Source organism: Rhipicephalus sanguineus, chromosome 8 (genome assembly GCF_013339695.2).
Source record: "Rhipicephalus sanguineus isolate Rsan-2018 chromosome 8, BIME_Rsan_1.4, whole genome shotgun sequence".
In the NCBI taxonomy this organism is placed as follows: Eukaryota; Metazoa; Arthropoda; class Arachnida; order Ixodida; family Ixodidae; genus Rhipicephalus; species Rhipicephalus sanguineus.
This window is the reverse complement of record NC_051183.1, coordinates 28,884,754-28,945,701: the sequence shown is the minus strand read 5'-3', so window position 1 is coordinate 28,945,701 and position 60,948 is coordinate 28,884,754. Positions and strand designations below refer to the sequence as shown.

The 60,948-nt window shown below is 47.1% G+C and overlaps 4 protein-coding genes across 6 annotated transcripts in view; 1 reads left to right on the top strand and 3 right to left on the bottom strand.

Annotated features, from left to right (window-relative positions):
- Positions 1 to 4,060: 4,060 nt before the first annotated feature.
- On the bottom strand, positions 4,061 to 9,066 carry LOC119403103 (myoglobin-like). The gene is made up of 3 exons (XM_037670052.2): positions 8,801 to 9,066; positions 6,297 to 6,528; positions 4,061 to 4,901 (listed from the first exon to the last, which is right to left on the bottom strand). Exons 1-3 carry the CDS (start codon positions 9,016 to 9,018, stop codon positions 4,488 to 4,490), a joined length of 864 nt encoding a protein of 287 aa, XP_037525980.1. The 5' UTR covers positions 9,019 to 9,066; the 3' UTR covers positions 4,061 to 4,487.
- Positions 9,067 to 15,993: 6,927 nt separating this feature from the next.
- Positions 15,994 to 29,350, top strand: LOC119401611 (TNF receptor-associated factor 3). 3 transcript variants are annotated; one of them, XM_037668510.2, is made up of 5 exons: positions 15,994 to 17,002; positions 20,966 to 21,608; positions 22,175 to 22,259; positions 23,955 to 24,279; positions 26,929 to 29,350. In XM_037668510.2, the coding sequence occupies exons 1-5, from the start codon at positions 16,703 to 16,705 to the stop codon at positions 27,199 to 27,201; spliced, it is 1,626 nt and encodes a 541-aa protein (XP_037524438.1). In that variant the 5' UTR covers positions 15,994 to 16,702; the 3' UTR covers positions 27,202 to 29,350. The 3 variants fall into 3 exon arrangements, with proteins under 3 accessions (XP_037524438.1, XP_037524437.1, XP_037524439.1); XM_037668509.2 differs by having other exon boundaries at positions 20,966 to 21,614; XM_037668511.2 differs by lacking the exon at positions 22,175 to 22,259 and having other exon boundaries at positions 15,998 to 17,002; positions 20,966 to 21,618; positions 26,929 to 29,348.
- Positions 29,351 to 35,229: 5,879 nt separating this feature from the next.
- LOC119401608 (uncharacterized) lies at positions 35,230 to 51,310 on the bottom strand. The gene is made up of 6 exons (XM_037668507.2): positions 51,108 to 51,310; positions 44,959 to 45,170; positions 42,431 to 42,605; positions 41,145 to 41,264; positions 38,294 to 38,403; positions 35,230 to 37,412 (listed from the first exon to the last, which is right to left on the bottom strand). The coding sequence occupies exons 1-6, from the start codon at positions 51,229 to 51,231 to the stop codon at positions 37,155 to 37,157; spliced, it is 999 nt and encodes a 332-aa protein (XP_037524435.1). The 5' UTR covers positions 51,232 to 51,310; the 3' UTR covers positions 35,230 to 37,154.
- Positions 51,311 to 56,048: 4,738 nt separating this feature from the next.
- Positions 56,049 to 60,948, bottom strand: part of LOC119403102 (ubiquitin carboxyl-terminal hydrolase 47-like) — a 54,511-nt gene continuing 49,611 nt past the window's right edge. The window contains exons 11-13 of the mRNA XM_049418171.1: positions 59,833 to 59,981; positions 56,590 to 56,762; positions 56,049 to 56,294 (exon numbers count right to left, since the gene is read on the bottom strand). Coding sequence (XP_049274128.1) covers positions 56,124 to 56,294; positions 56,590 to 56,762; positions 59,833 to 59,981 — 493 coding nt within the window. The 3' untranslated portion in view covers positions 56,049 to 56,123. The remainder of the gene's footprint in view (positions 56,295 to 56,589; positions 56,763 to 59,832; positions 59,982 to 60,948) is intronic.

Below are 60,948 nucleotides of genomic sequence, written 5' to 3'. Positions count from 1 at the left end.
CGGCTCAAGTGGAAACGCGCCGGCCGTCTTTCGTCGAAAGGCTGATGGGAGTGTGGGATGGGGGAGTGGAGGGGGGATTGCGTAGCTCCGGCAGGAACTCCGAACTTTGCTCCGCTGGGCACGGTCGCGCGGGCTTAGCTTGTCAGGGACCAGTAGACGGCACGTTCCCTTGTACGTGCTGTTCTCATCGCTCGGTTAGCGATAGAGTGATAGACAGCGTGAAGGTCGCTTCCTTTGCTGCAGCGGCCGCGTTTTCTTACGTCGGCTTCTTGTTGAGTTACGTCAGGTTAGATGTTAAAGGAGTTAGCTGCTGACCTTACTTAATGTGACATACCAATTTGTCAAAGGAGAATTCAAGGGCTTGTTTTTCTGTGTTAGACATCACCTTAATGAAAACCAACGTACAGTTAAGTCAAGAAAAGTATAGGGTACATGAGTGTAGTAATTATAATATACGAGTAAATAAAAATACCAGTTTGTTGTTATCGCACTGACTGCTTCGCCTTAGCGGCGAAAGTGTCACTTTCTCTTTTATTGTAAAGTGTATTTGTTATTTATGTTGTTACGACGGTAAGCAACTCGTAATAAAAAGGCGGTTTTGGCATAATGCTTACAGTGCCTACTTGTGTGCGCCAGAGGACGTGGGTTCAATCGCTGGGTTGTTTTGAAATTTGGTTTCTTAATTGATGTTTTGTTTCATTTTGCCTCTGTTCTATAGTTTTATAATTAGTTTCTCAGCTTTCATTTTGTTACGTTGGAAAGCTTTGCTATCGCTGTTAGCCTGACTTATCGCGACCGGCCTGACAAGGCCGACCTTGGGACGGACAACTGTCGCGCGCCTTTCTCATGCTTTTCGCTCATGAAGAGGCTTCGAATGTCTGAGACCTAAAAAGTTTTGTAGCGGCTAAAAGGCTCCAGCTTGTGTGAATACGCCTTTTCGAACAAATCTGTTCTACAGGGCACACCCAAGAGAAGCTGCCTCACATGACAAGGCGGGGGTTGAGCATGGTGCTGCCTCCGGCAGCACCGAACACGCGACAACTTCAGGGATGCCACCTGAGGACAAGTCAGAAACGCTTTTGCATGTGACAGAGAGGTAAGCACGCCAAGTGGCTGTCATTCCTGAAGTGAGGCTGGGCTACTACTTCAGACGCTAGAATTAATGTCTCAGTAAAAAAAAAAAGTCGGATGTAGCTAGCACTAACTTGCGCAAGGCTTAAAACAGCGAAGCTGGACGAAGTCTAATCTGGTTGCTCCTAGGTTTTTGCTAGGCTTCAGCCAGGTGATGCCAGGTTGTTCCTAGGTTGCTTCTAGGTTGTTTCTAAACTGTGGCTTGGTGATGCTAGGTTGTTTCTAGGTTGCTTCTCATCGTAGAGAGGTTCGAGTTAAACCACAGACAGTCACAGACGCCACACGGATGTCCAAACTCTAGAGACAGAAACTCGCGCTGATACCGAGCACTCGCACCTCCAATAGATGTACGGGCACGTCGTCGCTCGCGTAGGGCTTCCACCACATCGGCGTCTTCTCGCAGCCGCCGTTGCCTTTCCAGTTCCGTAGTATTCTGTCGTTGTACGCACCCCTGAAGCACTCTGTGCAGATGCTTCAGCAGAAACTGAAACATGCAGCCACGGTGTTTATCATTCGGTTAATACCAGCGGTTTATTAAAGCTTTTCTCAATTGCTGCTTACGTCTGTCTGGAAGTCTTAGTCTGTCTAGAAGCCTTCTTCATTTTTAGTGGACCACCGGTGAGTAGTGGGATTTGGCGAATTTTTGTGGCACATACCCGTTCAGGATTGTGATAGCTTTTTGTACACATTTGTACAGACCACATTCTTAAACTGCTTCGCTGTTTAAAAAAAACAAAAAAACGACCGGCCTACGCGGAACACGCAGCACAGGCACAGCGTGAGCTGGAAAAGCGCCCTTTCTAGAGCCCATTATAAACTCTCTTGGGGGAACTACTGCACGCGCACTTGCAAGGTACCAACTGCGCCATAAATCATAATTTTTGTGAAGTAGGGAAGCACCCACTATGTCATTATTCGTCCTTCTGCGTAGAAGCGAGGTACTCGCTACACGTCGGTAAGGCATTATGCGCACTTTGTTGATGCCGTGGCTGATGAGGCTAAAAATTTTTGGCTAAGCCCTTTTTTAACATGTTGGGAGCTTTAAACAATCCCCTCGTTACGCATTTGGCATTGTGTGACACCTGCTTCTTATTTTGTTGTCCGACCACGCTAGTATATTACATCTGTTAACGGGATTCCTAGCCCGGCGTGACGACTGTATAGGGTCTCTTTGTGAACGAGTGTCAAGCGCGGGCGTTGCTGTGTGGTAATATACTCTACTACCACGCACAGGGCTTGGATTCGACTCCCGCTGGATCCTGGATTTTTTTTTTTCTCACTGTGCGCGATAGCAGTGATGGACAACGGCGGCTGCGTACAACTACGCCACCAAATCGGCTGTTGTGATCTGACAACAGCTTTCGCTGTTGTAAAAAGGTTGTAGCTACGTGCCGCCTACAGATAGAACACTGACCCTGGAGCCAGTTCAAGGTATTTAGTAAAGTGTTCCCGAATAAGTAAACCCTTTTCGGCTATGTTGAGATTCTGTTGTTCACCCCATCGCGTAACTTAGAGGATTTTCGAACATGCAAATAGTGGTCGCATTGGCCATAAGACAATGGTACATCGTTGTGTGCCCTGCCTACTTTGCATTTTATACAGGTCAGCGCGCAAGACGCACAGCAAAGACCATCTTGGCCATAAGCGTCACGTTCCCCCCTCGACCGGCTCATCGTGACACCCACGGACGTCTCCTCTCTCCATGAACCGTGCAACGGAATACTGTCGTCCTTATCGTGAACCAAATTCCCCATGGATGTGGAAATCGGCTCTTGCCAGGGGGCATGAGAGAGCGAGGTTATAGTGTGCTGCGGACAGAATAGGCTTTCACCGGGAAGCCAAGCAAGTCCGTTGCTGGGCAAGTTTGAGAGCACGGCTGAGCTGCTTGCAGAATACGCATTCATTCGAACGCCACTCACTGCGATTCTGATATTAAAATTATTCGAGTGATTTCTGCGCCAATTCTGCCATTAAAATATAGTTATTGCTGCGTCAATGTGTTTCTTTTTTTGTTTGCGAAGCGAATTGCATGCAGCGTGTGTGCTGAATTGTGGAGATTTGCCCATCTTTCGTCAAACGCTCCACTTCGGCAACAAAATGCGGAAGGGCTCAGCGTACAGAGGCGTTAGTTACGAGAGCACCGGGGTGTACTCCTTAGGATGAGGAGGCGCAAATTGATAACAAGTACGTCGCTGTGGGTCTTACCATAAATTAAATGCTCACTATGAAGATGGACTCCTTATTTCCTAGCTACCACGGTGTGCTTTCATTCTCGCGCGAAAAGCATGAACGCGTCACCTAATTCACCAACGTTGAAAATATATTTCTAAGAAATATGCAGAGTATGCTATAAGACCATGTCTGACTGACATGTGACTGCTCTTTGGACGACGCCGAAGTTCGGGAGAAGGAAGAGGCTTTATGAGAAATAAATCGTGGAACAGGGAAAGGTTGAACGTTTCGGCAAGGGTTTTCTTCAGTATGTGCCTGGTGTACTCTCCCCCAGCCACAAAAATAGAGGAAAGGGCAAGTACGAATGCGGGGGAGGCGGTTGGAAAACAGGAAGGGGGGGATATTGAGATAAGCAGACATCCCTTATCTGCTTATCTCAATATCCCTCTTGTACATTCTTCTGCCTCCCCCCTCCCCCCCCGCGTAGCTTTCGCACTTGCCCTCTCCTCCTCCGCTTTTGGGATAGGAGAGGGAGAGTACGAGGCACAGACGTACACCTGCTAAGGTAGGCAGTTGCTGCCTCGAAGACAAGACCGTTTGTCCAAACGTTAGCTCCAGCGAGATTCTCTTTACTCATACATGCGACAGTGTAGCCTTGTTCAGCACTCGTTGCAGGTATTATATCACATAAAAGGTGTGTATGTCGGGTATCCATGCCGTGAAATGCTTCCCGATGGTATATTTAATAACCGAAAGCGAAAGTAAACATAGTGCTTACGTGGTAAAGAAAGATTACTGCAGCAGGACCGGCACGCCTAATATTGAAATTTCTATTACCGTTATGCAGCGTGTCTCTACTTCGCGCATGCAGAAATTTAAAAAGCTTGAGACATTCAGACATTAAAAAAAAGACATTTAAATATAAATGAGCTAAAAACGCGGGCAGTTATTCAGTCGCAATGACAAGCGGAATACGTCGGTTACATCGCAGTACGAGGCCTATTGGGACGCGTAAGCCCTATTTTTTTATCCGTTTTACGTGTTCTCCGTATCTTGTCGCATTATCTCTGACAGGACCATCTACGCGTCCCCAACTCCACGTGGACATGCGTACAGTGGCTCACGCACACGCGCGAGAACGTCAAACGTCCTGGAACACCAGCTTTTCACGGTCATTTTGATTGCTATTTCTTCTGCAAATGCATTTTTGAACTCTGTGCCTTCTTGAGGACACTCTGTTCTTTCTTGACGGAACTCTGTCCTCTCTTGAGGGCTTTCGAACTTTGCTCTTTCTTTTCGGTTGTCGCGCTTTCTTCTGTCTTGGCCCCCTTGGGACTGTTCTCTTTGCTGAGGACCTTCGTACTCTCTTCCTTCTCGAGATGGTGCTTGCTGGGCGAGGCGAGGCTCTTGGGCGACCGTTCTCTCTCGGTCTTGCTCTTTGACGCCTTGGCGACGTGCCCGCCACCACCGTCCGTACGAGATACGGAACCGGAGGGTTTTGCCAGAACCCACTCCTTTCGGGCACTCGTCGCAGAGTAAATCCTACTCGAGCTCCTCGGTCCGGCCGCGAAAGTGGCAGCGATGGTCTCGTTCATCAACTGCGTGTCAGGCGAGAGCAAGAAGTCGAAGGAGAGGATAAAGTAAGGGCCAAGGTGAAGTAATTCGCCCAAAATTAGAGTACACATCCGCAATCCGGGACACACCACAAACTGACTTAAATAACTCCGTCGAACAAGTTTAAAACCTCGGAGATAGATTCCTATACTTCGATCACTCATAGTATACCAGTGTTACTACCTTGAAAAGTAAATCAGGACTGCCTAACATAGACTTGAAAAGTAAATCAGGACTGCCTAACATAGACCTACGCCGTAAAATTATTAGACTATCCTTGTACCACAGAATGTATCATACGTTCCATTATAACTCTCCCATTTAACCAGTCCATCGTACTTCAGACCGCAAAGTCACCACAAGGCCTTCTACCAACCCCCCTGCTTGCGCCACGACCCACCGTCACTCCTTTTTCGCTCCGGCAGCCCGGGTTTGAAAGTCTTTCCACAAGCGTCCCTCATCATTCCGACACGGATAACTTTTAGAAAATCCATAGAATATTTGTTTCATTAACGCTATCTTGCTTGCCTGCACCTTCATGTAAGGCCCTCGGGAAGGGAGCCATTAAGGTGTAATAAATAAATTTGCGGCGATGGTAGGGAGTCTCCTTACAAAAGACATGGGTAAACGCAGATCGCTTAGTAGTAGCTTTCGCTTTGCAATGGACATCTTTGAGCTGCGAACAATATTTGTTTGCCCAGTTTTTGTTTTTGTTTTGTGTATATTATTTACAGCGTACTGCGGTCACTGAAGACCAGGCATGTGGGAAGTGGAACCACGAACAAATATGCAAGCATGAAAAATATGAAAGGAATAATCAAATTATACGAGAATACACAATGGATGATCAAATACAAAAGAAAGGATGTGTGCCAATATACATAGACTAGCGAGTTTTCAAGTGTAATACAGTTGCCGTTTGTGCTTCGCCGCTTGCAAGCGATTTCGTTTATCATTAATTTTATATCCATAGTGTAGTATTTTTATTTCCACTCTTTTTTTTTCTCTGCTGATGCTGTCGATCTAATAGTCATGTTTGCTGCTTACAGGAGGTCACAGTTGAGCTATTGCTGTGGCACCTCCTCTTTTTGTATAACTCGACCTGTAAAATACTTATGATTGATTGATTGATTGATTGATTGATTGATTGATGATTGATTGATTGATTGATTGATTGATTGATTGATTGATTGATTGATTGATTGATTGATTGATTCAAAATTATGTTACGCAATGCTTGAAGTAGGCATAGAAAACTATTATGCTTATAAAAATGAAAAAAAAAGGCACGCCTGTTCTGTGTGGATCGTACAGATTTGACCACGGTGGTAGTGACGTTGCAACTTTCGTAAGTCAGCGCTGCAAACAACGGTACTCACGGCAAAGAGCTTATTCCAAGCCTTCACGGCCTCTGGCGGCATCAGCTTCTCGTGTTCGGTCTTGAGGACGTCGATGATGACTTGGCCGAAGACCTCGAAGTGCTTCGGCTTGACGCCCTTGATCTTGGTGTGGAACTCGGCGTTGCTCCTCACCAACATAATGAGGTTGTCCGGGTGGTCCAGGAATTCGATCAAGTTGTTCAGCTGCATGCCTATGGTCACACCGTGCTCCCTGGGGCAAGACACGGTTTACAAGAGTGGCTTGTTGGGCGAGTTGGTTCAGCATCTAGTACACTTAGCGCAAAAAATCAAATGATAGCTTGCGCCTAAAAGCTGGGGGGAGGGGGCAAGTCTGCCCCATTCTTTGACTTAATAGAGAGGGGGGGCGCTTGCGATGAACCTTCGCCCCCCCCCCCGCTCTCTGAAGGGGAACCCTACGCACGTCTATGCTAACAGTGGTAGTCTGATGTGTCCAATATATCTGTATCTCGTAGATTCAATTTATTCCTGCTGCACAGAAATGAGCGAATGTTGCCAGATTCACCATTAGCTTTCTAAGGCAATGAAGTTCTGTTTATTGGGCAGGTTTGCGGCACAGTCGTTGCATATTCGTGCCGTCGCCACAGCAGCCTTATTACGCCAAACATGAGGCGTATGCGCGGCTCAAGCGGCCTAGCGCGCAGAGCCCACTGCGTAGATAGTAACGGAAACGCTGTGCGATTTGAGGGCATATACATGTCGAGTTAGATGAAACAGCGTGGTTAGCTCAACCCGCGGAGCTGTGCCGTGCGACAAACGTTACAGGTCGTGTGGTCCCAGTGCCATGCTTCCCACACGGCCAACAACTCACGCCTGCCACAGCACCTGATTTTAGAGGTTCCGTGTCCTACTGCAGGTGCAAGGACGAAGGACAAGCTGCATTGAAGGGTTACGAAGGCCAGAGATTTCATTCGCTGCCGATGCTCCTCGCGGAGCCAGCGTTATGACGGCGAGCGCTCGAGGTCGTAGGGTATAACTGTGACATCGAGTGGAAGCAAAGCGGGTTCCCTCCTCGCCTGTTTAGTGCGAACGTTGAACGTAAGTGTACTTTGTTTAATAACGAACGTAGCTCTACATGCTCAACGCGAGATAGCGTCTGCTGAATGTTCCGCGAGGCGCACCCCTTAATTAAAACAGAGAGGAGTCCGGGCAATCAGAACAGAGTGCGCTAAGCGTCGCTACCTCTTAGCGATCAAGAAACGAAACATCTTTGTAATTAGCGCGATATTCCTTAAATATTGACAAATGTGTGCACACAACGGCATGTTATGACACCAGTGCCAGGCGATGATGCCAATAGGTAGGTGCCAAACGCTCATGCCAGCAGCCGAAGCAGCAATACTGGTCTTCTCACATTGCGGAGCCGATTGGGCGAAGCCTTGAGGTGCACCGATATGTTTCGTTATTTTGGGATCCCAACAACCTAAACATTTTGCGGGATCTCACTCTCCGGGCACAGACGGCGCTCATGGCATCAGGATAGTGACAGCCCAACAGCAACAGTTACAATGGCGCGAAGACACATACAGTACCCATATATCTCAATAGAATCGAGGTAAAGAATGTCTCCACGGACTTCTAGCTTACAAAGACCAGTTGCGTGACGCCATGCCCCTCCTAATTTGATGTTCCAACGTGTTAGGCAGCATTAGGGGCGTTCTTTGTTATCGCCATCTTGTGTGATTTGTTAACGTAAGTCATAACCAATGGTTCGACGAAAGGTCGATTGGTCAGCCGTGGGATTAAAATAATCATGGTCAATGACAAAGTTTCAATGAAGAAGGATTGTCGTTATGTGAGTAAGGAACGGCAAACCAGGTACAACTAGCCCGTACAGAGTTCCTAAAGACAAGTCCTTCGTGAGACTGTCTGTCACCATGATTCACTTTAACTTTGAAGTATTAAACTTTCAATGCCTTCCGACAAAAACTTCGTGTTTTCCTATACACAATGACAAACGGAATCATCGTTGTCATCTCAAAAGCCGAGAGCAAAGCTTTACGATAGCACAGGTGAACAGGTTAGACTGAGAAGCTTGACGCAAGCCTGCCCGCTATCTACAACTAAGGTTAAGGGGAGAGGGGAGAGGGGGGAAACAAATGACAGAACAGGGTGTGTATGAAATACTACGGGGCACAATCACGTATGGACATACGGGAACCATCTCACTTCATATTAGTATGCAGTAAGCTAAAGCCGGCACATGTTATGCATCTGTATGAACTATGTACATACGTATGTATCCTAGTGCATGTACGGTTGCCTTGGTGCGTGCTGTGCGTAAGGGATGTGTTCCCCGATTATATGTGGTACGCGAACCTAGAACATTAAAGAGTATAGCGCAAAAAAAGCGTTGAAGACAGCAAAGGGAAGCTGGCAACGGACTGTGTTTGTCGCTTTTTGCGCTATACTCTTCAGGGTTCATGGATAGCCAACTGGACCAACAGCCTGTTCTGCTGAAGTACCTAAACTTAGAGTCCTTGCGGACCTCCTCGATGGTGTCGCCCTTGAACTTGTGGAACATCTTCAGGTATTCTGGGTGCGCCACGAACAGCGCATCGAACAGCCGGACGCCGTAGTCGTGGTGGTCCTTGGTGAACGCGCGCCACGAGGTGAGCACCAGCTGCTTCTCCCGCTCCGTCATCCCGGTGGCGTCGTCCACCTTACTCTTGCCGAGACCCATGACGGCGACAAGCTCGACCAGACGCCGCACGATCAGCACACCCGGACACCGAATAGAAAATGGCTAATGACTATGACGATAACGATGAGGGGCTTTAAGTCATGGCGCTTACCCACAAGAGGGTCTAGCAAACAGTAATTTAATTATTGTAATTTCATTACTGCAAAATCTGGTAGCACCCAACATCTTCAAACGTGCTTTCCTTGAAATTGCGACCGCTCTAAGTAATGTGCAGCCAGACATTTCTTAGAGTGGTCGCAATTTCAAAGAATGCACGTTTGAAGATGTTGGGTGCTACCAGATTTCGCAGTAATGAAATTACAATAATTAAATTACTGTTTGCTTTAGTGAGTGACGTAAATAGTTACTCTTGTGGGCTGGTAATTTAGTCATCAAAAGAATTATTTCAAGCGAGTAACTTCAGAACAATTCTTCATTACTTTCGCAATTACTTTTGGATAAAAATATAGCATGTCCGCTTACGCTATCTCTTGTAAAATTGGCCAGAAATTAAAGAAAATTACAGCCAAGTCAATCTGAGTGCCAGTCTCATTACTTTTTGACATTAATAGTAATGCAATGTCCTTACTTTCGGCCAGCTTTACTTGTATGTAACTTATTTACATTTTGAAAACTAATCAGTATATAACCTAATTACTCTTTAGTAGTAATTTTACCCTTTCTGAATACTGCATTTAGCTTTTCATCGCACGAAATAGACAAGGACAGCACATCAGCGCTGAAACATGGGCTGGATTGTAAGACAAGGCAGCCATTTCAAGAAAGATGATAAAACAGACATTTTCGTACAGTTCGTGTGTCTCTTGCGGGCTTGAAATGCTCAAACGATTATGATTATCATCGTTGAGCTGTTTGATATCAACGTGCTTCTGAAGGACGTGTGGTTCTCGCATCCGGGTGCTCTTATTTTTCTGGTGCTGTGGGCTGTACTACTGTAGAGAACAGTGTCCGCAGTCATCACGTCTACGGTGCAGTCAGGATCTAGATACACACCAATCGCGGGCGTACGCCGTTCCCTGGACGTAGCATCCACGTTTCCGCTGTTCATATCGCGGAGGGCGCGAGCAGAAGAGTGTCACCTGGGGATGTTGTAGAAAAACTCGTGTTATTTTTTTTAAATGCGAAGCATTTCTTAGCGAACTTCTGCGACTTTGAGCGTATCTATCTATCTATCTATCTATCTATCTATCTATCTATCTATCTATCTATCTATCTATCTATCTATCTATCTATCTATCTATCTATCTATCTATCTATCTATCTATCTATCTATCTATCTATCTAGCCGCCTACGACTTTGTGCTCTCCTGGTCGCTTGGTTAATCGAATGTACACCAAAATTGGTATGGCGTAACATGACTGTATGACGAACATAAATGACAAGTCATAACATGAAAATCATGACACGTATGTCATGTACAGCATGATTTACATGCCACGCTCATGGTGCGCTGGCGGCCGTTTCGCTAGCTTGATATACACCAAAATTGGTATCTTGCGACGTGACTGTGTGACGAACATAAATGACACAAGTTAACATGAAAATCATGACACGCATGTCATGTACAGCATGACTTACGTGCCACGCTCATGGTGCTCTGGCGGCCGTTTCGCTAGTTTTATGTACACCAAAATTGGTATCTTGCGACGTGACTGTGCAACGAACATAAATAACACGAGTGAACATGAAAATCATGACACGCATGTCATGTACAGCATGACTTACGTGCCACGCTCAGGGGCCGCTTGCGGCCGTTTCGCTAGCTTGATTTATCCCGAAATTGGTATTGCGCGACGTCACTGTGTGACGAACATAATTAACAGGAATTAACATGAAAATCATGACACGCTTGTCATGCACAGCATGACTTACGTGCCACGCCCATGGGGCGCTGGCGGCCATTTCGCTAGCTAGATATACACCAAAATTGGTATCTTGTGACGTGACTGTGTGACGAACATAAATAACAGGAGTTAACTTGAAAATCATGACACGCATGTCATGTACAGCATGACTTACGTGCCACGCTTATGGGGCGCTGGCGGCCGTTTCGCTAGCTTGATATACACCAAAATTGGTATCTTGCGACGTGACTGTGTGACGAACATAACACGAGTTAACGTGAAAGTCATGACACACATGTCATGTACAGCATGACTTACGTACCACGCTCATGGTGCGCTGGCGGCCGTTTCGCTAACTTGATCTACCCGGAAGTTGGTATTGCGCGACGTTACTGTGTGACGAACATAAATAATAGGAGTTAACATGAAAACCATGACACGCATTTTCCTTAGTGACATACAGGACGATGTATGCAGCTTTTTGCTGGCTGCTTCGCATTACATCGATTCACACAATGCGTGGGATCTGCCGGCTTTTTTCTGCTTTGCATCACCTACCCTATTTTCATCTTTCGTCCGTAATTTTCATTGTGTAAATTACCCTGTTCTTAACTTTTATATGAAATTAAAAGCCACCAAATTTTTGGCCAATTCCGATGGTACTATATGGAGCAATAACAAGAGCGATGATCTTGAAAGGACGTCGAGAGGAGTGTCCTTTAAGCGACAAAAAAACAAACAAACAAACGTAGAAACAAACAATGTGACGTTCGGTTGAGGACGTTCAATAAGAAGCGGCGCAAGCATACAAGCGCGTCCAATCAGAAGCAGTGCATGGCGCTTGATAAGCGATGAAAACTCACTTTGCTGGCCAAATAATGCTATTCGCGCTGAAAAGTAAGCCAAGACACGCAATTTTAAATGCAACCATTTTTATAAAGGCCTCATGCTTCTGCATCGTCCCCGCGAGACATCCATCACTGAATCTCGACTCCAAGGGGCTACGAGTCCCGAGCTTTTTTTTTGCGCGACGCTCCCAGGAAAATGCCGACCCATGCGGCCATCCATAATCACAAAGCTGGCAACGCGAGCTCTGTGAGATGCGCAGGCCCTGTCAACAACCAGAAAAGAATAGAGGAGGCATTGCAACAACAAGTCGCCTTGGAAGAAGGAGTTCATTTCTCTCCGCTGTAACATGCGTGCGATGAGCGCAAGCTATTTTTAGTAGCAGGAGCACCTAGCGCCACTCTTGTTTCTCTTTCAAGCACATCTGGTAAAGCACTTACTTCCTGTTTTCCGAGAATTCAGAAAAACTATTCTAAAAAATAAAACTGGTACGAAACCGACGGTTCAGGTTAATCATTCGAATGAATTCATTGAAAGAGCAGGCTTTTGCATGTGTGTGTGTGTGTGTGTGTGTGTGTGTGTGTGTGTGTGTGTGTGTGTGTGTGTGTGTGTGTGTGTGTGTGTGTGTGTGTGTGTGTGTGTGTGTGTGTGTGTGTGTTTGTGTGTGTGTGTGTGTGTGCGTGTGTGTGTGTGTGAGAGAGAGAGAGAAGCTGGGATTGTTGCGGTTGTTGCGGCACCTGGCGAAGCATATCCCAACCACGCGCTCTTTTCCATAGCCTCCGAGATGGCGGGCGCGCGGCGCGCGCCCGCTATCTCGGAAGCCATGTTTTTTTTTTTTTTACGTGACCTCTGAGATCCTTTTCGGCAGCGCGACGAAACACGAATTTAAACCAAGAAATACACCAACACACACGGACGCCGAAGTGCCGGTGCCACTACCACACACCTAAGTCAATGATATTAGGGTCGCCTCAAATTGTCACTCTCCTGGCCACTCAACTGCGGACACGCTGGTCACACCGCTATCAGGTGAAAACATACCGTGCACGATCGATTGTGCCTGTGGATGGGAACACACCTCAGTAGGTTTACGATAGTAAGTTTAATAATAATAATAATAATAATAATAATAATAATAATAATAATAATAATAATAATAATAATAATAATAATAATAATAATAATAATATCTGGGGTTTAACGTCCCAAAACCACGATATGATTATGAGAGACGCCGTAGTGGAGCGCTCCGGAAATTTCGACCACCTGGGGTTCTTTAACGTGCACCTATATCTAAGTACACAGGCCTCAAACATTCTTGCGTCCATCGTACGATAGTAAATTTAACTAGTTGGTGCCAATACATCATGTACAGCACCAAATAAGCACACCAACTAATTGACAAGGAAAGCGGACGAGGCAAGAGCTCTTTTGCCCTCCGACCGACTAACGGTTCTTGATGTTCCATCATCCCCTTCTTGCTTATGATTATTTTCAAGTCATTTTTTAATAGTGAGTATTATCATTATGTTATGTATTGATCGTGTTTTTATTGTCAATCAAGTTTATTCATTAATACTCACACTTCCGCATGCTGTTGCTCTATTTTTTTTTGTAATTACCCCATTCATGTAGCCATAGGAGGTCCCCCTGTCAGTTTCTCTGAAACTCTGGGACCTCCTGCTGCAATACGCTAACCATGTAACTCAACTGAACTATTTAATAAACTTGAGTTGACTTGACGTCTTTCGAAGTAGCGTGAGCCTAATATATCTCTACTGCAGTTCAGTAGCTTGCGGCAACGTTCCTGAAAAAAAAGTGCGCAGCTTGCACGACTGACGCGAACCTGGAACCATACGTGGAGCTGGTGTTCGACCTGGCTAAGTTTTGCTAGTAATGCCAAGCTTTCGCTAGACATGCTAAGTTTCTGATAGCAGTACTAAGTATGGCTAGACTTGGCTAGGCATGTCACGTGACTAGCTGTTAGTGGCTTTTGACGGGAACATGTCATGTTACTAGCCGTTATCCAAAAAGAACCGGCAGGATGTGGAAGATGGAAGCTTCCGATGAAGAAATCAGTGCTTGAGCCGACGTTTCGACAAGTGGACTTGTCGAAACGTCGGCTCGAGCGCACACCCCCTGTTTACGGATTTTTTTCATTACTAGCTGTTATGTGGTTTATTGCGAGAACATGTCACGTGACGCGATGTTGCGTGATTTATTGACGTGACTAAAAGTTACGTGATATTTAGTCACGTGACAAGATGTTGCGGGCTACGTGATCTTTAGTGACGCGAGTAGTTACGTGGTGTTGCATGGTTCTAGCCACGTGGCTAGTTACCTGATGTTGCTTGATTTTAGTCGCGTGAGTGTTACGTAATCTTTAGTCACGTGACTACATATTACGTGATGTTACGTGATTTTAGTCCCGTGACTAGGTGTTACGTCATGTTACGTGGTTTTTAGTCGTGTGATTAGTTATTACGTGATATTAGTACCCTGACTACTCACGTGATTTTAGTCACACAACAGACTCGCCCATCATGTTTTTTTTTTTTTTTTATGTATTCCACGCCCAATAAATCGGCGCACGTGTTGTGTGAGGGAAGCAGAAGTTCAAAAGGGCGAAGCGCGCGCGCATCGGTTCATGATGATAATAACTGCTGTTCGCACTGCCCGGCGCAACGAAAAGCTTAAAGAGCTCCGCTCTTAAAATTTCGGCACCTAGAGTGAACTGCCCTTTTGACGAAAATAATCCCCTCTTAGGCAGTCCTTGAATAACTTCGCTTGTTATCAGGCTTTAGTACAAGCGATACATCTCCTAGATCGCCGCGGTGACGGAATTATTTGTTTGTTTTTTTGCTTTTTTGTTTTTGCCAAATCGCAACGAATTGTCCAGCACATGGGTGGTTGACACTGACTAAATATATTAACTGCGCCTCCCTTATAGGTTTTGTAAAACCGGTAAATGTAATGCGAGAGGTATGAAGAAAATTGATGGATAGATGGATGAATAAGCTTTATTTTGGTCCCTCGGAAGGCGCCCTAGCACGTTGCGGGCCGCTCCCACTTCGGAACAGAAAGACCAAGCCTCTCTGCTGCGTCGCGGGCCCGTTGGACTGCCCATAGCTGCTCTTCGAGCCCGGAGCTGGTAATAGCATCTTCCCATTTTGACGGCGTGATGACTGCGCCACCACGCGGGGCACCGCCAGAGCATATGTTCTAATTCAGTATATCCGCGTATAATGCACATACATTAGTTGGCTGTGCCTAAAGTACCTTTACCTGATACCTAAAGTAATCACAAACACAGACATTTGGCAGACCAGTTGATTTTAATCAGCACGCCCCTTTTATCTAGGCAGTGGTGTGAACCTCCATGCGACTGTACTCGCGAACTGAAGCTCCTAATGAAACAACTACACGAGTACTCAACTCAATGTTAAATTCGGGAAATGGATTTCCGAAGATCCTTTTTCTCAAGGTAGAAAAGCGATGGCATAACAAAAAATATTGATAAATTCTGTCCTCTTTAATACAGAAAATGCAAAGAGGCAAAGTTGCCTCATGCCACACACATGAAGATAATAACACCAGGCTAACATCTCCGGGAATTTCATTAAAGATTGTTATCACTATCTCTCTTTCTCTGATTGAGAGATCTCAAGAACTTGGCGACGGACACTTCAATCTCTCGTGGGCTGACTGATGCACTACGCGAGGAATGCATATCAATTGTCCGCACCTGTATAGGCGTTCCCTTCACAGTCTGCTAACTTGATGCTGTAGATGAGGAACCGGTGTATTTGCGATTTCACTCGCGAACTGACTGCGCGTTAGCAGTCAGACGAACAGAAGGCACAGCCAACAGCAAAGAAAAAACACATGAGAGCTAAGCGCCGGAAGAACTGCGTCAACCGTATCTGGAATGTGCTGCAGTCCGCCCACAAGGTGAAGTGCAGCATTCGCGGGGCGCGCCTCGCCGCGAACTTGATGAATTCCGCCGCTCTATAGCGAGAGCAAAGGCCACGGGAGCACGTTTGATATCAAAAGTCCTCGGCCCAGCGAGCCGGGCGGTCTTCGCGGCGAAACAATGCTGCGGCTCTTTGTTTAAGCACACCCGGACGCCTCATACATCAATCCGATGCCACGGGCGGCAGCCGGCGCAGCTGTTCCACTGACGTAGCAGACCCGGTCGCCCGCCTTGCCTCGCGAATAGTTTGACTTCATCTACACGCTCTAAGCGCGTGCTCCGCGCTCGCGTCGCTACTGCCGCACGCTGTTCGCCGAAAGCAGCGAAATAGTTTGAATCGTGCGACCTTTGCGTTCAGACGTCGTCTCCCCCTTCAACGCTCGCCAAAGGCGGCGCGCAGCTATAAGCACGTTATTTGTATCCGTCGGCGTATCTGGAAAGGGTTTATCGCGTTGCCGTTGACGTGCTTCGCTTCTGTTATCTCGCCGGGACAGTTTTGTTTTTCTAGACAGCAAGGGATCAACACGATGATTAGATACCATCAGCACGTTGTCTCCTCTCCTGCGCCTTTTTCGACGACGCTCCGCGAGGGAAACCGGCGCCACCTTATCAGAGTGCCCAACGATTACTGTTTGAATCGCCTCGAGTCGTAATCTCAGTCGCCGGGTGTTGCGGAGACAACGAGGCACTGGATTCCAACCGCCTTTGAAAAGCATGGCTTGACCTGAACGAAAGAAGTGTTCTCTATCACGCAGTGGTCGCCGAACCTTCGCTACAGGCAGGTTTCCATCTCCTGTTGCAACGAGAAGGTGATACCAACTAACCCGTTACCAGGGGACCAGCTAGCTTATCGACAAGCGGTTTGTCTTTTCGATAGATTAGCCGACTGACCCGACCGGAAAGACGCGAGGCTACTTATCGTAAATGAACTGATTAACGGGGTCGATAAACAGCCCTTCGTCAAGTCGTTGGCCGAGCCCTCGGGGCGTTGGAGTCCACATGAACGTCGCCGCTATAGAGATGGCCCCTCGGAGCTCCTACACGTTGCTCGGCTATTCGCGAGACCTGGACTGGAGGCCCACGAGGTTCGTGGGTCCCGTGCCTTCGGTGCGCGTGTGCAGCCTGTGCGGTCTCATACCGGACGCGACGGTGCAGCTTCCCTGCGCTCACGTGCTGTGCCGCCTGTGTTTCGACGGCTCGCTCCGGCAAGGGGGCGTGTGCCCGCTCGACGGCCAAGGGTTCGCGCGCGATGACGCCGAGTGGATTACGCTGTCCCTCGAGAGCTTCATGAAGAGGAAGGTGAGATCTTAGAGCTGTTTTTCGTCGCATGCATCACTTTTTTTCGGCTGTGCGACAGAGCGAGAAATGTGTGGGAGAGGAAAAAGCGAGAGAGCTTTTGCAACCGATGCAGCATGGTTCTGAACTTACGACACGGCACGAGGTAGAAGGAAAGGGCAGACGAAGGAGAGGAAGAATGGGTGAGGAAGCTTGGTGAAATATTGCAGTGAGCTAATTACATTCTGCCCTTAGAATAACAGAGAGCTGAACTAGTTGGTAGGTATTTGCGTTGAAAGACTGGGCAGGCAAACACGGACACAAGAGAGAAGTCAACACAACACAAACGCCGGGTGTTTGTTATGTCTTGACTTTTCTATTGTGTCCGTGTCGGCATGCCCAGCCTTTTCACACGAGCTTTCTGTCCGTTGCTTTGGTACCATACTATTGCAGTTTCCTTCACAAGTTCATATTCAATGTGTGTAGTACACCCCACAGCAAATGTTTACGGCACCTTGGCCTCACAACAACAGGAGAATTACCGCTGTATTAGCACGTAATGCCTCTAATGTGGCGGTTGACTGCATAGACTTCAATACGAACTACAGGCTGGAGCACTTATTTGGAGGTTATGTTCCCCGACAAAGCGAGAATATAGCTTTCTCAAACATTTCGCAACTCAACCGCACGTTATATGCATACATGTGAGTGAGTGAGTGAGTGAGTGAGTGAGTGAGTGAGTGAGTGAGTGAGTGAGTGAGTGAGTGAGTGAGTGAGTGAGTGAGTGAGTGAGTGAGTGAGTGAGTGAGTGAGTGAGTGAGTGAGTGAGTGAGTGAGTGAGTGAGTGAGTGAGTGAGTGAGTGAGTGAGTGAGTGAGTGAGTGAGTGAGTGAGTGAGTGAGTGAGTGAGTGAGTGAGTGAGTGAGTGAGTGAGTGAGTGAGTGAGTGAGTGAGTGAGTGAGTGAGTGAGTGAGTGAGTGTACGCGCGTGCATGTGGGCAGGCATCGCAACTGTCGACAGGACTTTTATTTTGATAGACAGCGCAACGAAAACAGAGCGAACCGAGAAGGGAACAGAGCTCGGTGTGTCACTGCGCTGCCGCTTCTATTTTTGTAGCACTGTCTATCAAAGCTTGTCATGTTCTGTTGACAAGCCCAGCCCTACACCGTTTTATGTAAACAAGCTATAAATGTACGCAGGTTGGCAGATACCAAAACTGCATTGACTTACGCAGCTCGTAACCAGTGAACAAATAATAATTGTTGGGGTTTTACGTACCAAAACCATTATGAGAGACGCCGTAGTGGATGTATCCGGAAATTTTGACCACCTGGTGTTCTTTAACGTGCACCCAAATCTAAGCACTAGGGCCTTCGCATTTTCGCCTCCATCGAAAATGTTGCCACCTCGGGATTTGATCCCGCGACCTGCGGGTCAGCAGGCAAGCACCATGACCACTAGACCACCGTGACGTGTAACCAGTTAACTGACGTGACGGCGAAATCGGACCGTTTTCACTTCGTTCAAATCAAGCCCAGAATTTGTCACTGTGGTCTATAAGTCACTCATGCAAAATGTGCGTGAGCGACCAAAGCACTGACCATTTGAAAAAAAGAGAACGGTACGGAAAATTGTGCGAACAAAGGTCGCGGTTTCGATCCCTGCCGCGGCGGTCGCATTTCGAACGAGGCAAAATGCTAGAGGCCCGTGTACTGGGCGATGTCAGTGCACGTTAAAGAACACAAGATGGTCAAAATTTCCGTAACGCCTCCACTACGGCGTGGTTCATAATCATGTCGTGGTTTTGGCACGTAAAACCCCAGATAATCAATCAATCAATCAATCAATCAATCAATCAATCAATCAATCAATCAATCAATCATTTATTTAACGTGCCCAGGAACAACCGTGAGGTCTTTGTGCAGGCGCACGCAAAAATAAAATCAATAAAAATAAACAATACAATACAGACAGTCTTCAGAAATAAAAAGAGCAAAAACACGTAGACAAAGAGAAATGAACACTAAAGGGGAGGAGTAAAATAAGACAATATGAGAAATATTGAAGGAGAATAAAAAATTAGATTGCACATATACAACTATGCGGAAAGACGGAGAAGGGAAGACTTTGTACACTGTGCCATACTATGTCAAAACAGTGCAAAGCTCGGATAAAAACAGTGATTGTGGACTATGAAAAACGTCAAGATCAAGAAAATTAATATTATAAAGACTTTGTATTCTGTGAACGGTAGAGTGTTGGAAGAAGCAGGCGGGTACATGAAACGGTCTGTTCTCTCTGGTTAACTTACGCGGAATTCGAAAATTAACACAATTGAGAAGTACAGGGCAGGATATGAAACCGTGGACTATCTTGTAGAGAAATAAGAGATCAGAACGATTTCGTCGGCAGTGAAGTGATGGCAGTGATAATGACTCAGCAGTATTTGAACGAGATCCAGAGTCATTTTTAGCAAAGCGATGGTTATATATGCTGAGGAATTTTTTCTGGACTCGTTCAATGGTGTTACCGCTGGATTGAGAAATGCCATTCCATATCACGGACGCATACTCAAGTTGCGGAAGACATATTGCCGTGTACAATTTGTGTAGGGCCATGGGAGACCTGAATTCTCGAGATATTCTACAAACACATCCGAGAGAACGAAGGCCCCGCATAGCAGCACGCTTAACGTAATAATAATAATAATAATAATAATAATAATAATAATAATAATAATAATAATAATAATAATAATAATAATAATAATAATAATGTTATTATTATTATTATTATTATTATTATTATTATTATTATTATTATTATTATTATTATTATTATTATTATTATTATTATTATTACTGTTGTTGTTGTTGTTGTTGTTGTTGTTGTTGTTGTTGTTGTTGTTGTTGTTGTTGTTGTTGTTGTTGTTAATAAAATTGTGCAAATAAATGCCCATACCCCGATTATGCAGCATCGTAGCCGGGTATCTAAGCCCGCTCACGTATCAAATTCGCACCATTTTCTTTTTCTGCTCAGTGTATCTTCTAAGTACACCTACTTAAAACTAGCCAGCTTAAACTACGCCTTTACCGTATCTTCTCAACGTCCTTAGACGAGAATCGACCACTGCTACTGAAATGCGACGTCCAATTGAGCATCTGTTCATTAAAAGCCCACCAAGGAGCATGACCCATCTCTGAAAGCAGCATTCGTATAACTCCAGACCCTTTCCTAGTCGTTTAAAATCGGTGGAAGTGTAAATTTCGAAAGAGTATAATTGATGAAACTTTCTAGCATATTCCGTCGGGATTCATTTGGTTTGATCAGGAATCGGTATGAAGCTAAACCGTCGATAAGCCGTGCATATTGAAGATAGAGCATGATATCGATTAGCTTCGAGTCGCAATTTGTTTTGATATCGCGACCGAATTGCTCTGTATATAAAAGTAAAAATCAAATAACGGCTGCTGAAGGAGCCGATTTGGTGTATTCCCCTTCATCCGGCATTGCTTCTGCCCAATGAACCTTTGATTCGAAATCAGTGTTATCCTGTTTAAACAATGTAGACACGCTAAGCGTTATTAAAGAGGATCCTATAGCACGGCCTATTCTCAGAGGCCAATATTACGAACTTATTATCTTGTACAGCACATGCTTTCAGGCCCTTGTATCTGAGGGTCAAGGCGGTGCGGTAGTGATCCCACACAGTTTATTTTAGCACCTTGATTCATCATGTTTTCTGAGCTCATAGCTCGCCTCACTATCTAATTTCATATTTTTAGTAGGTATATATTTTGCGCATTTTTGCAGCTTCTATGTTTAAGGTCCTTTTACAGCCACGTCACATGTATGCATTGCCATTAATCACTTTATCGTTGTTTTACTAACATCGCCCTTAGCATTCTTTGGCCAAATATGGCCCTTGCGTCAAAATAAGAAACAATGATCAACAATGGCATCAATACGGTATTTCTGTCGTCCGCAGGTACGATGCTGGAACGACGTGAACGGATGCGACGAGGTCGTCGAGGTGTCCAAGGTTTCCGACCACTTCAGCAACGAGTGCGCATTCCACGCCACCTCGTGTCCGAAGTGCGCAGCTACGGTCCTTCACAGAGACATCGTGGAGCACCTCAAGTCCGGGTGTCGCACCGCCGTCGTGCCGGGCACGGCTCTTCCAACCAGGAGCGATGCCCAGAGCCAATGCAACGAAGTCGCGGAACACCTTGTCAAGTCCGTGCATTTCTCAGCCGTCGCGGCAGGTCCCACAGTTCCTATGACCACGAGGGACGCCCAGATCCAGTGCGACGAAGTCGCCGATCAACTCAAGTCTTTACGCCCTTCACACATCGTGCGGGTCGCGAATGTTCCGGCTACCATGGATGCCCAAACCCAGTGTAGCGACTGTAACGCGAACGAACAGGCTGAAAAAGACTTGGAGGAAGCCAACGCGGCGCTGGCGCTCGCGTCTGCGCAGAAGGAATCTCTGGAAGCAGACTTCAGGGAGCTCAAGGAACTCTTCGCTCAAAGCTTCGCCGTTCTCACGGCTATGGAGAAAATATCGGTGGACGCCAAGACTGAAAGCTTGGAAAGTTCTGCAAAGCGACATTCTTTGAAGCATCGAGACGGTAATGGCAGGTATTCGATTATGCTCAGTAATACTGTCCATTACTTGCAGTCTTTTTACCAGGCGGGAAGCATTCAGTATAACAAACCTTCACTTGTACTTTACATACGCCTAGATAATGAGGAGACACAAACAGTGACACTTGCAATGTCTGCCCAACAGACTGCTCGTTGGCACTTAGCTGTAGTTTAAACGGACTAACTAATGAGGTTTCAACCACTCAAGCAACTCAGTGTACTGAAAGATGTGGGACATGTGACTGATATTGACTATGTGATCAAATATTGTTAACTACAACGGGAATTCAATTGCGTGAATACATTAACATGAACTCCGCTCAAGGCACGCTCAGATTTTGCAGTATTGGGATATTCCCAGCTCGACCGGTAAGGGATGCATAGTTCATGGCGTGTTTTCTTTTTTTCGCTGTGGAATGGATGTCAACTCAAATTCGAAGAAACCGTTTGTACGCTGTTTTGTTGCACCCCCGGCAGTCACAAATGTCAATAGTCACTATGGCTTGATTATGAAAAGCATATTCCTTAACTAGAAATTTTCTACATCTAGGTCCATGTAAGCTGGTGGTTGCAGCCGTACTGCGCAGAAAGCACGCTAAGCTATCGGAGAGATCTGCGGAAAACCAGCTGGTCAGGTAACAGTATTGTTAGCAGTGAAGAAGGTCACTGGCAACACTCGAAACCAAATGACGCTTTAAAAGCAATGCGCATGGAAACGCCAGCTAGGCAGAAGGTTCTGTAACTTTGTGTCGTACGCTAGAGGCTGAACTTTCTGCCTGGCTACCTCTACAGATCTCGAAAGAAGATTTCGTTTAGAGTAATGTCAACAACCTTCTACATTTCTAACAGGGTTTAGTGAGTAGATGGTCAGGGGTAGATTGAAGCTTGGAGAGATGAAAGAACATGCTGTGCCGCTGGAGCCAACGTTTACACAGGTGGTCTTGTCTTGTTCAAGGCAGCAACATCAATGCAGTCTTTGCCTTGAAGATGACGAGACCACTTGCCGAAACGTCGGCTCCAGCGACACAGCGTGTTCAAAGATTTTTTAGGGCTTAGTGAGTAGTGACATAAGACGCATACTTTTGTCGGCGCCACCACATTGCATGCTTCGTAGCGTAATAGTTCAGATCAACTCAAGGGACGTCACTCTGCATGTACGCTGCCTACACATGTTCGTGGTGTTTTGTTCCGTAGGAATGCATCACTAAGGTCTACGTGTGAAGGCTTCATTTGTTGCGCGTCACTCAACAGGCGCTTGCATAAAGGTCGTGGGATATGCATGTACCACGGATATACAGGTGCTTGCGTATCTCGGTGGTACCGGTTGAGCGAAAGGGCCAATCTAGAATTTATCTGCCACCCTCGCTTGACCCACCTGGCGGCTGTGTGATCGTTCTGTATACATTACATGAAGATGATTACGCGTAAACCGACTTAATCACACCAAATACACAAACACACGACGCACGGAAGTTCGTGCAGTCACAAAACACTCTCTTTCTGTCCAACGGTCCCGAACACTCAGCGAACCTTCAGCGCTCGCCGAGCATCACCAGCACTTCAGCACAAGTCAGCAGTGTGGGGGATCGCGAAGGGTCTACTACGAAAAGGTAAAGCATATTTCAACGTAGCTATCGTAAAAATAGCGTGCGGACTCACTAAGCTTGAGTCTTTGCACTGGCACTGGTAAGTGTGCTACTCGCGTACAGCCACCGAAATCTTTAATTAGCTTGAGCGAGCGGCGAATTTTCTGAACGTCAGCGCCCTATGACGGAGTCAACTTGCAAATAGGACGAAGGTAAGCGCATGCCCACAAAGCGCCCTCGGCTTGGCCCGTCGTCTGTTAGGCTGTTCCTTCTCAATGACGTCAACCCATATAAGCGCACGTCAAACAAAACATATTTTTCAGCTCGTCTCATGAGTGGCGGCATGTGGCTTGTCTTTGAACTTTATTTCCTCGATTTCTTGCTGCAAACTTCATCTTCGGAACATGAAATTCGAGCTACATCATTCGCCTACACACTGTGCCTGTTCGTGTGAAGTGCGTCGATATGGTGTGGCGTCCTTAAAAAAAGGACAGCCTAGCAGATGATGGGCCCAACTGAGTGCGCTTTGCGGGCATGGCGCTTACCTTCACCCTTTTTGCAACTTGGTTTCGTATTAAAGCGCTGATGCACAGAAAAGTCGCCGCTCGCGTACGCTAGTTAAAGATTTGGGCGGCTGTAACTTCGTTCCCTTATCGTACTGATACCACTGCAACAATTTTAGTTAGCAGTGGCGCAAATTTGCCCTTCCTTCCTAGTAACTGGCGAAATGCAATTCCGCTGCAGCTCCTTGGCCAGGCAGCTTCGCGAATGCATCGGCGAAGTGCTTAGGGCATGGAAGGACTACCAGGCTCGCCAACTGAACCGCAGCGACTCCAGCGATACTAGCAGTGACAAGACTGAACCCTTCCCTTCTCAGCAAGTTCCCGTCGCTTGCAGCGTCTGTCACGACTGGTGCGTGGCGGGCTACGCGGCGCTCAAAGAAGTGGCACTCAGGGATGGAGCGACGGATGTACCGAGTAGCCCCGGCTACTTCTTCGGCTACCGCATCGAGCCGATGATTCGCTTCAAGACTCATGGCAATAGTCTCAGAATGCACTTCGGTTTGCAGGTGAGTCTCACTGCAATCCGTGCTGGACTTAGCGGTAAACCTCAAAGTCGACGTACAAGCTCATGTGAAGAGGTAGTTGGCAAATTAAAGGGGTACGGATTCTTGAGCACACAAATCCAATTATGGGAACAATAGCGCTGAAAGAACCAGGACAATAAAGAATAAAAGAGGTGCCGCTAACATTCAACTGCCGTTGAAGGTTAGTATCTATATTTGTCGACGTTCATGTCCCCCTCCCTTCAGCGCTACTGACCAAATGATGACTTCTTAAAGCTATCAATTGCACCGAAGCTCGTCGCCGTCGGCTCTACGTCGGCGTCAAACACGTTGGCAAACACGTTGGACGTGCCGGATGCTGGAGGTGCAAGAGCATTCAGTTATTAGCGAACTAAATAAATTAATGAATTGATCCATCAATCAATTATTGCGGTTGGATATTAAGGGTCGACAAAGCTGTTTCACGGTAGTTCTATTTATCAACTTTGCCTGATTTAAGTTCACTCCGTCAAGTTGAAACTTCTAAGAGCCCTTGCCTCTGCAAAACAGTTTGTAACCTCGACATTTCATCATCTAATCCCGCCATATAATAATCTACACCCACCGGCTGCGTTCTTTTTCCCATGGCGTGAGTTCTACTACTATAAAGAACAACCGGTAATCACTCTAGGCTATTGTAAACCTACCATCTGTTTACAGAGCTCTATGTCTTTCTGCAAGTTTGTCTCTCTCTCTCTCTTTCTCTCTCGTTCTCTCTATCTCCCATCTGCCTGAAAAATATTTTTTTCATAAAAAATGTGCCTAAAGTTATGCTTGTGCTTATTCAATATATTATTCGAAAGCGAACGTCTACTTTTACACGTACCGGACTCCAAAAATGACCTTTTGCCCATTCCACTGTTCGAATTCATTGCTCCTTGCGATGAATGACCGAAACAAACTGTCATACTGTTTTTGCTTGACCGCACAACTTTATTTTTCGACGATGGGTCAATGATTCAATGCGCGCTACATGCGCAGTATTAATACCTCTAACCGAAAGCGACGTTATCTCCAAGTTCGAGTATTGTTTGACAGGTGCCTATGAGTTGTGACATGATAGATCGCAGAGCTCGTACGCACATCACACGTGTGCGTAGGTCGCCATACTCTACCATCATCCCCTAAACTCTCTTCCTCTCTATCTTTTCCTCAACGTTGGAGAGAGCGTTAGGTGAAGAGGCCTTCATAAACTTTCTCACGTATACGTTCTATACAAGTAATCGGCTATTTAGGTACCGATATGTTCTTTTGAGGTGTATTGGCGCTCGGTACAACGCAGTGCCTACCGAAAATCTTTTATTCTGCGCCCAAGTAATTCGCGAAGCCATCTTCCTGTCGCTATCACTGCTATCAGCGACAATGCCAATTTCAAGAGAGTGTGCCAAATTCTTATCCCATTCCTCTTTAAAAATCAATCAGTGAATGAAAAAGTCACCGTTTCGTTGCTAGGCAGAAGCAGTGAATTCGCTAGCAACAAAGCGGAATGTAATACGAAATAAGGCTAGCAGCGGACTCCGTTAACACGAGACCTGGCGTAAGGGAACGGGGCCGCTGCAGCGAGAGAAGCGATCTCCGTGCTGTTTATGGACTCGCCGCAAAGTTTGCGATAACAGCACGACACGTACAAGGGCATGAGCCGTCTGCTAATCGCCTCCAAAGAAAGGCGCGCGCTACTGCGGGCGACCACGCCCAACCTGTCAAAGTAAGGAGTTCCTGCCGGAGATACGCAGCCCACCCCAGTTGGGAACCCTCTATGAGCTTTCCTCGAGACGGAGACGGCCTGCGCCTTTCATCTCCGCGTGAGCAGCGATCGTCGGCAACGCTGGCATGTTTTCACACGCACACAAAACATACGAAGCGCGGAGCGGTGTTATCGATTTATGGTATGGGATAACGTGAGGTACGATATTTATTAGCATGTGCGCTGTACCAATAAAAGAAGTTTTGGGTTGATTGAAAGAACTGTAACAATACTGTTCATGAATCAAACAAGAAAATCTTCGTGATTAAGCATGACCAGGATTTGGCATCATGTGCACGTAGCGCCATCTCTCGTCGGTGACAGTGGTGGCCTGCCTTAACTGAATGGAAAATAGGCGAAAAAAAATCATATCTTATGAAAAAAGCTAGTTATCAAAAACGGCTCCCGGTTCTATACAGCACAGACTGATTTGGACATTCTGTTAAAATTACAGTGTCGCACTGCAAACCGCTTGGCTTCCCGGAGTGTTTAATATTTTATAATGGAGCCCCATGTCTTTCTAATTGGCGTTGTTCAATTGTCCTGGTAAGCCACACGCTTTGTAGTGCAATACTGCAATTTTACCAAAATGTTCCAGTAGGTCTCTGCTGTATAGAACCGGCAGTCGTTTTGATAACTAGCTTTTTTCAAGAGATACGACTTTTTTTCTCCTATTTCTCATCCAGTTACGGCAGGACGCCTTTGCTGCCGCCCAGAGATGGCGCCACGTAATGATGTCCCCAAGTCCTGGGAATGGTTAAAGTCACTAGAAAGTAAGGAGGACCACAGTTACAGAACACGTGTGTGTCATTAGCCCTACATTACAGATCGAGAGACTGTTTCTACCTTTTCTGATTTCTTTTCGACAGGTCATGCGCGGCGAAAATGACGAGCAGCTCTTGTGGCCGTTCCACCACTACGTTCGGCTCTGGCTGGTGGTGCCGTCCGGCGAAGCGAGCAGCGGCTTGCCGCTCGAGATTGTGCCGGAGACGGTTGACGGCCGTCTCTACGCAAGGCCCGCCGAGGGCTCGCGCGGCAACGGACCCTGCCTGAGCACGGCCTCGGTCGACCTCAGGGCACTCGAATCTGGAGGATACGTGGAGAACGACAAACTGCGGCTGCGCTTTGAAGTACTGCCGTGATGCGCGGCGTAACGGCGCTGACGAAAAACTCGGGCGACATCCATTAGTAACGACGGTGATAGTTTGTTCGTGAGATGAAGCGAGAGAGGTCGGTCCAGGCTGGAGTGCCTGAACGTACTGCAATTAAACTGGACCAGGATGCGATAGCGAGGGTAAAGATAAGTTATAATAATTATGATGATTAGGGGGAAGAGAATAGCTTTGTAAAGGTATAATGCTAACCAGCACCCGAAAAGGACGCTTGATTCTCCTCCCAGATTGTCAACTGGTCCTTGATGTCTCACAGTAGCCAAGAAAGCAACAGGGTCCATTCTTGAATGCGACGACTAACTATAGCATGTGAGTCAATTGCTGAATTTTCGGAAGCAACTCGTTGCTGCGCGGGCTCGGAAGACACACACGCTGCGCTGGCTATATCAACCAACAAGACAACTTTGCAAGTATCGTTTGCTTAATTCTGTAATGACAATTCTGCGGAATAATTCCTTGACCACCTGTTGTTCCGGTTCGTTCCCGCACACACTAGCTCTTGAAAATATCTGTTAAATCACCAAGCCTATGCAAATTCTGAACACAGCACCGTAGTTCTCAGCTGAATGACCAAGACCTTAGGCTCTCACGACTGTGGTATTGGGCAGTGGTTTCCAGGTGACGATTCCGCATAAAAATATGAAGAATGTGCTTCCACGAGGTTAAGGGGTATAGTAGTGCTCCTGTTAGTAGTGGTTGTGTACGACGACAGTCGAATAAACGCGACTTCTGAATAATCCTTGCTTGAAGTTTGAGCTGATATAACCATGAGCCATGTTTGAATCGCGCAAAGGTTATAATGAATGTAGCCGTGATTGTCATGCTGCCGATATTCACGTACTGGTAGTGTGCCTTTAGGATGAATATTAAGGTCCGCGGCAGAGCACCTTCCATTACTTACCGCCTCAACCTGTTTGAGCATGCATCAACGCCTGCGGTATAACGTTCAGCCGGCCCCTACCTCCTCAATGCATTTTGCATCCATGGTCTCGTATGTTGTTTTGTATTAGGAATTATGAGATACATAGGATCTAAATGACCGTTTTATTCATGCTCTGAGATCGAACCGGTTGCCACCAGCTGGCAAGGACGGTAGGCGTACCAGCTGCTAACTAGTAGCATAGCAGTTCTCACATCGAGATCATCTAGTTAAGTGGCTACGCCATGCTCGATGCGCCGGCACTTTACCAGATCATCCAAGACAAGCAGTTCGATTTCTCTGATTCAACGCGCATGCGCAGACGTACGTCTTCAAGCGGAGTCAAGACGGCATCAGGTGCTGTTCCGTCCTTTCAAACTGTGCCCACTCCCTCGAGAAAAAAAACTTCGCCAATGAACTGAGCGTTCCGGCACTGATGAAATTGGGAACGATCGCTGGCGAGAATAAATTCATTTGTGCCGGTTGACGCATAACAGCAATGAGGTCAAAACAGCACAAACACAGCGCACACCAAGAATACAGAGCACCAACAAGAGTACAGAGCTCCCGCTGTGTCCAGTGTTTACAATATTTATCCATTACGTGCGCATCCTGAAAAAAAAAACATTACGTCGTCATTTACATAGTTTTAATTTTTACTGTGAAGCTCCGTATGGCTAGTCTAAACCAAAATTCGTCCGTCCTATGTACGCAATAACTCCTGGAGAATATGTGCCACATAAATTGGACAAGCTCCAGCGCACACCACTGGTCAAATAAAATTCGCCAGGCCTGCGCGGAACACGCAGCACAGTCACGGCGAAAGCTGCAACAGCGGCCTTTCTAGAAGACTCTCGTGGGTCGTCTGCGGGCAAAAAAAAAAGTATCTGCCTCTGAAATTGGGCACATTCCTGTACTCACCCCTAATCCACTTGGCGCGCAGGCGGCAAACAGCGATTCAGATTTGCGGACAGACGTAACCAATAACCGAGAAAGACTGCGAAGAACCATCGCGATTAATCCAGTGATAAACACCGGGGACGCACGTTTCAGCTCCGCTGGTTAACCACCTCTACGCATTTAAAAGACTCTACCTCGGGATCTGTTTAAATGACAAAGTTTCCCATTGTTCCAACGTTGCTAAAACTTGCATGGCGATGCTTCTATCGAAACGCTGCGCTACGCTACGCTAAGTATACACTGAACAAACCGGTATTACTTCTCATCGCAAATCGTACTTTATAAATGTTTTACAAAGACACGCTTATCTGCTGCGATTTCGTACGAGCAGCGCAAGAATTTGGCCATTGCAAACAATAGCATGCGACTACTGCGCCTTGTTCATCTAGACCTCGTTTATAGCACTAAAATTGAGCCATATGGTATGCGTATATGCCGGGCTTACGTACGAGCGCTGGGCGCAGACAATGAGGAGCACATATAGTTCAATCGGATTTGTCACGAAACTTCTGTGGTAACTACTCAACAAAGGAAAATGTGGTACCGTTCTACGAACACCATAAGGACCAATCGCAAATAACAGCGAAAAAAAACGACTCAAGGCAGACAGAAAGGAGTGACAAGAACATATGTTGTGCCTCGTCTCATTTCTTGCGCTGTTATTTGAGATGGATTCATACCAACTAGCCTAGCTAATGAGACCCCTGCATCTTTGGGACGTTGCACATATTTGGAAAAGATGAACGGCGCAAAATTGATGTGGTGGCCTGAAACGACGAATTCACCAACAATGTACAACTTTGTTCGATACAAAAAACACGCAACTTTATCGGCAGCGTCTAATTACATCGTACAACAAATACTAAAGGCAAAACTTCGCCTGCCGGTTTCATGCTTAATGCCGCAGGAGCATTTCGTCATCCTGCCTTTGAATGTTCCCAGCCACCACCTTACACAAACAGCATCTCAATCGTCGTAAGTGTACCGAAGTTCCGGGTCATACTGCGCGGGTTTGGTTCGACGCGACAGTCCTTTCCGGATCTTGTCGTCGCCTAGGGCCTCGTTCCAAATGCCCTGGTGCCACAAGGCTCTGCGCAGAGTGGTCACGGCAAACGTGCCCCTAAGGTGGAAGAATATCCACCACCCGCCGTCGACGAAAGAGTAGGCCTCCGAGTCTCGCCAGGCCACGCGATTTCCGAGGTCCGCGTGACCCAAGCCGGTCGCTAGGGCCAGCTGGCCCGTGACGTAGGCCGTCTCGGACCAACGGGACCAAGGGAACAGCAGTCGCGAGGCGCGAAGCAAGTCGCTCAGGATGGGCATATTCATTATGATGGCGCATCCCACGCAGAAGCTGCGTACCGGCGAGGTAGCGGATGCGTTCCTTTCGACGCCCAACGCTCTCGTCCAGAGTGGTGGGATTCTATTCCCGCTGGATGTGGCCGCAGTGGCGCAGTGGAGCAAGCGCCCTCGGGGTTCCACGTTGCTCATCAGGTACTCGAACAGCACGAACGGCTCGACCATGACGTCGTCGTCTACCTTGATGACGTACAGAGCGCGGGCGCAGTGCTGGCGAATCCAACGCATCCCCAATAGCATCTTCCTGGGAGCCGAGTACCGACCTCCAGGAGGCACCAACAGAACGTCTCCCATCACTTGGGCTTCGAGGTTCGTCCAGCCGTACTCTGCTGTGTCCTCTGGCGGTTCTTCGATGACGAATAATCCTGTCCAGTTGAAGAAGACCTTGGACTTTTCCTCGAAAAGGGAGTCGCGTATGGCCGCGCGACGCCTCCAGTCCTGCGGTTTCGAGTAGGTGAAGAACACCACTTCCTGAGGGTAGAGGCATTCACGTCGCACTGCCCAGACGTTCGACTTCTCACCGTTGTCGAAGTGAGGGCTCCCGCCAGGCATCGCGTCGGCCTCTTGCGTAGATGTCACGGCGTTTGCTCTTTCGTCGCTGCTGCTCATGTAGCAGCTCACAGAGGCCAGCAGGAACAGACCAGAGAAGCAACGCATCCGTGTTCTCTTGGCCGTCATCTTTCTCTTCCTTGTGCGCCTTGTCGCAGGCACGATACTTTCGGTGATGATGATGCTCCTCGTAATGGCACGTGATCGTCAAAGGAGATAGGTCAAGAATCGAGTCGCAGGATAAACTTGTCAGTAACTTCTTGAATTAAAGAAACGCGAGAAATATCAGGAAGAAAGGAACCAAAACAGTCCGTCAACTGCAGCAAGGCAAATAAAAATATTGTAGAAGAGCTACTCTACCATAACTGATAAAAGGAGACGGCAGTAGAGAATTTCTAAAATAACCCTAATTTGAATAAATTTATTAGTAAAGAAAAAAGATTGCATTGGCTTAGCTCGGCTATGCCAGGATATACGTAGCGTTAGCAAAGGTTCAGCTGATTATTCCTAGCTTTCCAGATTGTCTAGGATTATTAGCCTTCTTCTGTTCATTCTTCGTACGCTGATCCGCTAATTGCCAAGCAACTGCTTCGGAATCCGATGAGACAAGCTTCTCGGCTCTTCTGCGCCGTTGAGCAGCATTTGCGCTCTCCTTCTCCCACCTGCAAACGCCAGTCAGGGGCGCTATCAAGCGGCTCCAGCGCAGTGTCAGACGGCGACTGCACAGCGAAGGCGAATAGCTACGCGCGCGCCGGCGCCAGTGTGTCTGCCATGGCTACGACGTCACTCCTCTCGAATGCGCAGACCAGCAGCGGCGAGTCGCGCGCGGCGGCGGCGGAGTCTGCGCGCGCGCCGGCGCCAGTGTGCCTGCTGCGGCTACGACGTCACTCCTCCCGAACGCGCAGACCAGCCGCGCGCGGTGGTGGCGGAGACCGCGTGAGAGGCCGGCTCCGGTGAGCCAGCTGTGTGGCATCACTGATCCTCGCGCATGCGCAGCACGGCTCATGAGGATCCACGCGAAATCGGCTCCGGCTAGGCAAGTGTAGCTAACGCTACAAAAGAAAACTGAACTAAGCATGAACATCCTGCAACGAGAATCGACAGCGTGGTCAATACCCCTCGTATGTAGAGAGAGAGATAGTACAACCTTATTAAGAGTCCGGTGCAGACGCTGAGGTTGCCCCGCGCCACCCGGCTACTCCTACGTTGGGACCGGCGGGTCTAGCCTAACGGCCCTGTCGCGGGCGCGCTGGACGGCCAGGATTTGGTCCTGTAGGTTTGGGCTGCGCAAAAGCGCATCCCCCTCGGCCTTGCTGTAAGTCGGGCCCAGCAACCCGCACTTCCAAAGCATGTGAGCTAATGTAGCGGCCTGCCTAAATTCCCCGTGTATGAGTCAGTGTCCTTTAGGCAACAAAACAAAACAAAAACATAAATGTTGCACGGAGGTGGCGAAGTTCGCTTGAATGTAGACCTGGGCATGTCCAGCGCAAGCGTGGCATTGTCGCATTACGTAGTGCGGCGTCACCAAAGGGCCACGATCCATCGTATGGGCCGCGGCATTATTACGGCCATAGAGTGGTCACGCACCAGGTGACCGTAGCCCCGACACGAAACCTCCATAACGTAATCTTCTGTGGGTGATTTAAATGCGAACGCACGTGCATGCTTTTGCAAGATGTATCTGCCCGCTCTTTTTGTACCATGGGCAACGTTTTTAGTCGTGCGTGATATTTCACAGGACCGTAGACGAGGCAGATTAGACACGGCGCTGCTCATAATTGTGTCTGTATATAGCAGTGGCCTCAAACACGCCGCCCGCGGACCTCTCGCTAGCGGCCCGGCCAGCACGTTACTGACTCCTTCACATTCTTTTTTAATTTTCCTAATAAGTATCTTCATTATGTACACAGACATGTCACTCTGGAGGCCAGTATCAATATGTTTCTCGAATCCTGACAACAAACCCTCTTCAGAAATGGCTCATAAACGAGATATGGGAAAGGCACTTTTGCAAAGAGCAACTATGCTGACATTTTGTTCGAACTCCTCTCAACACTACCCCCAATCCCCCCGCCACAATCTTCATCACTGGGCCGGCCCTTGAGGGGACTGAATTTCGTGACTGCGTTCCGCTAGCTGAGGTGAGTTTGACACCCGTGGTACATAGCGGAAACCTTTTGCTTTATAGGCGAGAAATCAAAGTGCGCATCCTTTGAAGCGGCGTTTCTGTCGTCAAGCAGAAAATTGGGCGCGATGTGGCATTCATACCAGCTCGTCTATAAGCATATTAGTACAGTACGATTCAGGGAGCAAAAAAAGGCAACGAGGAAAAGCCGCCGCGTCAGTGCGTCGGACAACGGTCCTTGCACTCCAAAGACTCCGCTTTCTTAATGCGACGAACCCTAAGCGAACTTTTTACATGAGGCGTTTACAAAAGGTTAGACTGTGTGCCGTGGGACTCTTCCTGGACAGCTAGAGAAAAGTGGGACATCTCTACTCGCAGAAAACAAAAAAGATGCTCGCTTTGTTCCACTGCTTGACTGCAACTGCAATGACATTTTTTGCAGAAACGTAAAACGAAATCTGACGACGTCATACGGGTGCACTCTCAGCATCGTGCGACATGTCACCTTGTTCTTTTCTCTAAACTTATGTTTCAAAAGTTCGTATGACTCATTTCTTAAGCCCACGTTGGCATACGCGCCGCGGTACGAAAGTTGATTAATAAGGGACGAATAAGCATAGCAGAACGCGTCACACGTCACACGCTGATATCATGCTACGGTACGTGAAGAATGTTGCACGCGTACACGTACGCGTTCAGATGAGTGTCATATGTCAAAAGATGACAGCATACTGTGAATCAAGTAGGCTAAGTATTGCTTGAAAATCATATCGCGTAATGGTGAAATTTTAACTCAGGGTAGTACGCTATATCCAAGCTTCGGCCGGACGCAATATTCAGCGAAGAGATGAAAGTTTCATAGAAAATGTTACACGGCACATGCGTGAAAACGTGTTTCATTAGCAATCGTTGCTCGAAAACACACTCTTGAACTTCTCGAAGATTTGCGAGTCTACTGTGTTTTCATTGGCTCGGACTGGTCTGTTGAACCTCGCATGCCTTTAGCTCACTTATACAATATGCATAAAATGTATTGTATAAAGGGTTTAAACAAAAGTCTTGTGATGCAAAGAGAGGTTAGGAAACGTGAATGCTTGAATACCGCATATGTCGTCATGATGGATGGTCGAAGGCTTCCCTTCCGCGTATGTTGGCTTATTTTGGTCTGAGGCTTCGCATGTTTGTCCTTTACTTTTATGTCACCACGTTAGTGTGTTAGTGCTTCAAGACGGCAAAAAAGCGTAATGCATGTGGGAAAAGCCGAAGAACATTAGAACGATACTTGCCCTCATCCCCTCCCCGTCGCGCCCAGCTGCTTTTGCGCGCCTCCTAGCTGTGGACTATTGTGACCAAAAATTTAAGCCATGTGAATGCCTTAAGACGGAGCTGTACCACACTTTATAACGGCTGACTATTTCTTAGTTCCCATAGTTCCCGTTCTGGCTTGGAAGAACAAACTGCTCGTAAAGCATGGTCGTATGCTTTCCCAAAACATACAGCATCGCTTTGGCAAAAAGGTTTTTTTCTGGGCTCAAGACACCGTCGCCTACCACAAAATGCTTTATTTAGCAATTAATATTAGGAATAGGCGCCCCGTTGCTAACCATGCTGATAGTGACTGTTAGAATAATTGAAGCATTTAACTGACGCGGCACTTCGCCTGGTAAAGTAAACGCAGCATTTGAAGTAAATGTCTCGTCTAACGTAAATACGGCATTTAATTTAATCTAACGTATATACCGCGTAATGCAAAGGCGGCATTCAAGCGGCACTTCGCATCAAGGAATAGATATATAGCTTCACATAACTTCTCTGCTAAAACATTTTTTTTGTTTTATCTGTTCCCCACAGCCCGAACGAAGCACGTCTACTCTATAGAGTAAACGTACAGCCGGCCAGATCTTTAACTATCGTTCCAAGCGGCAAATGTTTTGTGTGTCAGCGCCATATGATTGAACGAACTAACTAAAAATTGTTCTGTGGGCATGTGCTTTGTGGGCATCCAATTGTCATCACCCTTTCTGGAACTTAATTCAGTCATATGGCGAAGTTACACAGAAAATATTGCCGCTAGCGAACGACAGTTAAAGATGTGCGCGACTGTAAAACACTATTGATGTCATCTTCATGTCTTTACGGATGTAATCTGTGAACTAAACTGCAGAATACTATTCCCAAAGTTCCGAAATGAACACGGAAATGCTACACAAACTTGGGGAGCTGTTCGAGCTAGTTAATTTTTCCTGTAAGAGATTCTAAATGGCTCAGGAAACAACATAATAATGACAATAATTTCCTCTGTATGAGGCTTTATTTTCCTGCGCTCGTTAAATGCCATGAAATCGTTTTTCACTGTCAAGCAGTTATTGAAAAAACAGTACAAAGTCACTCCAAGCACCTGTGAAAGTAAGGCACAACGTATGACATTAATGATGAACACCAACGCAGCGTAACAGCTGCGCTGTTCGCACACTGTGCACAGATCGACTAGTCGTGTGTGTCTCGATATACACATTAAAATACGTGTCTCCAAATGTATCTTAACACAAGCACAGACACACGAACACACAAAGTAAAGGGTACAACACGGTGCGCTGAATATAAACAACACAGAGGACACATGTGCACTCTACAAAACGTACACGTGTCCTTACGTATTAGGGTGCTGTAAGTGCGGCAGCGACAGGGTACATAACAGGCTTGGTAGCACTTATCACTGTCTGTGACCAGCACACGGTCTGCTTTTAAAGGGAACGGCCATTTGTATTTGGGTGCCGAATGTTATTGAAAAGAGATATGAAATTACACATACAACAATTACCGTGTAAGTGCCATCGTGTAATTTCTAATCTCAGCCGTTACTATTCGCGTTATCACCAGCTTGGTCGTGATGAATGCATGAGCTTTAAAAAATGAAGAACAAAATAAAATGGCTGCATGCTCACTACCTTCCAAGTGAAAATTTGAACATTAACACTGCATTTATGTACTCGTTAAAAAACACTTCGACAAGTCACATAATCTCTAATGTTACATAAACAAACAGCCTAGCCCTTCCAGAATGATCGACGCCGCTCTCGAGAATACGAACGTAGAGTTAGTGCTTAAAACGATAGTACACATGTAAGACATCTTATATACATGGTGCACCTTCAATATTTCGCCACTAAAAGGTACTTGCCAAATCTTATATGCGAATTCTTCATGCATTAAGATTATTTTTCAAGGCGACAGAGTATCTTGTTATTGGTTGGTGTGCCACGCTTTGCTGCCATGCTGTTTTTTTTTTTCTCCACGTGCATATATAACACGAGTTTCACAAACCACAACTCTCCAGACTACAGTTAATTCTCGCCCTGTGCTGCGTCACGCCCGTATTCTTCATTGCTGTCTGCAGATTTATTCTCAAATGAAGCCAACTTGTTTTTCCGCGCACTTACCAGCTGGGTGCTCCATTTAAAAGTTGACCGTACTGTACAATTATACACCCCTGCCTTTGTTGTCACCAACAAGACGTCATTTTGCTATCCACCTATTAACACCATAGAGTTTCCTACATAATTACTAGAGGGAACTGTGGCGCTGTGGTCGTTCAGCCACCATGGGAATGATGGGCAGTAGACGGATTTGCCTAGTTTTCGTGCTTGTGGCTTCGAACGCACATGTGGCTTTGTTTATTGTCGTGTTTTAACTTTTTTTCGTATAAAAGAACGGCTCCTTGTGAACCTTGTGAGATTATTTGAATTGGTGAGTCTGAAAGGGTTAAGGTATTGAAGTGGGGCTGCTGAACTACTGGTGAACTGCGTCTTGTAACAAAGCGGCTGCAGGTCATCCGGAACCGGAAAAACAGAATTTAGGCAAATAAAAAAACTATGCATGTTCCCATGCTGGCTGAAGCGTCGTGTACTGCAGCTCTCATAGACACTAGCGCAAGATTTCCCCCTAGTGTAATATTAAGAAACTCTATGGCTAACACCACTCTCGTTGACCAAAGAGCACATGTGTGTGTGTCTTTCACATCGGGTCGGACACGGACCGGTCGTAGCGTATACACGGCCTCAGTCGCTTCTCGCTGCCCTGTGCCTGCTGCGGGACGTTGTCCTCTGACGACGCCCTGCTGGGAACGCCAGAGACATGTACGCTGGGCACCTCCAAGAGCGGTTCCATGAGTACGTGCTTGCCCGCAAGAGGGCGGTAGGTGGTGTCGTAGGCGCCGGAAATGCCCGATCCGGCGCTGTGGACCGACTGGGAGCTCGTGGTGCGCGACAAGTCCTGTGGATTAAGACAAAAGGACAAAGAATCGAAGATTGTCAGTTTAATCTCTCATGTCAGAAAATCTGTCTCGATATTCGTTGAACACTCCAAACTCACATACATTGCAGAAAGTTCACACCGCGTAGGTCTTGCGGTTATGGTGCTAGACTGCTGACCCGAAGGTCACGGGATCGAATCCCGGCCGCGAAGGCCGCATTTCGATGGTGGCCCAATGCTAGAGTCTCGTTTGCTTAGATTTGGGTGCACGTTAAAGAACCCCGGGTGGTCGAAATTTCCGGAGCCCTCCGCTACGGCGTCTGTCATAATCATATCGTGGTTTTGGAACGTAAAAGCACAAGAGTTACTGTTGTTATCTACAGAAATATTATATAAAAGTGGAAGCAGGAGATGTGAAAGGCACGAAGGTTAACCAGTTCAGAATAACCGGCATGGTACCCTACATTGGTGAAAGGTATGTTGGAGATTGAAGGTTAGAGGTGCAAAGAAGCAGAAAGAGACGAGGACCGAATATACAACTTAAAAGTCAGTGCTTGCAGCCTGCAGCAGCTTGTACAGAGCTTGTGCGAGTCTATACTTTGCAGAGAGAGCTATAGCATGAAAATATTTCACAGACGCGCTTCAGTATTGGTACAATAATAAACTGATTTCAAGCATTGATCTCGTACAGGTGATACTAATACTTCTTTTTAAATTAACGAGATATGTGCAAATACACTTGTTATTATTGAATTGAGTCCCTTATCATGGAACGAAAAACGCTAATGAGCGCCTGTGAAGTTTTTGGTAAATAAGGAGCCGCTAAGTTCCTTCTCTTCTCAAGTCAGTACAGCCCATTGGAACAATCATGTCAGTCTACGCTCCACGATCTGTGTACTTACATGTGGGCCCACTTGAGCACGCTTCCTGATGTAAGCCACCAAGGCAAAAATGAGCACAACGACGGTGATTCCAGCAGCGATGGTCACGGCCACCGCCAGGGTCTTTGACACTGCGTCAAAGGTTACAGATATGGAGGCCACGCTCTGCGCAATCTCCGTGACGCGCAGATTCGTATACCTCACCAGAAAAAGATAAGCCCCGTTCCGACAACAAGCTATTCCCAAACGGGAGGACAGTAAAAAAACTGCATACATAAGGATGGATAGCTGGACGAGCTGGGCGAGCTGGGACATTGCTTCGTGAAAAAAAAATCATAAAACTGGCAGAGACGCAACGTGGAGGCACACGATCGTCTTGCTCTTATAACCCTTCTGTATTGCGTCAATCGCACTGCTTTTTTATCTCGAGGGTCTGTAAAGGCGCGAGGTGCGATAAAAGAAACATTACATGGAATGAACCCCTTGCAATCGTCCCATAACGTACAGGTCATCCTACAGAGTACGTACAGTTAATCGGACTGAGTTTTGCAAAGCATTTATGGGACCTTACAAAAAGCAGCACGCACACATTTATCTGGTTACAGTATTCAGTGCGAATACCCATAGGGTGCGAAAAAATGACGTGGGTAAAAACTACTGCATACACAAGGTGTGTTAAAATGTGCCTACGCTCGTGCATTCCTTATCAAAATGTCAAGCTGCACTCTTAAGCAATTCTTGCTAGAAGTTCTCAATGTAGACAGGAAACTACACCAAAAGTTGTCGTGCCCTGGTGATAGCATGCATTTTACGCAGGGTCTCACGAACAGTGTATTACACGCTTGCTTAATGCTATATTACGTGTGATTACATGCTAAATATAATATTATGCAGCATGCAACAGTAACATTACATGCTTGATCTTAGTACAAGTTGCATGTTGCATGCTGTTTGGTGCAATAAGGCAGAAGTTCAAGGGAAGATAGAGAATTGACGGGATGAAAAAAGTTCGGCAGATCCCACGCGTTGTGGGAATCGGTTTCATGCGAAGCAGTCAGCGAGTAGTTCTATTATGCATTTTTGGCTTTGAGGCAAGCGTTACGAGGTGGATCGACGTGTTTTTAAAGCGTAGTAGTTGTGTGCTCATTGTAGGCTTACCAGGCACGTCGACAACACTGGCGTTTAAAAGGCAACTTATGGTCAGCGCTCACGTTAGAGCACATGCTTCACTATCATCGAAACGAAGTGCACTTTACGGTGTGATGTTGGGAATATCATACGTAACTTCCGTTAGCGTATTCCCCCCGGGGTCGAGCTACGCTTGAATATAGCTTGCTGAATCATAGGACTACAAATGTATTGTTTATTAGACTGCTATAAAAGCGGAGCCAACACTGGAACCACAGTTGACATTAACCTGATCTGACACCTGTATTGTACGGGTACATATGTAGGGTTTATTGCTTCGTTTTAATATTAGATAGCCAGCACTACAACCACAATTGACGTTGCACCGATAATACGCCTGCATAGGGTGTCCTTACAAAGCAGTTTCTAGACCTGGCGTGGCTCTCTGCTAGAATACCTGACTGCCACGCAGAATGCTTGGGTCCGATTCCTGCTGGAATCCTCATTTTTATTCTTTGCATTCGTCGGGTCAATGCTGCCGATGTCGGTTTTTCTTAACGCTCTCGCATTTAAATTACCTATGTCTGTCCTCGCCGTTACTTCGTAGATATATAATCACCAAAAGGGGGGGGGGGGGCACAACGCCTGCCCCGTACATTGACCCTTCTAGTCACCTAAGAGGGGGGGGGGGGGGCGCAAAATCTACCCCATACATTGACTTAGTAGGGTGAGGGGCGCTGCGATGAAGCTTTGCCCCCCCCCTGATCAGGAACCCTGCGCACGCCTATGCGCATACCGCATACCACGGCCCGCGGTAAACGGGGTATGTGCCACATGTGTCTGGAAGAAAGGGTTTAACGACTCACGCGACAGGAGTTTCACGTTATTCATCTCATGACCAGACAGTCATATTCGTAAAACCCTCTTACCCTCCCATGCCAATTTTGGTGTACACCAAGTTAAGAAGGCGATCATGATAGCACCCCGACGTAGGCGGATAGATAGATAGATAGATAGATAGATAGATAGATAGATAGATAGATAGATAGATAGATAGATAGATAGATAGATAGATAGATAGATAGATAGATAGATAGATAGATAGATAGATAGATAGATAGATAGATAGATAGATAGATAGATAGATAGATAGATAGATAGATAGATAGATAGATAGATAGATAGATAGATAGATAGATAGATAGATAGATAGATAGATAGATAGATAGATAGATAGATAGATAGATAGATAGATAGATAGATAGATAGACAAATAGATAGATAGATAGATAGATAGATAGATAGACGGACGGACGGACGGACGGACGGATGGATGGATGGATGGATGGATGGAAACGCTCAAAGTGCTTTGGGTTCGCTAAGAAACGCTTCGCATTTAACTTGCTTCGCATTTTCATGCTTCGCTTGAACAAGGGCTCTGGCTAGAGCCAACCTTTCGACAAGTGGTCTTTTATTCTTCAAGGCAGCTCTAAGAAAAGGCTGCCTTGGAGAAAAGACCACTTTCGAAACGTTGTCTATGGCGACACCATCTGTTCAAGTATTTTGCATGCTGTTTAGTGAGAACTTCCAAGTTAGATTTGTCATCATACAGTGTCCGTTTAGATGGTGACCTTGCATCTCGTTTAAAGCGATTACTCGTAGTTTTCTGTTCTGCCTTTTGTAGTCTAGCTAGTAAATTTTCAAATGCCTTTTGGCGGTGAAACACGTGCCGACAAGTACTCACTGCAATTCTCGTCGCTTAGGTCGCCGCAGTTATTCTCGTTGTTGCAAGTGAGTTCCCGCCAGATGCAGAACTTGTTGCCGCACTGGTACTCACCCTTGTAGCAGCCGTCGAAATGCAGGCCTGCGCATGCGTTCAAAAGAACCGTGACCAGCTACTTCATTAGCTAAAGCCTCCGCGATCAGTTTTCTTTTTCAAGTATGGAGACCTGTGTTTCCGATCGCGGGCCCAAGCGGTGCTCTGTAGCCGCAAGACGCCGATTTGTTCCGGTTACAAATAAGTTGAAAAAAGAACCTCGAAATTTGTTTGTATCAGTTAATTATGAGGACCAAGCACCTTACAAACTCGCCCCAGTTTCTGTTCTTCTATGACACCTAACATTACGTCAAATTATATGCCGCATATCTATCATTTGTATATAAGTTTCATATGTTTCCTTACATATTTCATATCTGATGCGCTGTTCTTGGTCCCGAATAGAAATCATGATAACGGTATGTCTAAACTTTGCTGTGTCGCCTGCTATTCATCATTGTTTCTCCCTATTCCTAAGGTATTAGGCAAAATTCCGTAGTCAACAGAAATTATTAACTAGCACTCTGTACGGTGTTAGAACGTGGTATTCGAAGAAGAAAATCTTGGTCTTCGTTTTCCTATATATTAACGAAATATTTACATGTGTTGTTTTACTCTTTTAAATTCTGTCCGCCACGGTTGTACAGTAGTTACGGTGCTCGGTCACTGACCCGAAGGTCGGCCGGTTTGATCCCGGCCGCCGCAGTCGCATATCGATGGTGGCGAAATGCTAGAGGCCCCTGTTCTGTGTGATTGAAGTGCATATTAAAGAACACCAGGTCGTAGAAATTTCCAGAGCCCTCCGCTACGGCGTGCCTCATAATACCATCGTGGTTTTGGAGCGTAAAACCCCAGAGATTGCTATCATCGTTTAAATTCTAGCATTACTCAACAAAAGTCAACTCGACCGCTTCGCTGGAGTACAAGTGGCCCTTACCAGCGATCTAGCATGTCATTCGCCTGGTCATCATTATAAGACTTAATAGGTGGCTTCCTTCGCCACACGTTGCGGCGACGGTAACTTAACAGCGTCTGAATGCGAGCCAGTTCGTACGTAAGCGTACTAGTTAAAACAGCGCAAAATGAAACACGGAACATGCAGACACAGGACCAGCGGACATAGACACAGAAACTTCCTGTGTCTATTTGCCAATGCTTCATTTTGCGCTGTTTGAACTATGGATGCCGCAACGGATTTCGGAGGCTTGACTCACTCTGCCTATACGAGGTGAGCACGATCTCGAAGGCCTTGCGTTCGTAGTTCCAGTCGTGGCGCGATGTGACCAGCTGCACCTGCAGCTGCGGCGCGGTCACCCAGTGTGCCTCTTTGCCGCGAGGGTCGTCCACGTTGCGGCAGAAGCGCTGCGCGTCCCGTCGGTCCGCCCACATCTGCACTGGACGCGAGGCCCCAAAAGCGGCCCCTTATTTGGGCATTGGTTTCTCAGGACCAAGATCACAGGGAAAAAGTGAAAATCCAGTGAGCTCTCTCCCACATCCCGTGGGAGTGCACATTGCATAACGAAGAACATGACAACGGAACAATGGTACAACGGAACAAAGGGAGGCCCTGCGGTCCAGCTCGGCCCTTCAACACCAGTTTATGCTGGTCCAAAGGGCAGAAACGATGGCAAGAGCCAGCAGAGCCTGGACTAGGTGCCGCGAACATCGGTGACGCCCTGCCTTCAGGGGCAAACTGGCAACAAAAGTTGGATGAGTGCAAATAAAGTTTAATCTCTCTCTCTTTCGCTGTCTCGCTGTGGGACTACACAAAAAAAATCACGTATAACTGTCATCTATAACTGCAGTAGAGCAAGACAGACAGACAGAAGGGCGGACCGATTGATTGATTGATTGATTGATTGATTGATTGATTGATTGATTGATTGATTGATTGATTGATTGATTGATTGATTGATTGATTGATTGATTGATTGATTGATTGATTGATTGATTGATTGACCGAGACCTACTCACCGTCCGTCCGTTCATCTGTCCGTCCGTCTGTCTGACAAGCGCGCACCACATTCGTCCAAGACAGTCTGACTACTAGCTCCTGCTGTCTAGGTATCAGTGTTGCGGAGTTGCAACTCCGGAATTGGAATTACTCCGGAATCATTCCATATTTTCGCGACCCCTGAATGGAATGGGAATGAAATGGGGACAACGCTTGGAGGAGTGGGATGGGAATTGAATTAAGCGCCTTTTACACGGAATGGAATGGGAATGGAATTACATTGTTTTCTGAAAATAGAGCACGTTGCCCCAGTGCACCGCTCGGGCACTACAAGGTACCCGAGCGGTGCACTATTCCAACTAATACCAGCAGATCTGGAGGGTCCTAGTCCTCATTAACCAGATCTTAGTTTTCTCCATATTCACGACCGCTCCAGACGCGTGGCAAAACTGCTTAGTCTTCTTGAACACAATCTTTGTCAGCATAAAAATACTCGTCGTTGTTTTAGCATTAACACATTTAAGCTTAAATAATGTTAAAACATCACCATTCGTTCAAACATGCTGACCATGCAAACACTATATGTAGGGGGAGAACTCCCCTTATGGGAATTGGTAGGGTGGTCGTACAGCACGAGATACGTCACCAAGCTACTATCCCTCGACCTTGGTAACGTGTTTTGCGTACTCTTGCAGTTCTTAATGCATATGATGACATCAGCTTTATTTGGCGCTCATCCTTAACTTGATAAAACTATCAGGATGCCTTTCCTACGTTGAGGAATTACAGGAATGGAACTGAACTGCCCGGCCATTCCCGGAGTGGGAATGGGCTAAGTTCTTTCATTCCGGGGAGTTGAAAGGAATGGAATTAGGGCAAGCTCTAAATCCCCGGAATGGAACTGGAATTAAATGGAGGCGCGCATTCCGCAACACTGGTAGGTATACGCTTGCTAATTATCGATGTCCATCCTGTCTAAACGACGAACCTTGTTTTTACTCATGTTTTACTCAGAGGAGAAGGTGCTGTGGCACTAGCGATAGCCGCAAGATATTTCCTATCTCATCAGATCTTGGTGTCACCGTACGCTGAAAAATTAGGTATGCCACTCCTTGTTACTTATGCATAAATAACTTCGTTCCTAATTCTGAGCCCTCGGGCCGCAGTTTCGATTTTCCAGCCGCCGCATTTCAATGAGGGCGAGATGCAGAAATTCTCGCGTGTACCTAAGTGCCCTTACAGAAACTTAGGATGTCAACAACGCAGCCGCTAGCGGCAGTATCTGCGCACTGCAGCGAGGAAAGCGGCAAATAACGTGTTCTATAGCTTTCTTCACTGCCGCAGTGGTTGCAAACAACACTGTCTTTCATGCCCGCCTTGACGGTAGGCCCCTGTTGAACAGATAGTACTAGAATGCCGCTCCGCACTGCCGTCGCACCTGAAATCTATTAAGGCCTTATTGAAGGTTTTGCGTGACAGTGGTGGTCTTTTGGATAATCCACAGTACTCTCGCTCCACAGTCTTTTTTTTTCTTTTTCCGCGCGCCCGCTCTTCGATCCACTCTTCTTCTAATCTCTATTTCCCCTTTCCCCCTCCCCCTAGTTTAGGGTAGCAAACCGAATGTTATAATTCACTGCCTTTCCCTACTTTTTATCTCTCTCTCGAAGATGTCAAAATTCATGCGGAGTCCTTCACACCTTCGTCCCTGTTAGCCTATAACGCCGCTTTAGCACGCTAGACCACATGAATACACCAAGTCTGCACGAACACAGAGGTGCACGCGAGTACCTCCAGGTAAGACAGGCACGTCATGGGCAGGTCCAGGAACGAGATGCTGTACAGCAAGCTCCGGTCCACCCTCGTGGTCACGTTCACCGTGCAGTTGAAGTCGTGGTCGATGTGGTGCTTAGTGGCGCGCAACACCACTGCCGACTCGAGGCCCGCCACTCCCACGGTGATTGAAGCGGTGTGCGCCGATCCGCACAGATCGTCCATGTAGTCTGCATGACGATCGTGAGTTACGCTACATTATAATAGGAAAAGCCTTTTTTCACTCCGGCCGCCTCGGTGGTACCGTGGTTACGGCACTCGGCTGCTGACCCGAAAGTCAGCAGCCGAGTGCCGGGATTGTTGGAGTTTTACGTCGCAAAACCACGATATGATTATGAGGGGCGGCGTAGTGGAGGGCTCTGGAAATTTTGACCATCTGGTGTTCTTTAACGTGCACGTAAATCTAAGTACACGGGCCTCTAGCACGTCATCTCCATCGAAATGTGGCTTCCACGGCTGGGATTCGATCCCGAAAGTCTGGGATTCAATCCCGAGAACGGCAGTCGCGTTTCGATGGAGGCAAAATGCTAGAGGCAGGTGTTGTGTGTCATGTGAGCGCACGTTAAAGAATCCCAGATGGGTCGAAATTTCAGGAGCCCTCCACTACAGCGTGCCTCGTAATCATATCGTGGTTTTGGCACGTAAAACCCTAGATATTATCATTATTATTCTTTGTTTCGCTTCGCTGAGTTTTCGGTACGTGCTTAACGCTTATCGAGCATTTTTTTTTGCCGGTTGGACACATTCCGCTGTTCACAGCCATGCGTCACCAGCTAAATAAAGAAACTCTAGAAGAACATGAACAATACACGAGAAGACGACAGCCACGAGCGCTTTAGAACATTTAAAACTAGTCATATAATTTCGTTGGGCTATTAGCCATGTTTTATTTGAGTGACGTAACCAGTTCTTTGGCCTTCTTTACTTGCTGGGCAAAGAATTACTAAATCGCCCAGCAATTCATCCTTCTACTGAGCAGCCGCTCCGTTTCTTTCAAAACCATCAGATGGTGATGTCCTTCGCGCGGCCACCGCGATGGAAACAGCAGAAACACGGGGTGTGACGGCATTGGTTGCGCTTTGACTACGGGAAAGAGTAAATACAGTTCGGCCGCGTCAAATGTCATTTTGTGATTTGTTCACCAAAAAGTAAAAGTTGGAAGGACGCACGTTTGTATCGCTCCCGATACATCGTTGCTTTCTGCCCTGAATTTTTCGGGTTACGCCCCCAAGAAATGGAAGGCACACCACTACTGTTCTCTTCGTCGCCTACGAACAGCAAAATCGGCACTTCTACTTGCCGAGAAGGGAAATCGTGCCGACAGCCCGCATACGCCCATCGCTGACACCTGCATGACGGACAAGGAACCTGCACCAAGCAGTGTCACCGCTGATAGCAGCATGGCCGCGAAACCATTACAAGAGGTTCCTGCGATGCCGTTCTCGAGCCCCATCTCCGTCATCAGCGCTGAAAACTTGGCTGGGAACAACTTTTCTGAGGTAGGACTGAACACTCCTCATTCACCTAAATCTGCCGAAAGATGCAAGGTTGGGTTGAGCGCCACCAGGACCGCTCAGGCTAGAGTTCGACCGGCAGACAGACATGCCGAACAGCAATACCACGGCCGGGCGCCCCTTGCAAATCGTTGCAGCAATGACAGGCCCGTGGCGATAAACACCACTTAGACGATGAGGAGGGCTGGTGCAATGTGGGCCGAAAGAACGATAATTGTGCAGCTGATCCCAGCGCAGTTAAACATTCTGCGATCCATGGGATTAGCTGCATGATACCAGGAAAACTGAGTATGTACATACATGCCTTGCCATCATTTGTACGCTGCAACAGCCACTGACATACGCAAAATTTATTGCCATACCGAATTTCATGTACGACCACTGAAACGCAGCAATCAATTTGCTGTCAACATCTCATGTCTGCACATCATTTGGTTGCGATGCGATCTCTTTACGCTTGCGGCAACAAAGTGTCGTTTCAAGCTTACGAGATTGTTTGGCGCCGTCAGATACGTGGTGTGATTCATTGCGCCAAAAGGCTTACCAGGGGAGACTTCATGGCTAACCTTTCCTGGTACTCGTGCAAGTTGTCAGCGCTCGGCGAATGGACAATGGCGCAGCTCTTATTACAATTGAGGCACGAAACTGCCGCGCAATACTAATCATTATAGCGTACTCTTGCCAGTGGCGTCTTATCAACCATAGTCGGCAATCTGTGTGCTGTGCCAGGAAATTCGACATAGGAAAGAGTCTTGTACAGCTGCGGACCGGCGTAGGCGCAGCGGCTGTGGCCGTATGGCGCACTGTGAGTCAGATAACTGCGCGGAAAGGGCGAACCCGTTTGGCCGCAGCTTTCGAGGCAAGGCAGACGCTCAGCTAGTGACAGAAAGTCAATACGATAATAATTCGCAGGTTGTTACGTCCCAAAACTCGATGTGAGTATGAGAGACGCCGTAGTGGAGGGCTCTGGAAATTTTGACCACGTGGGATTCTTTGACGTGCGCCTAAACCTAAGTACACGGGCCTCAGGCATTTTCGCCTCCATCGAAATACGGCCGCCGCGGCCGGGATGGATCGATGGATGGAAAGAACTTTATTTACGTCATGTACAGGGTGTTGCCACTTGCCTGGCTAGAATTCATTAAAGGGGCCCTGCAACACCTTTCTTAGTTATATTGGAATAGTCTCATTATTGACGTATGACTCTTCACGAGTCATATGCCGCAAAAATTTTTCGAATCCGTCAAGTCTAAGTGGTGTTACCAAATTATAGAGATCACGTTCCGCAGCTTTCTCCCTCAACTCAACGCAGCGAGCGCGCGGAAAGCTGCGCGCGCCGTGAAGGCAGGGAGGGAGGGCGGAGGTTCGAGGAGGCGACGTCAGCGCCGGCGGCATTTTTTTTTTTCATTTTTTTCTCTCTGGCGTCTCGGCGCAACCACGTGGTCTGTGGCGCCACTTCCGGTCGGCTCGCGCGGTCGTCGTCGAGCGGCGGAGCCCATGGCACCGTGTATCGCGCGTGCTTGAAAACTGCGAGTCGGTTTGGTAATGTTGGGTGTGCACCTCGAACTGCCGTAGTGTTTTCATCGCTCTGCCAACCATGGACGCAAACTTGCGTGCGCGTTTGGAACGAATGACAGCTGAGATGGGTTTCGACCCACACTCCGATACACCGCCTCTTCGCACTGCTCGCGCTTGAATCGTATTCAACACGGCAAAGCTGCGTGCACCCTTCTCCCAGTGGCGGTACTTCGATGCTGTTTGCTCTTCGAATGCGGGCGCACAGCGAGTGCGGGCTGACAACAAAGAACTACAGACTAGAAGAAAGGATCGTGGGGCATCGGGCCAGCGCGGACCCATCCCCCAGCTGTCTGCAGCTACCGTGAAAATGCGAGTCTGCTTGGTTGCTGTGTCGCGGTTTTTGGGAACCTGAGACTACGGAGAGGATACGCCGAGGTACTGCTCGATGACATACTGAACAGACAGCGAACGGGACTCTCGCCATACAGCGAACACAGATATCCTAAGCTAGCCGGCGCCAGCATTGTCATCGGAGAAATGCTGCACCGCTGCCTCGGTCGGTCGTGAGAACGTGCCGACGATGCAGTTTCCAGCTGACGAGGCAACACTCGAACGGCTGCCACTCTCAACGGCAACCGGCGATGGTCAAAAGCACAGAAATATTCACGATTTCGGCACTGCACATGGTGAAGAAAACGCAACCACGCAACTACGAGCAGACGAGCTGTCGGTGAGACCGGAAGTGCTAATATTAATGTTTGTTCGGTGTTTTAACGGCATAACACAATATAAACATACATATTATCTACTTATTGAACTCAAAATTAACAACTAAGGTAATAATGAGGGTGTTATTGTGATTAAAACATCAGCCAATGGTGGAACTGCCGACAATCGCGTCATATATTGCGGACTAATACATCATTTGTCGAGAGAAGAGGGAGCGATTTTCAGCTGACTTTGAGAATTTATTGTAAATTCCAGGCCGCTCGCTTCGCTGTAATATTTGGCTCGCGTGTTCTCGGGAGCCTCGACTACCGATTGGCAGCGCTTTTTGACCCTGCTCAAAAAGTGTTGCAGGGCCCCTTTAAGTTATACAATCGAGGACCAGACTTCTTGTAGGAGATAACGAGCCACAGTGGATTCGATCCCGCGACCTTCGGGTCAGCAGTCGAGCACTATAACCACTAGACCACAGCGGCGGTTAGAAAGTCAATACAGTCGACAGCGAAGAAATAGATGGCTTTCGCCTTGCAGTCGTCATAGATAAATGCATAAGGGAGCATGAGAATTTTAGCAAGTGCAGATGTTGACATTCCAGACAGAACCGTCGACATCGACTGCCCACGAAACGAATCGATTTCACCTTCAGGGACACCGTGGCAGCACTCTGTAGACCGTCCTTTTTAAACGCTGAATAATCGACTCGTGCGAGACACATTTCACTGACGACAAGCGCTGACACGGTATTTCCCTCTCTTCGAGTCTGTCGTATATTTCTTTGCGGCGCTGCGAACAAGCGCGCCATATATCCATGAACTTAACTGGAATCATCACTTTTTCCTCGTATTTCTACTCCTCTTTTGATATAGTGACATGCCTGCCGCTCGCTGGCTGCTCGGTAAACAGTAGCAGCCTAGCGACGTAGCCTGAGACGCCATTCGAACGAAAGAAAAAAAAAAGAGATGGAGCGAAGGCGGTTTGCTTACGAAGTAAAATTGCGTCCGCTTCGAAACAGCTCTAACTTGCCACTGATGGGACCATGTGTACGTTCCTTGCTCACCACTTGAGCTCACCGATTCAAGTGATTTATTTGTTTTTGATATTCCTCCAAGTAGTTTTTCTATATATCCTTCACCGTAATGCGTAATATGTTGTTGCAGCAGTGAAAAATTGTACATTCATGTACGCATCACATCTGACCGAGTTAACGCAATCATGTCTGCAGTATTTTGTTGCACGTGATTAGCTCCTTCCGGCTGTACGAACTGTCGTGTCGACACAACGGCATATTAGCCCATAAAAGCATGCGAAGCCAGTGCTATGGCCAGAGTATGTTTCCTTTGCGATGTTTGTTGCGTGCACACACACACACACACACACACACACACACACACACACACACACACACACACACACACACACACACACACACACACACACACACACACACACACACACACACACACACACACACACACACACACACACACACACACACACACACACACACACACACACACACACACACCACACACACACACACACACACACACACACACACACACACACACACACACACACACACACACACACACACACACACACACACACACACACACACACACACACACACACACACATATATGTATATCCGGAGGCCGTGCTTACTTTTGCGTGGTTTCAATACTCAGCGTTGGAAATTCATAACACGCGAGAGGCTCAAAGGCAGGTGGATGCTTCGAGTGTTTAACAATAGTAAAACCAAGAATGTCGCTAAGTCCAACGTTTCTATTGCACTCATCATTTAGTACAAATGCTGAATATACATTTGTTCAGATACTGTCTGGAGACCACGTGCGTCTCCGGCCAAAAGAGAACTACTGTGCCGCGAGGAGGGCTCCTTGCAGCACACGCGGCTATCCGAAAGTAATCATGCGACCTAAACTAAGAGCTCTGACTACGAACGGCCAGATTCCTAAGTGTAATTTGTACGAAGTTGAATGTGCTCGGCTTCATTTCTATGCGTATGTGCTTATTACTTAGCATTCTCCCAGAATGATGCAATAAAATGGTAAGTGTTAGTAGGCAGCGAAACGGCATGCCACGCCCAGCACAGACCACATCTCTCTACACCTGAGATCGAACAATGGAATGAATTCGGGAAGGAAAACACTCAACGCAACCGGAAATCCACATCACGGAGACCTGTCAACTCGCCACGATTACGCGCGCACACGAGTTGGCAGTAGTGCCAGGAAGGCAACAACGGCAACAAATCTAGGTCAACAGCGCGAAGAGACAGTCCAGGCCTCGGGACCGAAACGACCGCGAAACTGCGTAGTTTATACTCACAGACTGCTGACTTAGTCGGTCGATCGGCGTTTACTCCTAGATGTAGAAACATCGCCAGTAAAAGTGCTAACCAGCCGCGGCTGCGGCGGCAACACACGACCGTGCAAGCAGAGGACGGTGCCATGTTGTCTCTGTTATCGTTCTCCTTATGTGCCTCTATGCTTTTCTGGACAGCGTCAGACAGCACCCGCGGGCAAACGACTCCGCAGCTATCTTGCCCTCGAACTCGATGAAGCTCCCCCCCCCCCCTCATCCTCCTCCTTCTAACCTCTCCCCCTCCCCCTTTCTTGGCGATAACGATGGTGACGGTAACTCCCCTTCGCGCGTTCACGTAGGTCCCGCTTCCCTCTCCAGCTTGCGGGGCATTCGTCTCGTTCAAATTGCTTACCTTTCACTTTGATACGTGATAACGCCGCCTGTGGATATGGATCGTGACGTACGATTTCCGAAGAGAGACGACGTATGTGAAATTTTGTACTTAAATTCGATGAAAGCCACAGAAACGTCGAAAAAGAAAAAAAACTGACAGCCAGAAGTAGAGGCAGTGACACAAACGTGACACAGTGACACAGAGGTGGCTGACACAGAGCCACCTCTGTGTCACTGTCTATGCTTCGGCCTCTCAGTTTTTTTTTTCCTTTTTCGACGTTTTTGTGGCTTTCGTCCAAGTATGTACCAACTTGCCCGGCAAGCAATACCCTTCAAATTTTGTACATCCTGGTTTTGTACTTCTAGGGAAAGGGCTAGGGGGAGGGGTTAACTCGGAGAGGTGCCAACAAGAATAGACACATAGTCACAGAGCCCCAACTTAGAGTGACCTAAGAGAAAGATTTGAGGCGGGGTGCAATGGTTCGCAACAGCAAACTTCAGCCATCCTTCATGTTGGGCATATAGGAATTAGTAAAATCCTCGGACCAAAGGCAAGGAGCTCTTGTTATTGCAAAGCTTTGTAAATTGAGCACCTGTTGTGCCAGTTCCGTTGCCAGTGCACTGCAAAGGCTGTGGGTGCTCCCCTGGTCTGTGTAGTTGCATTGTTATCGGCCGTTCTAGGGATCGGCTCACACGGTAGATAAAAGAAGCCGAAGCTATAAAAGAATGAGCCATGTGTAGAGGCTCATCATCATCATCATCATCATCATCATCATCATCATCATCATGAGGACCCTTGTGTGTGAGCTCGTCATCGATTTCCTTGTCGGAAAACGAGACGACGTTCCTTGGTTTAACAACACGTGCATGATGAGCTGTGCTTTCTCGCGGATGTACGTTTTAAAAAATGGATGCGAATGGCATGAAATAAACAGTTGCAAGTTTCGCGCCTACCAATCTCTACGTCTGTGTCGTGTTCCTTTCTTTTATGTACCGCGCTACGTTCATGGATGACCAACTTGCCCGATCAGCAACCCTTCTGAACTAAAACCAATTCTTAGGCCATACTCTCGTGTTATCTTTACTTTGAGGGGTCAAGATTATCTCTGGCAAGACCTTGTTTCACATCCGGCCCGGGACGCCCGTCTAAGTGCACCGCTAATGCATCGATCCGCATAGGGACGAAAAATCTTGCGAACGTGATCGGATCCATCGAAGTGACAGCCTTAAGAATACCGTCCCTGAGCTGGTACCTAAAACATCATCATCTGACCCCAACGTAGTCTTGAGAAACGTAAATTTGAAAGCATATGATAGCATTCTTCTGAGGCAGTACAGGAATATATGCTTTGATGATTTTCGGAGACACGCCTCTCATGCAATGTACCTTCATTAAGATATGTTGATAAGGATAACGATAATCAGAAATACGATGGTCTTGAGCTCCACTTATACAGAAGGGTTAAAAATTTATCAAGACCGTTCTTTTTTTTTTAGTTATCGTTAATTTCATCTTCCTTACCTTGTCTGGAGCTCCATCATATTAGGTATCCATTATGCCCGAAATGCATATTGCGATCATTTGTCCGTAAGAAAGAAAACATTCTGGTGTCATAAATCAGCTGAGACATCAGTACAAGCTCGGCACTTCCTGTGTATCGATCTCAATGCAGGTGCGATCAGTACCTTTTTCCGCGGCCTCAAACATTCTTGCGATGTATTCGGTAATGGCACAGTATTTCTTATACTACTTCAAAGGCGGTGGCAGTAGTAAGTTGTGAAGTATCTCAGTCCCGGTCACGCAAATTTTGAGGCACACATGCTTTGGATATGTTCCGCCCAGACTTTCACAGTGTCGGTTGTTTTGGAAGTTGAGATCTAGTGTGGCTGCAGGGTCGTTCCACTGTAACTGTGGAAGCCCGCAATCAGCGACGGCGTCGAGAGTGACGGAAAAACATAGTCAACTGCGCCTATAGCACCAATCGCCACAGGCGGCAAGGAAACGCAAAATAAATAAAGAGAAACGCGTGAAAACAGGAAAGACAGAGATAGCAGCTTTATCTAGCTACACTCCGTCAGCAGCCAAGATTTCGTCACATGGCATTATGTGCGACCAGTAGCCAAGCCTGGCAATGGACATGCACGACACCTTTGTGGCTTCGCTACACAGAGAGTACAGCATTTGTAAACAGGCGGTCGTTGTTGTTGACGTTGTTGCTGTTGTTGTTGTTGTTGATGGTGGTGGTGACGATGATGATGAGGAGGAGTAGGGTTGATGAATGAATTAATGGGACAGACTTAGGAGGGAAAGGCACAGCACGGGAATGACAACTTGTGAACTATCGTCTATTAATAAATATTTGCTAAGAATGACAAGATATGAAACTAGAAATCAGCCGAAAAAAAAGGGGACGCGAAAAATTGGCGAAGCTTGCACTAAGCACTAAGCCTCGCAAGGCTTAAAATAGCGCAACTGGACGATTCTGACGACTACTCTAGTTGCTTTTAAGTTATTTCTAGGCCTTAGCTAGTGGGTGCAGGTTCTAGGTTGCTTCTAGGTTGTTGCTAGGCTTTATCTAGGTGACGCTAGGTTGTTTCTGCGTTGATTCTCAGCGCAAAGAGGTTCGAGTTAAACCGCACACAGTCACAGACACGACGCGGATGTCCAAACTCCAGAGACAGAAACTCGCGCTGAAAGCAAGCGTTCGCACCTCTCATAGATCTACGGGCACGCCGTCGTTGGCGTAGGCCTTCCATGGCTTCGGGGCCTTCTCGCAGCCGCCGTTGCCTTTGCCCGTTCCATAGTATTCTATCGTTGTACGTACTCGGATCTTCGACTCGCCACCATCGCTTCGCAGGTTTTTGTTGGGCATACTGTTGCCTTCTTCATTTTTAGTGTACCAGTGGTGAGTTGTGGGATTTACCCAATTTCTGTGGCACATACCCGTTTCTTCGCAGCCATTTGTTGAGTTAACTGGTGTCTTTTTTAGTGGACCAGTGGTGAGTAGTGGGATTTACCCAATTTGTGTGGCACTTACCCCTTTATGACGATGATAGTTTCTTGGTTCGACGCACAAGGAGCGATTTGCTTAACGGCTTCGCTGTTGAAACTTCAACTTGCGCCAAAAAGCAATGCACGAGGACGCTCTAGTAAAGCGACAGAATGAAGCTCGATCAGTAAAATCCTGTGTATACCCATGCTGTGCGGCGTGCACTCATATATTTTTATGGTATACGCCGCAGAGGTGTGAACATTAATACCATGGGATATTACAGGATGCGTTAATGTGCACGTTCTATGTTGTAATAAGGCGTGTTAAAACTGTAAGACATTGACGAGGTGATATCTTGGCGAAGGAAGCGCTTTGTGATGTTTGCGAAAGGAAAAAAAGAAAGCTGATTAGCATAAGTGCATGTACAAATAACGCATCTAGCTACTCACATATTTCTCTATCTTGCGCCGTGGTAGCCTGTACTCAACCTTGACGGTTGTCCGTGATTGGAACCATACCCGGTGACACGCTCAAATACATTTCAGAGAGTCAAAGAAATCATGGACTACCATGCACTATTAACGCGATAGCGTTAAAGAACGCGTTTCACAGAAATTCCGACGTTGGCGTTGGCGGTGGCGTCGTTGGTTGTGAGCGAAAAATCATATTTTCCGTGACGAAAAAATCGAGAAAGATGCAAATAAAATAAATAAAAATCTTCTGGTTCGAGTGAGAACCGAACCAAGACCACCTGCGTGGCAAGCAGGTGTTCTACCACAGAGCGCACCGTTCCTTGAAACTAGTTTGGAAAAAAACACTGTATGAATGTCAGGTAGTAGAAGGAGTCTCCTTAATGCATGCAATATTGCGTGGCATAAGCGTAGAATCGTGCCAGGCGTCAAAACATTTAAATTGCGCAACGAGTGGGTATTTTAAAGCCCCACCCATTACAAAGCGCTCAGACATATTTGATCATCATCAGCAGCAAAAGCATCAACAAAGTGAGCAGATGCGTAGGTTTGCGTGATCCCTTACGGACGCGTAGTTGGCCCTTCACTGATTCGCAAAAGGAAGAATTATGGCGTAGTGGGTACTTAACAACTGTACTTACAGTAGGCATTCTAGGATACCTTGAAATGACCAATGTTGCGCGCACAGTCGTTCGTTTCCGTACGGCACGGTTCAGGCATCCACCGAGAACCGAAGCGAGGCTAGAAATTGAGAAAGCCATGAGCACGGGGCCTGATTACGCTATCGCGTTCTACTCTTGAAGGTGAAGTTAAAGCGTCCTCCAAGTTTTCTTTTTCTCAATATGTAGGCTACATTGTATTGTCAATTCATTTGTATGCTTACAGAATTTATTTTATCCGATTCTGATGGGAGGCCATCCCACAGTTACCTTACACCTTGATGTACGTATTGTAGTTGTATTTACGCTAATAAAAATTGATTGATTGATTGATTGATTGATTGATTGATTGATTGATTGATTGATTGATTGATTGATTGATTGATTGATTGATTGATTGATTGATTGATTGATTGATTGATTGATTGATCAGGCAATGTGTGCGGGTGATCTCGTGCTCTTTATGCATGGCTGCCAGTTTGCACTTCGTGTTTCGGCGGCTCTGTGGCACACCCACGAGTGGTATCAGTACAGCTGGCAAGTGGGTCCCATGGAGGACTTGATGCACAGCGAGCGCACGTTCTCCCATCCGTGCCTAAGCTTCTTCAAGATCTGCGTCACGACAGCCATGACGTTGTCGGCCAGCTCGTAGGCGTCCATCTTCACGTGACCCACGGAGATGCCGAATGCCGGATCCTGCGCGTGACGAAACGATAACAAACTGAGGATGCTCAAGCTTCGCCTTTAAGAGGGGAACGCGATAGCGCTTACACTTTGAAATTTTCAGCGCACTACTAAGAAACGAAAGACGACGGTTACGGATCAGATATTTCTTTGTGTGTTTATTGCGTGTTTCTTTAAGCCAAGCCGGATTATAGTATATGCTAGCCTTATTTCGCATAGCACTCCAATTTGTTGCTATCGCATTCGCTGCTTCGCCCTTCTGGCGAAACTGACTTTTTCCCGGCTGAGATATGTAAATTTAACTTACCGTTTTCATCCACAGCATGGTGCTGCTCCTTATCTCGTTGACTACGTCACGCAGCGGTTGTCCCGGCAGAACCGGCGTGATGCACTTCCTTTTCTTGGCGAAATTTGGCCGCAAGATCTTGTTGAGAACCTTCATGTGTGCCTCGCGAGCCAGGAAGCCATCGTACCTCGCCGCTGCACCAGCGATCGGAACGTTACTCGAACAACGAATGCCCTATGACACTCTTTCGGGTTTGATGTAACAAAAAAACTGACAGACGGTTTGGCACCTGAAGTTGTACGGCTGGCTTGTCGGTGACTCATAGTATCCAAACGTATCGCGAATCCAAGACGGGACAAAGCGAATTACACATAAACACACGTACACGGCGCTAACTTTCAACAATACCGTTGAACGTTAGCGCTAAGTACATACGTGTGTTTGTCTCACTCGCTTTGACCCGTCTTGAATTCGCGATATGTTTGGATGTCATGGTTTGGCACCACCAAGCAATGTAGAATTGCGTGACAGCACATTCGAAAGCCCAATTTCGGACATCGTCCCAGCCAAATCTGGTCCGAGCCCAACTACGCTTATGAAGGGTCAACTTCGGCCAAGGTCATTGCAAGGTGAAACTTAGGGCGTGCATGTACTACACACGTTGGACATGTACAGCCGCCCGATCCTTTAACCTGAACGCGCGAGCGTCGACCGCCGAGTCGATCAGCGCCGTATAACGGAGCGCAGCGGCGAAATAAACGAGAATACGCGCGTGTGCGCTGTGAGCAGTCCTGCGCAGATGTCTTCTGTTAGGCTGATTCGGGAAACAGGCACCACCCCCGCTTCTTTTGAGCACCGTTATTGTCTTTTTTTTCTTTTTTTGAAAGCTGCCATCAAGTTCTGAAAAAGAGGTCAAGTGGTCGCTCTTGAGACGGATGGGATGTGGTGTACACCCGCTGATTATATTACGTGCGTATCAGCGTTTGTTTTCTCTCTCTCTCTCTCCTTTTTTTCTGTGGTTCACGCATGCACTTTCCTGAGACAAAAATGATATCTGCTACAGCAAGCCAAAAACGGACCAAAAAAGCAAGGACCAAAAACCAGGTGGGGTTGGGTCTGTTTCGCATAAGAGCCAGGCAGACGAAAGCTGCACCGGACTGTTCACTGCGCGCATGCGCGTTTTGTCGTTAATTTCGCCGCCGCGCTCCGTTATTTGGTCATTAAAGCGACGCAGGCGGCGCCACGCGGCCTTCCTCCGAAGCTGGTACACGGTGATGTGACCGGCGTTGAACGTCGCCTCGCCTTCATTCAAACATCTTTGCGTTTCTTTAGCTATAGAAAGTATCGTCTGCAGTGAAACTAGAGGGCCCGACGAGCTTTGCTCCTCGAGACGCGCACGCTTGCGAGATCGCCTCATCACCCCTCTCGTCCGCCATTTTGACCTACCGTTGTGCCGCCTATAGTTCCTGGAATGATCGAATACGGCGCTTATCGACTAGGCGGTCGACGCTCGTGCGTTCAGGTTAAAAACTCGGGCGGCTGTACTAAACATGTCCAATGTACCGTATCACGCATTGCCATTCATATCCCGCAGCGTCATTGCCAAACTGTGCATTGCTTGTTGCGTTACCACGCCTATCCATGACCTCACCGAGTCCAGCTCAAGCCTCGCCTTCTTTATGGACATCCGCGAAATCTCGACAAAGGTAGAGTAGAAGTGCTTAAAAAGTTACATCACTTATTACGGCAAATTATGTCTGCGTAAGTACGTGAGGTTGCCGAAGGTTCTTAAAAGCTGTCTGCGGAAGTACGTGAGGATGCCGAAGGTTCTTAAAAGCCGTGACGTCATATGAAGGCACAATGACGCAACAAAATTTGGCGATCTGTGACGTCATTATGGCGTTATGTCACGTGATGGCGTTACAGCATTCGTCGTTAATGGCGTAGGCCGTCTGCTTTGTCTGTGTGCGCTGCTCGTCCCCTCTCCACACGCCACTAGGTCGGAGACGATCACGTGGGTTCTTGCGCCACTTCATTCGCCTGCCGTGCTTCACTCAAGGGCACCAGAAAACGCAACACTTAAAGGAGTACGGACACGAACATTAAATTATTTCGGATTGTTACTCTTATTAAAAACACTGGTATCAGTAACCCTAAAAAGAGTATGATGTTGCTTGGCAATGCATCGAATATATCTTTAATACTACTACTACCTTAAAGAAACACTTTCGGTTTCGATATCGAAGGGGTGGTTTGTCAGTGACGTGTAAACTCGGTCTGACGTCACGAGGAGACGGCGACTCGTGACGTACTAGCCGCAGCTAGGCCATCTGCTGTCAGTCGCACGTGGTGCAAGTAAACAACGACGAGTGAATAGTCGTCCAGCGAGACAGCGATTTTTCCGACTTAGGCAGCATACTGGACGCAGGGTTCGCAAACTCAGTGGAACTGTGCAGACTCGTCATAATAAAATCCATTGCGGTGAACCTGGCTTGCGCGTGCTAGGCGACGAAAACTTCTAAATCGAAGTAGTATATTTGAAACTTCTTGTTTGACTACGGTATGGAGGGCGTTAAAGGGGCCATGACAGGGTCACCTAACAATTCGTGGTTTTCAGCGAAAAATAGAAGTAGAGGGTCTATTATGTCTCTACATATGTGGAAAGTGGACAGTAAAAGAATATTTCAGTGCAAAACAAGCCCTAGAAGTCGTCGGCTATAAAACCCGCCCACCACCGGCGACCGCCATTTTGTCATGGCGCCCGTGACGTCATGTGAAGCATGCAGCGGAGCCGTCATCTTCTACCAAAGTTTCAGCGCTGCAAATCATTCCATTTCAGTGCCAAGCGGAAAGAAGCTAAAATATCTCAATTTCACGCGCAGCTGACCACGGAACAATATCGTTCGCCGGAATGCAGACACTCGCACAGCAAGCTGCTTGTTGCGTCACGGCTCGCGAGTGTGCCAGTGTTGCCCGACTCTCAGGTGGCTCGCGTGTCTATAAAAATATCCAATTATAAGTTAAGTGCGCGGCCAAATGCGCTGAAATGTCGCCAGCTATTTTGTGAATGCACAAGGAATGACCCGCCTAACACAGGTTATGATCGGAAATTGGGAGTCATGAACCCTTTAACACTGCATACCAAGGAAACGAAAAATGTCCCTGTTGCGATGCCTCAAGATCTTGCCACTGCTTCTTTAAGGCTTTTGCCTTAAAAACGCTCTGCCTCACAATAAAGACGGGAAGCTAGAAAAATGACCTCACCGAGCCTTTTAATCCGCATGGGTCGCGCATGCAGTAGCTTGACCTCGTGAACACCGATGAAGTCGAGGTTGGCAGCCCGGGCTTCCTTGCGCTCTGCCTTCACGCCGATCAGGCAGCCGCGGAAGTCCGGCTTCAGGTAGTGCGGTAGCCTGCACAGACAGACGACAAAGTTCGGCTTAGAAGGACACTAAAGCGAAGCATTGAATTATTCTAAGCGGGTAAACTGTTCTTCCAATACTCTGCTCTCTCTAATTTCACCATCATAGGCTTAATAATTGAAGTTAAAATTAGTGCCAAAGTTTCATTTGTATATTTCCCGCCGAAATCTCGACATATGGGCGTCGGTGGGACGCGACGGGTTTCAAAGTTTTTTCTAGTTTATTTTTTTTCGTATTTTGTCCACGTTGGCTTAACGAAATTTCCTGAAACTTGGTACGTTCAGTCTTCAGCATAGGTCGGCAAAAAAGTTGGAGCTCACTCAGACTCACTCAACAAATATATTCTGCTCTGAGGGCTCACTCGGACTCATACTCAGCAAAACTTTCCTCAACCGAACTCACTCGGACTCAGACTCACTAAACTTTTTCTCAACCGGACTCACTTGGGCTCAAACACACCAACATATTAATCAGCCGGACTCACTCAGACTCAGGCTCGCTAAACTTTTTCTCAACCGGACTCACTCGGAATCAGACTCACTAAACTTTTTCTCAACCGGACTCACTCGGATCTAAACTCGCCAACATATTACTCAGCCGGACTCACTCAGACTCATGGCTTGACTTGAGTCTGAGTGGGCCTGAGTGAGTCGACTCATGAGTCCGTGAGCGTAAAATTACCTTTTTTCGATCTTGGTGTCAATGCTCTTTATTTCCAATATCTCACATAATCGGTGCTCTTCGATGCGCCTTTTGATCTTATACCTTCAAATACGAGTTATCAGTAATCCAGCATGGGCATTTTAACGAAATACCTGACTCAAACGAGATATTTTTATCAAGAACTTTCCGTGAAAAAGTCTGCGGGGGGGGGGGGGGGGAGGTCATGGCACCCTTCCAAATTCACGTCTCTGACCAATAAATATTCAGGTGGCGCATGAACGTGAGTGGTTTGGGA

Coding starts and splice junctions, on each gene's coding strand:
- LOC119403103 (XM_037670052.2), bottom strand. CDS start 9,018: ATGGGTCTCGGCAAGAGTAAGGTGGACGACGCCACCGGGATGACGGAG. Junction 6,529..8,800: donor CGCAAGGACTCTAAGTTTAG/GTACTTCAGCAG, acceptor GTCTTGCCCCAG/GGAGCACGGTGTGACCATAG. Junction 4,902..6,296: donor CTTGGAATAAGCTCTTTGCC/GTGAGTACCGTT, acceptor CCTGACACGCAG/TTGATGAACGAGACCATCGC.
- LOC119401611 (XM_037668509.2), top strand. CDS start 16,703: ATGAACGTCGCCGCTATAGAGATGGCCCCTCGGAGCTCCTACACGTTG. Junction 22,260..23,954: donor GCGGAAAACCAGCTGGTCAG/GTAACAGTATTG, acceptor ATTCCGCTGCAG/CTCCTTGGCCAGGCAGCTTC. Junction 24,280..26,928: donor GAATGCACTTCGGTTTGCAG/GTGAGTCTCACT, acceptor TCTTTTCGACAG/GTCATGCGCGGCGAAAATGA.
- LOC119401608 (XM_037668507.2), bottom strand. CDS start 51,231: ATGGCACCGTCCTCTGCTTGCACGGTCGTGTGTTGCCGCCGCAGCCGC. Junction 41,265..42,430: donor GCTCACCTCGTATAGGCAGA/GTGAGTCAAGCC, acceptor ACGCATGCGCAG/GCCTGCATTTCGACGGCTGC. Junction 38,404..41,144: donor CCTAAGCGACGAGAATTGCA/GTGAGTACTTGT, acceptor CCTTTGACGCAG/TGTCAAAGACCCTGGCGGTG.